Raw genomic sequence first — 72,089 nt, 5'->3', positions numbered from 1 at the left:
AGAAGCGCACAAGGGATGGAGTTAATAACAGTATTTTAATAAAACAAACACATAAATGACTGAGAGGATCCAACCCCTTCTCAGCTCAAAAGATGAAGGTAAAAGTAAATTGCCCAGAAATTAAGGCCATACATATGGTCTCTATAACATAAAATATCTAGGGAAAATACATCACATACAACAAATAACATTCAATGTAAAAATGAACATAGAAAGTACTGACAGCCCAAGGGGATTTGGGTAAAAAACCACCATAAAGGACTAAATACCCGCTGACAGGGGGAGACGGACACTTACACTAGGGCAAAGGTGGGGGTCCACAGCTGACGAAGCACGTGGTGCGAAACGCGTAGAGGTCACGACAGGTCATCCTGCGCGTGTTTGCTGAGAGGCTGAGACGGAGCCTGCCTGAGGCTCTAGTGGTGGCTGTTCCATCTTCCCAGGTGCCGCGATCCGGATCTTGTGCAGTCAGCTGTGGACCCCCACCTTTGCCCTAGTGTAAGTGTCCGTCTCCCCCTGTCAGCGGGTATTTAGTCCTTTATGGTGGTTTTTTACCCAAATCCCCTTGGGCTGTCAGTACTTTCTATGTTCATTTTTACATTGAATGTTATTTGTTGTATGTGATGTATTTTCCCTAGATATTTTATGTTATAGAGACCATATGTATGGCCTTAATTTCTGGGCAATTTACTTTTACCTTCATCTTTTGAGCTGAGAAGGGGTTGGATCCTCTCAGTCATTTATGTGTTTGTTTTATTAAAATACTGTTATTAACTCCATCCCTTGTGCGCTTCTGTGCTATTTTCTTTCCATTTTTTCTCAGGGTGCCCTCCCCCCTCTTGAGGGGGGATCACCTCTGAAGTGGGAGCCTCTGGGGAGACGCTCCATGCACGTGCAGCACAGGGATTATTCCTACCATTACATCTGCAGCACGAGCGCTGAATATCCTATTCCTGCTTTAATAATTAGCAGAGTGTTTAGCATCAGTTTATCCTGGTTTTTTATTATTAATAGCTTTCCTGGTATACCATCTGTGTAGAGTGATTGTTAAATGTCATTGGGCGCAGAATTAATCCACGTACCACCAACCTGTCATTGAGTTGCACATACAGTGATAATATCTATTAGCTTAAATATTATATTTATTAGCTGTACACTGATTTGGGCTATTTATCAATACAGGTTGGTGTGATCGGTATGCTACGCCACATGACGCACAATACACTTACACAGGGCAAGCACTTCTGAGCTTTCTCAGCTGAGTAACCCACTCCCCAATCAAGGCCAATTTGGTATCACTGCTTTTGCTATGTACTATTAGGCACTATCATACCTTACTATATACTCTGGCCATCTATCATCTCCTCATTCCCTCTCGCCAAAGTACATTATATGTAGTTAATATAATCACTTTATGTTAAGAACTTATTTTATTCTATTCACCAATTAAATGTTAAGTTTTAATGCCCAGGAGTGCACTTCTAAATGAGCTTCTAGTTGCTAAATGGTGGCAATAAATATGCCTTCACTTTCCAGCTGTTGTTAACTCTAGTTTATTTCAGCTCATCAGTTGCACCCACCGTCAACCTTGACGGGTCAGGCACCATCATACTACTATCACATTATTTGATTTAGTGAGCATTATATTTCTTCTTTTGTTAACTTTAATAATGACTTCGCCTGAACACAACTAACAAAAGAAAGTATCAGAGGGAGGTGGTGGGGGCGAGGGGGAGCAGGAGGTTTGAGGGGAAGGTTAGGTAATGGAGAGCAACAAGGAGGAGAATAAAATTAGAACAGTTGGAAGCAAGCCCATCTGAGATACTTTGACATAGCACTGTATTGTCGGTAATCCTCCGTGCACAACAATGCTTCACTGTTACATCAACATCGTCTAAATATTGTAGACGAGGATCCTCTCCCCCCAGCTGGGTGGGAGACTGTAGTAGCTTAGGGTCCAGTGAGATCAGGGACATGTTCTCCGGGCCCAAAAGGTCACTCTAGGCCTCTGCCTTATCTTGCCTTTACATATATATTTTGGCTGGTAATGTTCTGCAATGTGGTGTAAACTTTGTTTATGTTATGTCCTCTGAATGAAAGGGGGAGCGGGGGTCAAGTGGGGAGAGATATCCAGGGGGGCTTCTAAGTTATAATATTATCATCAACAGTTTATAACAAATCCACCCAGAATGCTTCAACACAACTTTGCAATTTCAGGCTATGTTTGTGCACAGCCAAATGGTGCAAATATCAGTCGGAGTAGGTAGGCAGCGCACAATCCAGTGACACCCAGGGCAGGATAGAAGAGCATGAACAAAATCCCAGGCAAACTCCCAAATAAACAGATCAATTTATTAGCAGGCTACTGCCATAACAGGGCTTCCCGAGCGCACCGACGCGTTTCGTGCAGGGCACTTTATCAAGGTGTACAATGCATAGTACAATCTGCATTTTTATACGCACCTGGTTGATCCGCCATGCCGCCGAGGGTGACGTCATCAGTGTGCGTCTGCATCAGACGTCGCCCTGACGTAACGTGCATCCCCATTGGCCGGGCGGGTCACATGGTGCGGACTTTTTTTGTAAATTATATTTCAACCTTTGATCTATGTACCGTGACTCAATTGTGTGTGGAGTGTAATAATAATTTGATATTATATAATCATCTCCTTATATTTCCATTCTTTTTTAAACATTTTTATTAGGAAATAAGCAAGATTACAGCCATATACTACATCGCATGATCCTAATACACAGTGGTTTTCCTTTTTTTTCCTCTCTAAGGATAGGGGGGAGTACCGCCAAGAGAGGCGTGACCTCTGGGTCACATAGTGACCTGGGAAGAGAGAGGTCTGAAAAAAAAAGGGACTAAGGGGGGGGGGGGATAGGGGAGGGGGAGGGCCAACTGCGGTTGACCCAGCGTTTATCAATACATGGTTCTTGCTGTCATCGGATCCTGTATATGGACCTTTGGGAGTCAATGGTCCGTCCAAGGTTCCCAGACCTTATGGTGATCCTCAGTCTTACGCTTGAGGAAGGCTGTCAGCCTCTCCATTAGCATCACTTCCACTCTTCGCCTGTTTGGAGGGGGGCGAAATCTTTCTCCAGGAGAACGCCACAGCGCACCTAGCCGCAGTAAGGATGAAGGAGATTCATTTCCCAACTGGTCGGTCAATTTCCTCTATTGGCTTGCCTAGTAGGTAGGTCAGTGGGTCAGGTGGTATTGTGAGGCCGGTTACATCTTGGATTAGAGATTGGATTGTAAGCCAAAAGTTCTGAATTTTTGGACATGTCCACCAAATGTGGGCCTTGTCACCTCTCTGTCCACAGCCTCTCCAGCACAGATCTGAGGCCAGGGGGTAGATTTGATTCAATCTAACTGGGGTAAGATACCAGTGAAACATGATTTTGTAAATATTCTCTTTTGTTGTGGTACAAATGGAAGTTCCTGAAGCCGAGTCCCAAATGTCCTCCCAGTCCTCTCTATCTATATCAATGTTCAATTCCGCCTCCCACTTGGACATATAGCCGTGAGTGGAGGGGCCCGCTGCTATCTCCATGCCAGCGTATATTTGAGAGATCAAGGCTTTTTGATGGGTGCCCGTCTGGCACTCAAATTTTGGGGACATTTTCTGGAGAAAGTGCCGAATTTGGAGATATTTAAATGGGCCAAGTTTTGGGGCCTCGTGTTTTGCGCGTAGTTCTTGAAAGTTCAGCAGCCTTCCACCGCTCAACAGGTCGGCGATCACCCTGATCCCTTTCAGTCTGAAATAATCAAACTGTTTGGGTTCGCACCCTGGGGGAAATCTGGGGTTATTGTGGATCTGGGTAAGCAGTGAGCTTGGGGATGATAGTTTAAACTTAATTTTACATTTCAACCAAACTTCCCAGGTGTGTCTCACCGCACCAAGCTCAAATCTGTAATCTATTTCCTCTGTCCATGCTCCAAAGACAGACCTGCAGAGAGGGCGTTTTTACGTAGTGGGATTCGATATCTAACCAGAAATAGTGGCCCGGGTCTGCGTTCCACACTACGGCTTGCCTCAGTTGGGCTGCTAAATAGTATTTTGAAATATCTGGGACCCCCAGGCCCCCTCTTCCTCTTGATGACAAAAGGATCGACCTGGCGACCCTGGGTCTTTTGCCCTTCCAAATAAAATTAAACATTTTGGTTTGAATGTTTTTAAGTTCAGAGCCAGGAACATGGATCGGGAGTGTCTGGAAGAAGTATAACAATCTAGGTAGTATGTTCATTTTTACCGAGATCATTCTCCCGATCCATGAGATCTGGTAACCTTCCCATTTATCCAGATCTTTTTTAATTTTCCCGAGCAGGGCCGGGTAGTTATACTTATATAATGAGTGGTAATTTCCTGATACATTCACTCCCAGGTATTTAATTTAAGAGGAACTCCATCTATAGTTAAAGTTTAATTCCAGTAGGTTAACTGCTGGTTCTGGTACATGTAGGTGTAGGGCTTCAGATTTGTCATTATTAATTTTGTAGTCCGAAATTTTGCCGAACTCCACCAATTCTTTATGTAGGTTGGGGAGGGATGTCTGGGGGTTGGTTAAAGATAAAATTATATCATCAGCAAATAAAGACATTTTGTAATTTCTTTCACCAATTGGTACACCCTGGATGTTTACGCTTCCGCGTATTTTGGCCGCCAGCGGCTCGATCGTCAGAACAAAGAGGAGCGGGGACAGGGGGCATCCCTGCCTTGTACCATTTTTAATTGAAACCCTTTGTGCTGTGCCTCCCGGGAGTTTGATTGCTGCTGAGGGGTTTTGGTACAGTGCTCGGACCCCCTCTAGGAATGAGTCCTTGAAGCTGAATTTCTGCATGGTTTTGTCAAAAAATAGCCAATTGATTCTGACAAACGCCTTCTCTACATCCAAACTCAGAAGGACCGCCTTGGTATTTGTGAGATTAATATGATCTACAATGTTTATAATTTTATGGGTGTTATCCGAGGCCAGCCGGCCCGAGACAAACCCCACCTCAATGTTGTGGATGAGTCTGGGTAAAATGGGATTTAGTCTATTAGCCAGTATTTTGCTATAGAGTTTGAGGTCGTTATTTAGCAGCGATATAGGGCGGTAGCTCCCGCACTGCATTGGGTCTCTGCCATCTTTATGGATGATTTCCAGATTGGCTAGGGACATTGAAGCTTGAATGGGATCACTCTCCATGAAGGAGTTAAACAGGTTTAGTAAGTGGGCTGAGAGGGACGGGAGAAAACTCTTATAGTAGGCATTTGTGAACCCATTAGGGCCGGGGGCTTTGGAAAGTTTAGTGCTTTTACAGCGTCCGTCAATTCCTCCTTTGTTATTTTCCCATTAAGTGTCTCATTCTCCTCCTCTGTTAAGGAAGGAAGGTTACAGCTATCCAGATAAACCGAGATTGCTGTGGACCTTGATGCTCTTCTATTTTCCTCTTGAGTTCTGAGGTTGTATAGTTTGGTATAAAATTTGGTGAATCCCTCCGCAATTTGTTTATCCCTATATATTACTTCGCCTGACCTATTCTTAATCGCAGTTATTTGGGATCTTTTTTGTACCCCTCTTAATTTGCTGGCTAGAAGTCTGTCAGCTTTATTGCCCTTGTCATAGTATCTCTGGTTAGTCCATCTGAGGGCTTTTTCGACATCCTCTAGTTGAATCTTTTTCATCTCGTTTCTAGCGGCAGTCAAGGTTTTGTAGATTTTCCCTGAAGGGTTAGATTTGTGTTGTCGTTCTAGTTTGATTATTTTCTCTGTCAAGTCTATAAGTAGTTTCACTTTAACTTTTTTCCTATGGGATGCTATGGAGATGAGAGTACCTCTAATAGTGGCCTTATGGGCCTCCCATAGTACCGCTGGAGATGAGACTGAACCTGAGTTGACCTTAAAGTACTCTGACAGGGCTGATTTGATTTCTCTCTCTATTTCCGGGTGATTCAATAATGAGTCGTTTAGTTTCCAATTAAATGTGCTTGACTTTACGAATGGAACAGAGAGAGTTAATGTAATAGGGGCGTGGTCCGACCATGTGATCGGGCCTACTTCCAATTTTAAAGAGGCCTCCAGGACATTTTTGGTTGCAAAAAAGTAGTCAATGCGAGAATAGGTCTGGTGGGGTGCGGAATAGAAGGTATAGTCGCTTTGGCCCTGATGCTGAGATCTCCAAACGTCCACCAAGGAAAACTCCTTGATAGTGGATCTAAATGCAATTCCCGTCCTCAGAGAGAGTACCGTATGTGGGCTATTTGTGGGGAGTGACCTGTCCTCAGTAGGGTTCAAAGCCATGTTTAGGTCCCCCCCACTATCAGTGATGATAAGTAGGCAGGGTCGACCGTGTCTAGGACCTTTTTCAGGAACTTTGGTTGATTCTCGTTTGGTGCGTAAAGGTTGATCAGGGCGATCGCCGTGCCCGCTAGTGAGCCATATACCACTAAAAATCTACCCCCTGGGTCTGAAACTTTTTTGACAAAAACTGAATGGAGTTCCCTGGCGAATTAAGATGGTGACTCCTCGCTTCTTGCTACTGAAGGATGAGTAGTAGCCCATTGGGAATGTATTGTTAAATATTTTGGGTGGCTCGTGGGAGTTAGGGGTGAAGATCTGCTGGGTCAGCACCAGCAGGCAGAGAAAAAGAGAGAAGGGGTCAAGAGGGGGGAGGGAAGGTGGGGATGGGGGTGCGGGAGGGGTGGGATGGAGGGGCTGGGGGATAGGAGGGGGGGAGGGAGGGGGAAGGAGGAGGAGGGCTTTTGTGGTATAGGAGTTTCGACGTGCGAGTATTCATTTAAACAAACAAGTTTGTGCATAAATGAACATATTTAGCTCTGACAATGACCTTATTGCAGAGTGCGTCGGCTGCTGTGGAAAAGCCTGTGATATAACTTTCAGAAACCATAACAACGATAATAACATTATATACGGCCTGGACACTAGCTATTCTGTGCATAAATGAACACATTTAGCTCTACCAGTGATCTTGTTTCAAAGTGGGTCGGCTGCTGTGAAAGAGCCTGTGGTGTAACTTTCAGAAACCATAACAACAGTAATAACATTGTTTGCAACTTGGACAGAGACAATTCTGTGCATAACTGAACCGTTTTAAATCTTATTGCGGAATGGGTCGGCCGCCGTGAACGAGCCTGTGCTGAGACTTTTCAGTAACAGTATCACAGGCAAAAACTTTATTTACAGTCTGAACATATGGTGCATGGGGGGCAGGAGGAGCCCGGGGATGACTAGCACTGAAACCTCGCGTCTGCTCTTCAGGGAATCACCGTCCCGGATCTGAGTTCATTTGGGTAGCAGAGTATGTCCCACGCTTGGGGGGGGGAGGGGTGGGATGGAGGGGGCCCTTGGGGAGGGGGGGGACTCAAAGGGGGGGGGGGGACCCGGATAAGTCTGACTGTCTCCTTGGGGCCTAAGTAGTGGTGAAGGTCCACATGAACAGGATCGTACCGGAGGGCCGCAAATGTTCATCCTCTGCTCAGTGCAGGGTGGGTATTATGTGCATTCAGGGCCTCCCATGCAAACCTCCCAGCCCTCCCTCTACAGGCCGTTAACAGGATCGGATGCGACTTCCTACGGTGGTTTCTTCTTCCTCTCGCTCCAAGGGCTCCCCGGCACGGGGGGGGGCCCTGACAAGCCGTGGCTAGGCTCGCCTCGCAAACCCTCAAACCCCCCCTCCCCACACCCCCCCCAAGCAGAGACCCAAAGTGGCAACTCCTCTTCAGCTCCACTTCTGATCCTCCGTGGAGGGTCTCCTTTCAGGCTGCGGATGAGTCTCAGGAGAGACAGGGTTTCAAGTCATGACGTCTGGGTGTACTCAACGGAGTGGACGGCTGGCGGCAGAATCGGTGAGAACTCCTCTTCTGACGACTCGGCTGGAGCGCGCTAGCCTCCCTGCGCTGGATCGGGTAAGTGGCAACGGCCAACCGGGAATGGTAAGTTCACTGGGGCAGTTCTGGGCCTTGGGGAGATTACTTTCCTCTAGGCGGTGACTGGGCGGCAATTCTGCGGGAGGATCGAATGGCCCCATCGACTTCTTCCGCGTCTAACCCCAGGCGTTCTCCATCTGCCCATGAGAGTGGGGGAGTGAGGCCCAGTGCTCTTGCGAATGCTGCCATTTCCTCCGGGCGTCCCAGGGCTAGAAATTTCCCATTCCTGCTTGCGGTTAATTTGAATGGAAATCCCCATCTGTAACGCACGCCATTTTCGTGGAGGAGTGAGGGTGTAGGGGGAGAGGGGGTTGGCCCGGTATTAAAGGGGTTGCACCCAATATGGCCACCCCCTGACCTCACCAGGGAGGCAAGGGGTTAACAGGATGGCGGTCCAGGAATGTGGCTTACACCTTGTCATGTCAGGAAACTGTATGTTCCCCTGTTCCCATGTTTCATTATAATCCTGTATTTTAATGTTTTAAAGTGCATTTCTGTACCCACTGAGCCCACCAGAATGGAACTTATTAATATGTGTAGATATTAAAGTGCATATGTATGGTATTTTGGATCTGTTTTGAAAATGCAGACTCCATCTGCTATGCTAATAGGCAGTGTTCGACAAACCTATACATTTGCTCGCCCCGGGCGAGTGGATTTAACCCCTGGGCGAGTAAATATTGGCCCAAGCAGCACACGTTTGGTACTAGGTGGCGAGTAGATTTTTTTGTGTGGCGAGTAGATTTTTTGGTGATTTGTCAACCACTGCTAATAGGTCATGAAGGGTCATGATGTGATCAAAAGTTAACTGCCCTGATTGTTTACACCAAGTACTAATCAACAGACCAAGTACTAATCAACAGACTCTGCCACTCTAATTGTTACCTGAGGGTGGAGAATCATCAAACTGGAGTGGTTTGTAAGTGTTACGTCTACACCTACAAACAATGCAGATACTTCATTTGGTAGACTGGTCATCGCCCCTGATTTAATTATGGGGCTACCCATAGAGTCCCAGTACACATGGGCTAATTAGCTGGGGGGCATGGGTTAATCTGTGTCTCCACGTTAGGGATTGGATACAGATAATTGTTCACCAATAGTCTGTATTCAATGTTAAGAATAGGGTTACACAGGTATATAAACTGTGTCAACCCTACAGTTTTTAGATGTGCTTCTGATTCCACCTGGAATGTCACCGGATTGCTGGAGAATTGCTAGCTGATACTTCTCCATCCCCCAACCCTAAGTAAGTGTTATCTTCTTGTCTGTTAATTGTACTATATTGCTGTGTTCACCTTTTTAAGGAATAAATATATTTTATTATATCTAAGCCTCGTTCAGTTCAACCCAGATATTTGGTGTTCATTATACCTTGTCATAAGCTACCGTGACAAGCTCTATAATTAACTGGTGGCAAGCGGTGGGATTGAACTGAACCTATATTACAGTGTTCTGCGGGACTCTGTCATATAGTGGGAACTCGAGATTAATTGCGAGTTCCTGGGACTAAAGATATTGAACACACAGAAGTGCCACAGTTAACACAAGTTGTAACACCACCTCACTGCTGCGACCGTGAACCATGAGCGAGGCTGAAGGCTCATCCAACATGAGGACCCGAGCTCAGCTGAAGGACAAGTGCCGTGAATATGGACTGCCCTATGAGAACCAGGAGGTCGCAGACATGGTTGACGCAATCGGTGACTATGAAGCCCGGCTTGCAGAGCCTCAGGATACGGCTCAGCTTGCCCTTATACAGCCACCCGGAGATCAGGGAAGGAACCCAGTGCCGGGGTGGGAGAGAACGAGTGCACCTCCCGGGACCAGTGCAACAGGAGGGGTACTGGTTGCTGCGGCTACCAGTCCGTTCACCCCTGAAATGTTGGCACTGATTACTGCGTGGGGTGACAGAGGGACACCGGAGGAGCGGCTGCAGTTTATCACTATGGCAGTGAACAGACCCGCTTATTGCCCCCCTGCCCACCACGACAGAGATGAACTCAAACTGGATCAGCACAGTCTCACCAAGTTCGCGGAAGGTACTGATCAGATCGACAGTTTTCTAAAGAACTTTGAAACACAGTGTTGGCGGTACAAAGTGCTTCCCCAGCATAGGGTTGCACGTTTGGACCCCTTACTGTCCGGCTTGGCTAAGCAGACGATGATGGCGCTTCCAGATGAGTATGCTGATGACTATGACCACCTGAAAGAACTGTTATTGTTTCAGTACGGTTTTACCCCTGAAGCCTACTGGGGTAAATTCCGCCAGGAAGAGGCAGCCCCAGGAGTCCTATGTTACCTACGTGACCCGCATGGCTTTGTACGGGATACGCTGGGTGGAGGGCTATGAGGCACGGACTTACCAATGCCTGCTGGACCTTATCTTTCAGCTCATGCAGCAGTGCCCGCCGGCGGTGAGGGCTTGGGTGCATGGGCGTCCGCAGAATTTTTTTTAGGGGGGGGGGCATAATTTTAACTCATTGGTAGTGCTACCAATGAGAGCCACCTCATTCCCGAGTGCTACCAATGACAGTGCGCTGCGCTTCCTCCTGCATAGCAGCATAGGCTAGCCTACCACTAGCTGCCTGCCGCGGCGCAAGGGGGACCCAGGGCAGCCAACAGAAATCATGGGGCCCAGGACAAATGAAAGGAGCAGCCCCCCCCGAAACCATAGGGCACCTACCACGAAAAAATATTTTTTAGCGCGCAACTGTTACTTAACTGTTTCCTTATTGTGATACAGAAAAAAACATTACAATGCAACCTATATCTTTTTAAATTTTCAACAAAAGATAGGTGACTGCCTGCCTGGGTGGGTGACTGCCTGGCTGGGTGGGTGACTGCCTGGCTGGGTAGGTGAGTGACTGGGTTGGTTGGTGGATGAGTGACTGGGTGGGTGACACTTTAGTGATTTGGTGGGTTAGTGGGTGGGTATCAGTTAGTAGGTTTTAGTGGGTGGGTAGGTTAGTGACAATGACTGTGGTGGGTGATAGTGACTGGGTGGGTGACTTACCTTGACCAGGTGGGTACTGCTTCCTGCTTCCTTGCTGTCACACGCTTCCCCCCATACCCCCGATATCTCCGTGGCAGCTGCCCGGGGCGGGAGGTGGGCTCAAGAGAGGAAGCGCAGGAGGTGGGCGGCAGGGAGGGGGGGGCGCGAGACTAGTGGGCGGCAGGGAGGGGGGGTGCGAGACTAGCGGGCGGCTGCATCACCCGCGGCTGCTGCTGGGTTGGCGCATGGAGGCGGGTGCGAGACTGGTGGTGGGCAGCTGCATCCCTCGCAGATGCTGCTGGGTTGGCGCCTGGAGGTGGGTGGCTAGGGGGGGGGGGCGAGACTTGCGGGCGGCTGCAGCATCTCCTGCAGCAGCTGCTGGGTTGGCGCGCGGAGGTGGGCTGGGGGGGGGGGGACGCCAGACTGGCAGGCGGCTCCAGCATCCCCTGCGGCTACTGCCTTGGACAGGAGGCACGTGCGGGGGAACCTGGGTTGGCGCACGCGCGCGGTGGATGCTGGGTTGGGTCCCCACCCGGTCCCCACCCTCCGTCCCACGTTGGGAGGTGGAGCAGGCCCACAGGCAACAGGCCGGACACCCTGCTTGCCCTGCGGGATCTCGGGGACTGCGAGTGATCCAGGGGGGGGGCAAGCGCCCCCCCTTGCCCCCTCCTGCGGATGCCCATGCTTGGGTGTACGACAAGAAGCCCAAGACTTACCAGGAGGCAGCGAGGCTTGCAGACGACTATGTGGCCAGCCGAGCCCTGATGACCGCCAAACCAGTAGCCAAGACGGTGGTGGCGGCAGCACCGGCCAGAAAGTCTGCCAATACCCCCCAATGGACTCAGAGGCCGCCTGCGGGCAGCAGTCCACCGAAGGCGGGGGAGCTCCGGCACGAGCGCCGGTGCTACAACTGCAACGGCCCTGGTCACATCAGACCAGATTGCCCGTAACCCCTGCGTTCCGGCGGACCTCATCAGGGGCAACGCACCCCAGCTGCGAAGCCGGTAGCCCGCGGGCGGGTAGCTTCCACCACGGACTCCGGACCGGTCATAGAACCAACTCCCAGCGAGACGTCCCATGCCACACCTGTCCCGGTTTCATCGGTGCCTACAGCCAGGAGCGGAGGACCTCTCAGGGCGGACCTTCAGCAGATGGACGGCCGGAGCAGACATCTCACCCTGGTCACAGTCGGTGACCGGCAAGCAGTCGGCTTGCTGGATTCAGGAGCTGCAGTGACCCTGGTCCGACCTGATATGGTCCGGCCAGAGGAATTGCTCCCAGGCCCTGGGATGCAGATCATTGTGGCCAACAGAGAGCCACGTTTCTTGCAAGTGGCCAGAATCTTTTTGGATTGGGGGAGGGCCAGGGTGTGCGGGAGGTGGGGGTTTACCCGGTTTGGATGCCGAAGTTCTTTTGGGCAACGATCTTGGACCGATAACCTGCACCTACGAACGGGTGCCCAAGCCCGCTGCAGTGGCGGCGGTTACCCGGAGCCAGACAGCGGCAATGGCGACGGCGCCAGTCCCCCAGCCTTTGGGACCAACGTTAGCAGAGGGCGCAGAGGAGCCCGGGGAGGTAAGCCAGGATCAGTTGCAACCACAGACTTACTTACTGTTCCCTCTCACCCTTCCCCATGCCCCAGACAATGACATGACTCGGGGGTGGCCAGAATTAGGAGCCCAGTTTAGGGAGGCAGTGAAGACAGACCCTACCCTGGCCGGTGTGAGACTTCGGGCGTCCGAATCTCAAGCAGGGGAAGGCACTGAGCGCTGCCTATGGTATAAGGGACTCCTGTATAGAGAGGAAGGGAACCCAGGGATAGAGGAGGGGGTGACCGGTAAGCGACAGTTAGTAGTGCCCCAGGGGTACCGACAGCAACTGTTACGGGTAGCTCACTCTATTCCGTTAGCGGGACATCATGGGGTCACCAGGACCGAGCCCGGTTATTACAGCGTTACTACTGGCCGGGGGCATCTCGAGATGTGGGCACTTTCTGCCGCTCTTGTGATGCCTGCCAGCGAGTAGGTAAGGCGGGCGACCGTGTGAAGGCACCCCTGAAACCCCTACCCATAATAGGAGAACCCTTCCAGAAAGTAGCGATGGATCTTGTAGGACCCCTTATGATTCCTAGCAGGTCAGGGAAGTGCTACATCCTCACGGTGGTGGATTTTACCACCCGGTACCCTGAGGCGGTAGCGCTTGGCACCATAGATGCCAAGACAGTGGCAGCAGCTTTGCTGAACATTTTTTCTAGGGTAGGTTTCCCTAGTGAGATCCTAACTGATCAGGGGTCGCAGTTCATGAGCGAACTGTTACATTGTCTCTGGGATGCATGCGGTGTACAGCACCGGCGCACTACCCCTTACCATCCCCAGACAAACGGATTATGTGAGAGGTTTAACGGTACCCTGAAGCAGATGCTTCGGACCTTTATAGAGGCGGAGGGGAAAGACTGGGAGATTCATTTACAGCACTTGCTGTTTGCCTACCGAGAGGTACCGCAAGAATCTACAGGCTTCTCCCCCCTTCGAGCTACTATATGGCCGCAGGGTACGTGGACCTCTGGACCTATTCCATGAGGGATGGGAAGGGGAGGCAACTGCTACTGATGCTTCAGTGATCCAGTATGTAGTAGATCTCCGAGACCAGTTAGAGATGCTCATGGGGGTGGTCCAGGACCACCTCAGGGCCGCTCAGACCAAGCAAAAGCAATGGTATGACCGGAATGCCCGTAGCAGAGAATTCATCCCAGGACAGCAGGTGCTTGTTCTCAAACCCACTCGGGAGAACAAGTTGATGGCTGCCTGGTCGGGACCGTACCCGGTTATCCAAAAGGTGAATGAGTACAACTACGTTGTACAGGTAGAGCCTGAGAGGCATAAGACATATCACGTCAATATGCTGAAAGAATATAGAGCACCGAGTATGGGAGCAGTAATGGCCATTTGTAGCCCACTGCTGGAAGATCCGGCGAGCAATGCTCTGCCTTATCTCCTAGGGGAGGCTAGGCAGGGAAACACTGTGGAACAGGTGGAGATAGGGGCACAGTTGAGTGCTAGGCAGAAGGGAGAAGCCCGGGACATGCTAGCTGAGTATAGGGCCCTCTTCACTGACATGACAGGGACCACACATCTCACCAAACACCCAGTACACACAGGGGACCTGCAGCCTCTGCATAAGCACGCTTATAGAGTGTCAGCAGAGGTCAAGACCAGTATGGAGAGGGAGATGGAGGAGATGCTGACCCTAGGGGTAATTCTCTGTCCCATAGTCCTTGGGCAAGCCCGGTAGTTCTAGTCCCTAAGAAGGACAAGACCACCCGGTTTTGTGTGGACTACCGCTTGCTCAACGCTGGGACGGTGTCAGATGCCTATCCCATGCCCCGCATGGATGAGTTACTAGATGAACTCGCGGGGGGAAAAGTATCTGACCACCATGGATTTGAGCAAAGGCTATTGGCAAATCCCACTGACCCTGGATGCTAGGGAGAAGTCAGCATTCATCACTCCAAGTGGCCTCTATGAGTTTTTAGTGATGCCATTTGGGATGAAAAATGCCCCGGCTACCTTCCAACGCCTGGTCAATAGGTTACTGGAAGGGATGCAGAGCTATGCTAGGGCTTACTTAGATGACATTGCTGTCTTTAGTAATTCCTGGGACTCCCATTTTGGACATGTAGCTGCGGTGCTAGATAGGATCAGGGAGGCTGGGCTTACCTTGAAACCCACTAAGTGTATGGTAGGGATGGCAGAGGTCCTGTACTTAGGGCACAGGGTGGGTGGAGGGCACATCAAATCAGAGCCAGCCAAGGTAGAAGCCATAGTTCAGTGGCCTGTTCCAAAAACCAAGAAACAGGTCATGGCATTTTTGGGCACCGCAGGGTACTATAGGAAGTTTGTCCCACAGTACAGCGCCGTGGCCAAACCCCTGACTGATTTGACTAAGAAGCAACTGCCTGTGCTTATCACCTGGACTCCTGCCTGTGAAACTGCTTTCCAGGCACTGAAAACTGCGCTTGCTGGGGCCCCCATTCTGGCTGCCCTGAACTATACCAAACATTTCCTCATACAGACTGATGCCTCGGACTATGGCATTGGGGCTGTGTTGAGCCAAGTGGGGGACGACGGTAGAGAGCACCCTGTGGTGTACCTCAGCCGAAAACTACTCCCCAGAGAGGTGGCCTATGCCACCATTGAGAAAGAGTGCTTGGCCATTGTGTGGGCACTCAAAAAACTCCAGCCCTATGTGTATGGAAGGGCTTTCACAGTCATCACAGACCACAACCCCCTGAGTTGGCTGCAGAGGGCATCAGGGGAGAATGCCAAGTTGCTAAGGTGGAGCTTGGCCTTGCAAGAGTTTCAGTTTACTATTCAGCACAAAAAGGGTAGTGAAAACAGCAATGCTGATTAACTATGTTAACTATGTTAAGAATAGGGTTACACAGGTATATAAACTGTGTCAACCCTACAGTTTTTAGTTGTGCTTCTGATTCCATATAACAAAAAACAGATAAAGTGCGCAAATTATTAGGTCTATTGAATAACCCCTTCACCTCCGTGTATTAATTAAATAACAAAATACAACCTCTAAATCGATGGGTGACCTGCAGCTATATGAACAGGGGTAAACCCCTAGGCAACTGAAACACAAAAAAGACAAAAGCGCAAACGCACATAGTGAAGTTTGTAAAAATGGGTGAATATAATTTTAGGGTATAATATCTGCGTACATCAGGTAAGTGGGTTTAAAGCATTTAATGTGCAATACATGAGTTTACCAACGCCGCACTGCCGCCTCCAGACTTTGGGAACTCTCTCTCACAGCATCCAGGACACACTGTCTCGATTGTAGTTGGAAACCTCCACTGCGGTGCTGTGTCTTGGTCAGTCTCCTTCCCCGATCGCTGCCGTTATAGCTGCTCCTTCTCGGGTCTGTTTTCCAGCTGCCACTGTGTCTCAGCTCACTTCGGCAGTAGGTCACGTGTCCCGCGGGGTTTGCGACCGGCCGCAAAGGGAGGTGGTGCCGTAAAGCGCGATCTTAGCTTTACTGCAATTTGCCGAATGCAGTTTTTTTGTGAGAAGTCAGTCCAATGCAGGAAAAATCACACAGAGTGTGGGGATACAGTCCTAGGACTTAATAAAATCTTTATCCAACGCGTTTCGAAGCATAGGCTTCTTCTTCAGGGATAAATTGAACTGATTTAAGAACATATTTATACCCATACTCCGCTACTGATTGGTCACAATCAGAGGTGTCTACACCAATCTGATCCTCACTTTGCATCATCCCACAAGTGTGGGTATTTATAGTAATGACTTCTTAAAGTGCTCTAGTGGTTTGACCTGTTCAGTGCTGGTCCAGGGGTATAATAAAATCACAATACATTTATTCATTTATTAATACATATTAAAAAACACTTTAATAAAAATGCCAGTGATTAAGGATATTTCAAAGGCTCTGAAATAAAACAAACAGGTGTTACTTACACATATAAAGAATGATAATACTTATTACTATGAATGGATATCGCAGATGTTGTTCAAATTATATATATAAAAAAACCAAGTACTCGATTTCTCTGATACATATACCTATACGGGGCCTGTTTGTACATATTATTTAGTATAAACACCAAAGGTCTATGTTTTCGTTTAGACCTTTAGGACCTAAGGTCTTCAACTGGTGAATCCAGTAAGTTTCTTGGACTGATATATCTTTTACTCTGTCTCCTCCACGTCTGTTTTGGGGGATGGTTTTAATCCCTTTGAAAGTCAGGGTTGTGGGGTCTTTGTTATGGTGGGTTGAGAAGTGACGACTTACACTATGAGTCTATGAGTGATAGATGTCAGCTAGACCTGACATCTCCTGCATGAGCTCTGAAACGGCTGCTTTAAGGTCGTTTTGTAGCGAGGAGTGCAGTTTGCTGTGTAGAGTAGTCATCAGGTCTTCCAGGTAGGATTTAGTGATCATATCCTCAGGCCCCAGGTTCTCCCTTAGCTGTTGTTGCCCGCTCGCAATGGCGAATGAACCGCGTGCGTCGGCGCCATCTTGGATTTCAGGCGCCGTGCCACGGCTTCTCTGAGTCGGGGGAAAATACTTAGTTACCCCCTGATTTGTTGGCTTCCTTGGTTTTGGCTGCATTTCTACGGTGTTCACCCTTCTGGGGATGGTAGTTGAGGTTGTTAAAGGTTGGGGAAATGTGCTCAATCTTATGATTATTCGTGCGGGTCCACGGAGCTCTCCTAGCACTCAACCATGCCGGATGACGTCATTCTTAATGTATGATGTATCAAATGTTTTATTTAGTTTACTCCACACACATATTTTGTCTTATTTTTCATGAACCACAAGGTCTCATATATTCCTGTAGCACCTGTGAATAGTCCTATTATAGTATATCAACCATACTAGCTTATCAACAATCATCTACTGTACATGGTTTCACCATGTATTTTTATAACATCACTTTGTATGGTTTCAATTCTGCTCTAAATATAAAGGACTGCTCACAATTGTAATACAGGGGTTTGCATTGATAATTATTATGTAAACGTATAGGTTTTATTGTGTTTTTAATACTTTTTTATTATTGTTTTCTAGATTGTCACTGTCTTTACTAATAGTTTGTTTTACAAAAAAAGTGCGCACCATGTAACCCGCCCTATCTGAGCACCACAATCTACTGCTTCGTTATGTTTGTGCACAGCCGAAAGACGCAAATACCTCTGCTTATTCTAAATACTCTGGAGGATCCCCTCCCTCGAACCGGGTGGAGAACCCAAGTAGTCTAGCAACCAGTGAGACCCAGGCTGTGCTTCCCGTGACAGTAGTCAGAGTATACAGTAGTTCCAGTACAGTATACAGTAGACTAGTTTGACAGTACTACAGTAACTGCCTACTAACTGCTCCATTTTTTTCTTTCCAGAGAAAGCTGCACCAGCCACCTACAGTAGTTCTGCCATAATACAGTACAGTAACTGCACTAATTTTTGGTTTTCTTGTCGTTCCAGGAAAAACGGTGCCCTAGGGGGATGGGGGCGTTGTGTCCAGTCAAATCTGCTTGTAGAGTCAAATGTACAGTATATAAACAGCAGCAATGATGTACACAAAACCTCTCCTCTCTCAATGAACTACTGTACTGCAGACAGAATGAGGAAAAGATAAAGACTAAAGAAAAAATTATTTTACTATAAAGTATATACAGTATATTATACAGTACATTACAGTACTGTACTGTATATACTGTAGTATTAAATAATATTCTTATAAATGTGCATTACTCATGTTTCCCCATGTTTTACAAAGGTTTTCCAAATGGTTATCCAATTTCAAGCTGCCAAAATAACTTAATAAAGACTGCATTACTGTATGTATTATTCCTGATTATTTTTATATTTGTATTTTTTGGTTCCTGATAAAATAAAATAAATATTTATTCACTTTCCTGCGAATCATAATCATCGACAGCTACCCCTACAGTGCACCAATGAATTATTTTATTTATTTATTTATAAAATATTTTACCAGGATTTATACCAGGATTTATATATTTTTATTTTAAAGATATTAAAGAATGTACTGTATTGTATTAAAAACATGTGACTCTAAACCATACTGACTGACAAATGTTTTCACACCCTGATGAAATACTGTATCAGTGTACTCTCAATTCTCACAGTGCTGTGCACATCAGATTTACATTTCAAATTCGAGAGGGGATTTTCCAAAGCATTACCGTTCAAACAACAGGCCCCTAAGGGTTGGGGGAGGGGGATGGTGTGATTAGACGCAGGCGTACTGAGTGTTTGTAGCTCGGCTATGGGCGGATTAAGAACACAATGGCAATATACAGAAGGTTAACGACCCAGTGGAGAGAGGGGGTTGGTAGGATAGGGTGACCCAGCCGATTGACGCTTGGCTAGGGAGGGATTAAAAACTCTGGAGGTGTGTGGCTGAAATAGTTAACAGCACTGTAATTTCAAAAGGGAGTTCATCATAATAATTTGATGAATAAACCCCCAAAGACAACCCCCAAATACAGTACATAAAAAGCAAGTCACTTTAACTCCCTTTGCCCCATGCACCAAAAATGTTTTGTGGCAGAAGAATTTAATAAAGGCTGCAGAATGTATTATTGTGTGTTGATGGTTAGAATTGCTGTGCACTTTAAATGTTTCAACATTGTACAGTATTTGTAAATAAATGTTTTTGAACTGACCCCACCAATAAAAGAACATGTTGAATTGCCTCACATTGTTTCAATTTGCTCCTTTGCCAGTGTAACAAATGTCGAGGCTTGCCGCACTGTTTTTTTACTGCCTGGTCGCGCAATTGGCATAGGAACTAGGGCAATTGGCGTGGGAACTAGGTCAATTGGCGTGGGAACTTCTGTTCTAGGGCACCTAGAAATAAAATTCATTTTGCCCCTAGATGTTAGGAACCCCCTCACTTGACCACAACAGGGTCCGAGCAGTAATGGCGGCGAGAAAGGGTCACGCCGGCGAGGAGGGTCCTACCATTGAGCGCAATGGCGGAGAAAGCTTTGAACCGGCTAAGTCAGAATGAGCAGAAACCTGGAACCCACAACTCCAAATTCGGTCACCATGTAGTCCTAGTTGCGGCAGGATTGCATGGCAAATTGCGACCCTCTCGTGGCAACAGAACGGAGTCGGCGATGTTAAAGTTCAGGTTTCTGCCATTGACTTGCATGGCAGAAAAAAAGCCACTTTGGTAATGTGCTTTTAAACTGTCTTTTTGTATCTCCGGTTTCGGGGGTCGTGCAAGGCTGATATTTTGCCACTATGGCAAGGGTTCTCCCGCATGAGGACCAGGTAAATTTCAACCCGCTCAGACCCACAGAACGGATTATTTTACATTATATTCGCGCAATTGGCGTGGGAACTACTTAGGGCCTCTGTCAAGTTCACGGGCAATTGGCGTGGGAACTTCTGTTCTAGGGCACCTAGAAATAAAATTCTTTTTGCCCATAGATGTTAGGCACTGTATACCACTGTACAGTATACTGTGGAAGACACATAATGAAACCATACTGAACATGTAGAATAAATGCATAGTTTTATTTATTCGGGTTTATTACACAGTATACTGTACGGCCGGAAAACATCAGCATACAGTACAATATTATCCATCGAAATCCCCCCATTAGCCGTTTTCTTTTCTGAGGAAAAACAAAAAGAAAAGTTTTAATGTACAGTAATGGTCAGCCCCCTAAAGAAGTACCCAGCCAGCCCCACCAAAATAATACGGCAACAAGACAGTACTCACCATAGAATTAAAATTCATTTTCCCCCAGATGTTAGGAACCCCCTCACTTCACCCCAACAGGGTCCGAGCATGTATAGTACAGTACTGTACTTTAAAATAAAATTAAATATGCAATTTTACTATTACTGCGCGCGCACGCAAAGACTGTACTGTAGGTTGAATCGCGAAGGTATTAGACTTCAAAGACAACAGCTCGCAAACGCCCCCATGCGTTTTTACACGGCATTGCAGTATTGCAGCCAGCGGGAATAAAATGCTTAAATCACGGGCGCGAAATAACGCAATACACTCCGGGAGAAAACGATACTAAACCGCACATCACCGGGATATTCTGAAATTCGCGGAACTAGCCGAGTTCGAATAAAGTTGGTCGCCACTGTAGGTAATTAACCAATTGTTGCCTTAATATTGGCCATAGGGATACAGACTTGTACCCGAGCTGGCACGTCAATTAACGCTTGAGCTCCTCTTGTTGCCAAGAAGACATTAATAATTTCTCTTAGCAGTGTGATTTCTGCAACAGCATTAGCACGCTCTGTCGCAACATCCCGTGCAGCTTGTGTTAACTCAGGTAATGTAACTGGTGTAAATAAGTGTGTGCGATTCTCCCCATATTTCGCACCAGAATTAATAGGACCATGTCTGTCCACACCTGTAGCAATCACAGGCTGTTGCCCCAAAATGACAGTCGCTGCATTATATGTCAAATTGATGATCGTATGTGTCAACGGGTTATATGCCTATTGTATGTACTGGTATGCGTTTGGATCAGCTGTGGTGTCTATTGTTAGATAGGAGTATATAGCATGTTTATCAATCACCCTTTGAAAAAGTTACCCGAGAGTGACGAAACGCGTCAGGGAGCGTCATCACGTCAGACGCATTGACACTGACGTCATCACCGAGCGCTGGAACGGACGGATCCATGCGCAACTGCTGCAGAAGCCTGTACTACACGGAGCCATCTTCCAGGACTTTAATACAGTTGTATTGAATACTACCTGCCCTGGATACCTGTTGGGACTACGATCCTGATACTGCAATACTGGGACTGCCCCAAGACGCTGCAGACACGAACCGGATGGTGGTGATTATATCACACAATGCTTGTTTTTATTGTACCCTTGTGAGTGCATTTTTTATCCCCCCTTTCCCCCTCCCCTCATTAAAATACTATTTTACGCTATGGGCGTGCGCTCTCTCTTCCTGTTTTTCCCATATATATATATATATATATATATATATATATATATATATATATATATACACAATGAAAATGGTACCTTCTCTATTATAAAGAGGAAATAGCATACACGTGTACTTTAAAGATTAAATGGGTAACATAAGATTTATGACTTATTTATACAACTCATGAGTAATTAACCACGTTGGGCGCCATAATTTGGGCTCGCTGCCAACCTTCCTCTCCCAAGTAATGCCTCGTGGTGAGTTATATCCTGCCCTAAGCAGAAACACAAACCACGATATTTGTACTTGTACTGCACCGACACACTTTATTCGAGCAAATACCCGGTATGTACCTGGCAGATACCTGGAATGCGCCGCTCCTCACCTCTGACAAGCCCCGTTGCATTTGCCTTCCCAGCCTGGGTTCATGCCTGGCTGATGGGCGGTTGATCTGTTAAATGATAATGATTAGGATTTAATAGGCTGCAATGCTTCGCGTGTCTACCAGATGGCATAAATTCATGAATTGTAATGCAGTATATATATATATACTGTGCAGTATTGCAGCCAGCGGGAATAAAATGCTTCAATCCCTGCTTGGAAAATAACCCAATGTACTCGGGCAGAAAACAGTCACAAACCTCAATACACCCGGGTATACCCGAATTCGTGGGACTAGCCAAGCTCGAATAAAGTGTGTCGCCAGTGTAGATTCTCGGCCACACTCTCTAACAAGAGTATTGTGAGATTATTATAAAGAAAGGTCACTCAGAGTTTGTATAAGATAAGGTTTGTCATTTATTGTATCACAACAATAATCAGAAATATCACAACAAGCTACTTGTAAGCTAACAGTAAGCTAACAATCCATTTCTAACTATGCAGAGATTATTTAGTTAATATGCATGTCATACTCACAAACCAAAGATATTTATGATGGGTCAGCCAGTCTCAGTAAGTCTCATCTGTGTGGTTCCACACTTCGGTTCTAATTAATATGGAGTCATGCAGGCATATATTGTGTCTTGTTACTGCGTACGTGCCAAACGTGTGATATGTGACCATACTCTGTGGTTACTGACGTATGTTGTTTATCAGCATTTACAGGAAAAACATAGGTGCAGGGATGCACCAATATAGGTGCTCAGAAATGTGTAAAAGTTGCTGGAGAAATATCTCTTCCAAGTATAAGTTGTAGGCATAGGGCAAAGCTGACAGGGCGCCAGGGTCTCTAGCAATGATGTGGCTCCCCAAGAGCACTATAATAAAATGTTATGAGACTCACCCTTGACCAGCTGTGGATGCCGTGCCCGTGATGGATGTCCCGGTGTGTAGCACCGCCAACCCTCGAACGACTCGTCCGTCGTGAGGGCGGTCAATGACCGGCGGTGTGTTGAGTGGTCTCTGCTCCAGCAACCCGGCGTGCGACCGAAAATGGCAGATAGGAGAAGACGCCTCACAAGGAGGAAACATGCGATGCACCGCCGTCAGAACAAATGGAAGGCTGGTCAGCTGACTGTGAAAAAAACTTTATTGCTAAAAACTATAAAACTTATAAAAACTTTATTGCTCCCAATGTAGAGCTAGCACACTTTGACGCGTTTCAGCCAATTGGCCTTTGTCAAAGGCCAATTGGCTGAAACGCGTCAAAGTGTGCTAGCTCTACATTGGGAGCAATAAAGTTTTTTTCACAGTCAGCTGACCAGCCTTCCATTTGTTCTGACGGCGGTGCATCGCATGTTTCCTCCTTGTGAGGCGTCTTCTCCTATCAGCATTTACAGCCTACTGACGTATGATGTGTTTCAGCATCTACCGTTTGACCACAGCGCAACCACGGCCTGTTTACCCCGAGTTACTTCCCCTTTTATTTGTATGTACCTATGTACAAATAACCTGTCCATTTCTTAGCAAAAACAACCCTTATTTCTAATACAAGAAAAGCTAGGATTTTGACAATATGCTCTAAGCTATACTAGGCCTTATAATGATACTATATATGAACCTGTGACCTGTATTAATTATGCTACATATGCCATAAGATACTTGTAATCCATAACACAGGCTGTGCTTCCCGGACCGAAAGATTGCTCCCGATTTTAGCCTGATCAGAACTCTAATCACATTTTAACTGGTGACTTGTAACTTGATTGGATTTAGCTTAGTTTAGCGTTTCACTGAATTGCAATGTCCTGCACGTCCATGCGCATCAATATATACCCCCATTACTTCTAAATAATTCAGAGAGAGGGCCCTCTCCCCCCAACCGGGTGGGGGATATTAGTAGCAGAGTGTCTAGTGGGGTCAGGGATGTATCCCCTCAAACCCAGGAGACACCCAGGGACTCAGCCCTAACTTACCTTTATACATATTTTAACTTTTCTAACTGTTTTAACTGATTATCGCTCCCTGCGGGCAGTGGCTTTCAACCATCATCTGAGCCGGAATATTTCGGCGTGATAATCCCACTTCATTAATTGTCCAAATATGTCAAAATATACAACCAACCTAAAACATACTAACCTACACCCTTGCTTTTATATTACAAACTTTTAAACATTTTAAATAGATAATGAATTAACTTTTCAAACTGTTATAATGGTAATTTCTTGACTCGATAACACCTCTATGTCCTCGTAAAGTCATCCTTTTAGTGGGAACGTATTTTGTGAACCTACGAGTCGGACCTTGACCATCAGAGTAGGTTATCTTAATGGTGAGCAATCTTTAAGGTCTGCACCCTGCCCAGCAACTCAAAACAAATTACCAAATATAAAGCAGGAGCCTCTCCAAATCAGGTCAGCCAAGAACTGCCCCAGAAGTAATATGTCAACCGTTGGGGCCGGAGCCCTTATCAGGACAATGCGGGTCGGGCCACGGGTAGGGACTGTACATCAGAGAAGCAGAGTAACTTAACTTCCATCTAGAAGCCCTTATCAGAAACTGCTCGGCAATTCAAACCTAATTGTGTGTGCTCTCGGCTGATCCGCTGAGTCTATGGCCAAGTTAGAGGTGTCCGGGTTGGTCGAGTGCAGCAGATCGGATTATAAGAAGCTTGTCGGGGGCCGGAAAATCAACAGCCGAGGTCGGCCCCGACACCAACCCCCTCAGTGCCCGGTGTCCTTAGCCGAGATCCTGAGAAGAGAGCTAATAAGCCGGTTCTACAAAGGCCGAGACGAGACCATCTAGCCTTAAGGGCCCTCAAAAAATTACAAAAGAGTGGGCAGGAAAATTTGTAGATGAAGGCTCAAGAGCCCTGTCTGAAACATTCAAACTGCGTTGAAGACTCACATATTGTGGCTTCAGTCGCCGACAAGAAAATAGCTCACATCCATTTTAATCCTTAGTTGTAGGTCGCTGGCGATTCTGGTTATGAGAGGCCAATCTCTCCGATGTGCGTGTAAGGGGTCCAAGTCGTCCAGGACTCTGCGATTTCGGTGTTGGGCTTGAGCCTTCCGAAGATGAGATCTCAAGGGCATAAAGGAACTTTTCACTTTCTTCCAGATACCGTAAGACAATCTCTTTTCCATTATTAATCATTGAAAATGTGCAGTGTTCTCAAAGATGTCCCCTTTTTCTCTGCAGTGATTGATAAGTCTGTCCTTAGTAGTATGATGCATTTTGACTATTACATCCCTGCAACTCTTAGGATCTTCAGATCTGGTGCCCAATGCCCTGTGGGCCTGGTCCATTTCCATTTCCCTCGTCTCTAAGGCTGTGTCGATGATTGTGAAAAGTCTATTGAGGTAGGAGCACAGCTCATTAGTGGGGATGGACATGTGAAAGGTTTCTCGCCTGTGTGAACCTTGTGGTGGTTGAGGAGCTGGCTCTTCCATGAAAAGCTTTTCCCACACTCTGTACATGTGAATGGTTTCTCGCCTGTGTGAACCTTGTGGTGGCTGAGGAGCTGGGTCTTCCGTGCAAAGCTTTTCCCACACTCTGTACATGTGAAAGGTTTCTCCCCTGTGTGAATCCTCTCGTGTCTGAGGAGGTAGGAGTTTGTCATGAATTGTTTCCCACACTCTGTACATGTGTAAGGTTTCTCACCTGTGTGAATCCTCTCGTGTCTGAGGAGGTGGGACTTTGTAATGAACTGTTTCCCACACTCTGTACATGTGTAAGGGTTCACACCTGTGTGAATCTTGTGGTGTGTGTGGAGACTACTCTTGCATGAAAAGCTTTTCCCACACTCTGTACATGTGAAAGGTTTCTCGCCTATGTGAATCTTGCGGTGGAGGAGGAGGACAATCTTCCGTGAAAAGCTTTTCCCACACTCTGTACATGTGAAAGGTTTCTCGCCTGTGTGAATCCTTTGGTGGAGGAGGAGGCTACTCTTCCATAAAAAGCTTTTCCCACACTCTGTACATATGAAAGGTTTCTTGCCTATGTGAATCTTGTGGTGGAAGAGGAGGCTACTCTTCCATGAAAAGCTTTTCCCACACTCTGTACATGTGAAAGGTTTCTCGCCTGTGTGATACCTGTGGTGGTCGAGGAGCTTCATTTTACATAAAAAGCTTTTCCCACACTCTGTACATGTGAAAAGTTTCTCGCCTGTGTGAATCTTGTGGTGTGTTAGGAGGTAGCTCTTCGATGAAAAGCTTTTCCCACACTCTGTACATGTGAATGGTTTCACGCCTGTGTGAACCTTGTGGTGCTCGAGGAGCTGGATCTTCAGTGAAAAGCTTTCCCCGCACTCTGTACAATTAAAACGTTTCTCCGTTTTGTGATTCTCCTGGTGTGGAAGGACTTTCCCCTTCAGTGAAAACCTTTTCCCACAGTCTGTACAGGTAAAGTGTTGCTGGCTAGTGTTGACACTATTCCGTGAGAAGCTTAAACCACACTCACAACGGACAAAAAGCTGAGCACCACGACTTCTTGAATCTCTCTCATATCTTTTGCTTGACGAGTCAGTCTGTGCTGTGTGCTGGACAAGGCCTTTAAATTCACCATCACGTGGCACTAGTTCCTTGCACGTGTCCAAAGTGTGGCAGGAATCATTGGTTTTTGGCACTTCTGGGCTGCAAGGAGTCAACCAGCTTCTGGACATGGTAGAGCTCCAGATCTGCTCCTCATTCAGGCAGTTCTCTAACAGAAGTAAACAAAAAGACAGAACTCAAATGTTTTCAATCTGTAAATCAAATAAAGCAAATAAGAAATAAAAAAACACCCTGCAGAATTTACTTTATCCTTACTTAACAAAATGTTCTCTCTACTCTATACCAATGGTATTAAAATTGTGCCCCTAAATATCAAGTGATGGCAGCTCACCCAATTAATTCATTTTGATACAAATTATATATGTATTTATTACTGTATTGATTATCTAAGTGTACATATACATCCTCCAAACATTGACATTGTCCATGAGAAGTAAAGTTAAGGAATGCTGATCTATCAGGCTAGTGAGTTAATGATATCAACCCAACCACACAGACATCTACAGTGTAAAGATAGGTGGGAGAAGACTACATGAGCATCTAAACCAGGCCCAATTGCTCCATTTTTTTTAACCTTTTTTGCCCAGTCAATAAAACTACTATTCATCCAATTTCCCAAGCACGCTGCCTTGGTCAAAATTTGACTCCTCCCTTTCCTTCTCTCACATTCAGGCTGTTTCCAAATGTAGCCAAGTGCCCCTGGCTATAGCCTTCCACTGGCCACAACACAAAGTCCTGATAGGAACAGGCAGTGTTGGGGTTAATCTCCTGCGCAGGGCCTAGACTGCAGTTGCAGCCTGGATGGGTACTATGTTGCCAAAACCAGTAGTTGGAGTGTCATACCTGGGGAGGTACTGTGACGAAAGAGGGTAACCAGGCTATACAATAAAGGTTAAGCCCCCTGGTTACCCCTGAAACTGTGGGGTCCCTGTAAGCTACATAAGATTTCTGAATCCGACTTTAAACAATAGCGAAATATCCTGACCACTACGCCATGCCTGTTAAACCTAAACAAACCCTCTCTCAGGAAGCTTCACAATTCTTCCAGCAAAAATCCACGAGGCCTAGGGAAGATGGGACTCCGCGTCAAAAGGGAGGAGCTCAGGTAGAGAATCATCACCAGAGAGTGAATCACAAACTGTCTCTAAAAAGGACATGGAGGGCTTCATTAAAGAACTCAAAGCAGCAATGCGTGCTGAACCCCAACACTTACACATAATATTAAGGAAGAAACGTATTCCATTACAGAACGTATAGTTGAAATGCACAAACAAATTGAAGCCACAACCCAAACACAGGCTCAACACTCCAAGGACATAGCTGAACTACAAACGCAGGTGCACTCAATACTAGAAAAATTGGAAGACTCCGAAAACACATCCAGGCGGACTGAGGAAATAACTAGCGACATACTGGATGCTTATTTGTCAAGACTCATTATATCCCTTGTCCCGGCCCTGGTGGAAGAACAGCTTCAAACTGACAGAGCTCATAGGGCTTCAAAGTCCAAAAACCTGGCAGGGGACAAACCACGGGACATTATTGTCCGACTTCACTATTTCCGAACAAAGGAAAAAATTCTGAGAGCATCCAGAGCTCAAAGCCAAATAAAATTTGAAGGATCTACACTACAACTATTCCGAGACCTGGCTCAAGCCAAACGTCGAGAATTCCGCCCGATCACACTCATCCTGCATGAAAAACGACTTAAATATAGGTGGGGTTTGCCCTGCAAAATATTATTCTCTTATAAAAATACATTCCATGTCCTGGCTTCATCTGAAGCGGGTATATCAACCCTGGAAACACTGGGCCTAAAATCGTCCACTTTGGGGGTGGCACCCCAGGACACCAGAGGAGCTGCCCCGAAACCTCAAAGATCGGCATGGTCAAGTGTCACCGGGTCTGTGACAGGGTAAATAAAAGCCACCAGTTATATGCCTGGAAAACCTATGTCTAGTCTGCAGTGCAGCACTGACTAGGTTAACTTCAGCTGGGAACCGCGGGCCCATCTAAATAGGCTGAAAGCGGTCCTCAAATCTCTAAGAGAGGCAGGGCTCACAGCCAACCCTAAGAAATGTGCCTTGGGTAAAGCGGAAACCAAATATTTAGGGTATGCAGTGGGAGGTGGAAAAGTAAGGCCACTAGCCGACAAGGTAGCTGCCCTGATTGAGAAAGAGTGCCTCGCAGTAAAGTGGGTAATCGAGGCTTTGAGGCATTACCTGGCAGGAGTCCATTTTACTTTGGTGACGGATCATGCTCCACTGAAGTGGTTAAATAGCATGAAGGATTCCAATGCTAGATTGACTAGGTGGTATATGGCCCTCCAACCCTTCTCATTTGAGATTCAGCATAGGCCGGGAAAAGAGAACGCAAATGCTGACTTCTTTTCTAGAGAAGGGGTGGATGGTCGGGCTTCAGCCGTGCGTAGCCCCAGCCACACACTAACAGGGGAGGAATGTGACAGGGTAAATAAAAGCCACCAGTTATATGCCTGGAAAACCTATGTCTAGTCTGCAGTGCAGCACTGACTAGGTTAACTTCAGCTGGGAACCTCAGGACAATTAGTTGGATCCCAGCTGCCTAATCAAGGTGTGTTAAAACCCAGGCTGTAGACACATGGATCTTGGTTGTTGATGAGAGAGGAGTAAGCTGCTGCTAAAGAGATTTCCTGATACAAGGTCTGATAAACAAAGTAACTGGATTATAAACTGTCTGTCTCCTGCTTAGAAAGGGGATTGCTGCCTGAGTTACACACTGTCAACTAAAGAGAAACTGTTTCGTTTTGTTTTTGCTGAAGAAAAGCTATTTTTGTTTTGTGTGTTGTATATCTGTTAAGGCTAAATAAATAAGCCTTGGCAAGAAACCCACGTGTGTAGTTGCATGTACCCTGCAACAGGGTCCAAACATCAAAGCCTAAAGACAGCTTAATAATATGTGGACAGTTTTCATCACACATTGTCGACCTACTGTAACTTCTCTTCCACTCTCCTGATCAGACTAGCCTCCACACTGGTGGTGGAGACCTTGGAGACTCCCAGTTAAGAGTCTTCTGACCAGCCAAATCTGAAGGAACATTACTCCAGTTAGGGTTAGATGTACTTATCGGTTATATTTTCCTCCTGTCTGCCTTACTAATAGTTTTCCTCCTACATCAGAGACTTCCTTTAGGTAAAAAAGACACCTCTAGAATCCGAACAGGATGTTGGTGGTCCCACAGACCTGAAGAGACTCACCCGAACTGACCTCGTAGTTTGGTTACATTCTAGTCTTACACCACCAAGATGTCGAATCATCAAGGTTTGGTCCCAAGGAGTCTCTTATATTTATGTGGGAGAGTTGGAGGGTTGGGCCTCCCAGTTCGAATTGTCCCCTTCTCCAGTTGCGTCCCCTACAGCTACAACTGTTATGTTGAAATTGCTACTGTTATTTACAGTACCGTGTTTTTGCATTTGAATGTAGAATTGCTATGCTGTGGCCTTTCATGGGCCCGGGTCTATCGCCCCCGCCCCCCACCCACACGGGCTCTGTTGCTGGAAAAGTTGTCCGCTTCAGAGTCTTTAAAGTACAGGCCGCCCACAGGTTGGGACATGTGGCCTCAAGGTTACCCCAGTTAGGTTTCCCCTCCCCCTACTCCCCTCATGTCATCCCATTCCACCCCTCCCACCCAGCGGGTTTTCTCCCACCAATAATGTTGTCTATGCTTCACCTATTTATACAAAGCACTACCATACTAATATAAATGGCATTCAATATAATCTCCCAGAATGCAAAAGGGTTGAACTCCGCGCAAAAAAGAAAAGTGGCTCTCCAGGAGATTAAACGACTGGAAGGAGATATGGTTCTTCTCCAGGAGTCCTACTTGAGACAGAGGGACCAACACCTTCTTTCAAGCAATAAAAAGAATGGAGTCGCGCTTTTGATCCATAAAGATCTGAACTTTACGTTACAATCTATTAAAAAAGATAGCGTGGGTAGATACCGGATAGTAGTGGGCACGCTAAACTCCTCCCAAATCACAATAGGTAATGTTTATGCCCGTAACGAGGGTCAACCGCATTTTTTTCAAAATCTAATTTAAAAAAATTGAGGCTGTCCAACAGGGCATACTAATCCTTGGAGGCGACTTTAACGCTGTGTTTGATCCATCCATGGACAAAACGTTACGCAAATCTCCTGCGGTTTTCTGGGGCACTGCATCTAAGAGTGTGAGGGAACTGGCCAGGCGTCTAGGCCTGGTTGACTCCTAGAGACTGCTCAATCCACTAACAAAAGAGTTCTCCTATTCCCACCCCCACGACAGCTACTCTAGAAGCGATTACATTGTCATAGATTACTATTTATGTGGAAATATCACTAAAGCAGATATTGTGCCCTCGGCATGGTCTGATCACTCCACAATCATTTCCTCATTGGAGCATTTTAATAAGGGGAAAAAATTCAGCAATGGAGGTTACACGAATATTTATTATTAAATGACGATACAGTAGCTTATGTCTCAGAGGAGTTGATGTGATATTTCAACATTAACTCCACTCCAGACGTTCCCCCACTCCACTGTATGGGAAGCTCATAAAGCTGTAATCAGAGGGAAATAAATAGCTTTGTCCTCCTGGCAAAGAAAACAGGGAAAAAATCAAATTGATACCCTAACTAACAAACTGGAACAACTAGAAAAACTACATAAAAACACTCCAACAAAACAAGTTTATAGCCAAATTATACAAACAAGAGGTGAATTAAACCAATTCTTAGCCACTAGAGCAGAGAAGGCCATGCGCTGGCCAAAACAACACTTTAATGACCAAAGTAATAAAGCAGACAAAATGTTGGCAAATAAACTAAAAGCAAAGCAATGCCTAGCTATTGTATTCGCACACAAAAGGGTGGCATAACTTACGACCCTGGACACATCTCCTCGGAGATTAGAGATTTTTATACCGCTCTTTACAACTTGCCAGAAAGACGAAGGGGGACATCAATTGTCAACAGACATTCACTCGTTCTTATCCAAATGCAATCTTACAAAACTTACGGCGGAAGATATTTTACCGCTAGAATCGCCAATTACAAAACTGGAGATATCTGATGTGATTAAATCCCTCAAGGGGGGATAGTCTCCTGGTCAGGATGGACTTTCCCATCTCTAATATAAAAAAATTACAATGGTCGTTATCCCCCAACTCACCAAATTATTTAACCTCTTTCTAACAGGACAAGCCCCTCCTAAAACAATGCTGCAGGCGTCCATAGCAATTATTCCCAAGGAAGGCAAAGACCCCTTAAATTGCTCCAATTACAGACCCATATCCTTACTAAACACAGATATTTAATTATACACCATAATTATTGCAAATAGACTTAATCCACTGTTGTGTAAATTGATTCACCCGGACAAGGTAGGATTTATAAAGGGGAGACAGGCTCTGGATAACACAAGGCGTCTTATCAACCATACTCATATAGCTCACAAATCCAAATCCCTGGCCTTCCTATTATCACTAGATGCCGAAAAGGCTTTTGACCGCCTTAACTGGCAGTTCATGTTCGCTACCCTAAAAGAAATGGGATTCAGCGAAAAATGTATAGATAGTATCAAAATTCTATATAGCTCCCCTTCAGCCACAGTCAAAACCAATGCAGCCAACTCCTCCCTATTTCCCATAAATAATGGAACCCGCCAAGGATGTCCCCTATCCCCTCTCGTTTGCAATATCCATTGAACCATTAGCAGCCCTAATCAGAAACAACCCCAATATCTCAGGAATTCACGTTAGAAATCATGAATATAGATAGCTCTATTTGCTGACGATATAATACTGTCCCTCACAAAACCGTTAATTTCATTCCCTAATCTAGTTGAAAATTTGGACTCCTTTGGTAAGCCCCTCTGCATGTCCCATCTCCCTATCTTCCCCACCTCAAGTGGCAGCGTGCAGGTTGCAGGCAGTAGGCGGCGGTGTGCAGGTTGCGGGCGGACGTGCACGTTGCGGGCGGGCAGTAGGCGGTGGCACGCGCATGCGTACACATGTGCCCTAGAGCGCGGCTGTGTGCGGGCTCGGGGGGGAGTGGAAGAGCCGGGGAAACTTGGGAGAGGATGAGCCGGGGAGCCAGGAAACCGCTGGGGCGGCCAGGCGGAACCCCGGTTGGGAATCACTGCTCAGAAATGACCTGCCTCTCCCTATTGCCCCTGCTTCCCCTTGACCTGCCTCTCCCTATTGCCCCTGCTTCCCTGTCTGTGGTGAGCCTGTACTTCCTTCCTGGGGGAACAATGAATATATACCCAAAGAATCATAATCGCTATAACAATAAGATAGCTATATAGTCATTGAATGATGTATATATATATATATATATATGCAAATGTCTAATGATCACTATAGTATAATAATATAAATAGAACCAATTGATTATTAAAGAGCTGGTACAGAAAAAATTAATATTACAACATGGTATATACATTAATACCTGCTATAAGAGCTTCAATGAATGCACACAATAATGGTGAGGCTGATAAGAAACAAGGTCTCATAGGCATTTCAATCCAGAATGATATCATTGAAACACATCATGTATATTAGAAAACTGAAACAACTTAATTTATTAATATTAACAGATTTCTAGCGATGTAATAGGATATGCATAACAAATCACAATGCAAAGATCCATTTCCTGAACACAATACATATACATATACATATACATATATATATATATATATATATATATATAGTGCAGAATAAATGAGTTCTTCAGTATTAGGTGATACCTTTTTTATTGGACTAACAATTTATGTCATAGGACAAGCTTTCGAGAGTTCTCCTCTCTTCTTCAGGTCAAGCAATACTGATTTACACAGGAATCAATGCTAAAACAGTGTGGAGAAAAAAAACAAAAAAAAAACAGATATTTACTGTAGATAAGGTCGGGTGTTAAGTGTTTGAAGCCAAGGGACAGTGTCAAAGAAAGGTGGGGAAGGGATGCTGGGGGGGGGGGGGAGAGAAAGTGTGGATAAGAATAGAGGCAAGCAGGATAATTACAGACAATTTTGGTAGGGTGTGAGAAAACCCATGTCCACATTAAGTCCTTTGGTTTTGGTGTCAAAGAGTCTTATCATTCTGAGCTCAAATGTTTTCCGTTCTTGGTGCTTTTAAACATTCCATTGAGGATTTAGATTTTTAAATCATTTATGGAATTATCTGGTTGTGAGAAGTGATGTCCCACAGGTGAGCTGTATCTTCCTTCTTCGTGATGGAATATAGAGTGTCGGTGCATATTCATTCTTCCTTGTAGTTTTTGGCTGGTTTCCCCAATGTAGCAACCTTGGTCACATTTGTTGCATTGAATCATATACACTATATTCGTGGATGTGCAGCTGTATGATCCTTTAACATTGAATGTTCTATGGTTGTGACTGGCTGTGGGATCCTGGCAAATATGTTTGCAGAGTTTGCAGCGTGTGTTGCTGCACGGTTTTGTGCCGTTATTCATGTCTTTAAAATCGTTGTGAAGTTTTCTGCTGACTAATTTCTGTTTGAGGTTTGGTGGTTGCCGGAACGCAAGAATGGGAGGTTTGGGAAAGACATTAAAAGAAATCTTTCCCAAACCTCCCATTCTTGCGTTCCGGCAACCACCAAACCTCAAACAGAAATTAGTCAGCAGAAAACTTCACAACGATTTTAAAGACATGAATAACGGCACAAAACCGTGCAGCAACACACGCTGCAAACTCTGCAAACATATTTGCCAGGATCCCACAGCCAGTCACAACCATAGAACATTCAATGTTAAAGGATCATACAGCTGCACATCCACGAATATAGTGTATATGATTCAATGCAACAAATGTGACCAAGGTTGCTACATTGGGGAAACCAGCCAAAAACTACAAGGAAGAATGAATATGCACAGACACTCTATACTCCATCACGAAGAAGGAAGATACTGCTCACCTGTGGGACATCACTTCTCACAACCAGATCATTCCATAAATGATTTAAAAATCAAAATCCTCAATGGAATGTTTAAAAGCACCAAGAACGGAAAACATTTGAGCTCAGAATGATAAGACTCTTTGACACCAAAACCAAGGGACTTAATGTGGACATGGGTTTTCTCACACCCTATCAAAATTGTCTGTAATTATCCTGCTTGCCTCTATTCTTATCCACACTTTCTCTCCCCCCCCCCCCCCAGCATCCCTTCCCCACCTTTCTTTGACACTGTCCCTTGGCTTCAAACACTTAACACCCGACCTTATCTACAGTAAATATCTGTTTTTTTTTTGTTTGTTTTTCTCCACACTGTTTTAGCATTGATTCCTGTGTAAATCAGTATTGCTTGACCTGAAGAAGAGAGGAGAACTCTCGAAAGCTTGTCCTATGACATAAATTGTTAGTCCAATAAAAAAGGTATCACCTAATACTGAAGAACTCATTTATTCTGCACTATATATATATATATATATATATATATATATATATATATATATATGTATATGTATATGTATATGTATATGTATTGTGTTCAGGATATGGATCTTTGCATTGTGATTTGTTATGCATATCCTATTACATCGCTAGAAATCTGTTAATATTAATAAATTAAGTTGTTTCAGTTTTCTAATATACATGATGTGTTTCAATGATATCATTCTGGATTGAAATGCCTATGAGACCTTGTTTCTTATCAGCCTCACCATTATTGTGTGCATTCATTGAAGCTCTTATAGCAGGTATTAATGTATATACCATGTTGTAATATTAATTTTTTCTGTACCAGCTCTTTAATAATCAATTGGTTCTATTTATATTATTATACTATAGTGATCATTAGACATTTGCATATATATATATATATATATATATACAAACACTGTTTTAGCATTGATTCCTGTGTAAATCAGTATTGCTTGACCTGAAGAAGAGAGGAGAACTCTCGAAAGCTTGTCCTATGACATAAATTGTTAGTCCAATAAAAAAGGTGTCACCTAATACTGAAGAACTCATTTATTCTGCACTATCGCAACTGGACTAACACGGCTACTTTCTGCTTTTTATATATATATATATATATATATATATATATATATATATATATATATATATATATATGAAGCTAGGTGTTCAGAAAATGTTTCAGCTCCCAGTCTAAATTTATGCCGGATGCCAATTGGCCGAGACGGGTCATGTGAGGTATTCTGACCAATGTCTGTATGGCCTAGTGTATTTAGAGTGAGAAGGACGGAGAGAGTGTTACTCTTTGATAAAGTTCTACTATAGAACGAAACGCGTCAGAGGTACACTACCATGTGGAAGTTCTTTTTTGTTTTTGATCATTAAAATTATTTAGTTTTTACGCGCCTGGTTGGAGTACTTTGTGGAGTAGCAGTGACCGCCGTTTTTCTTCACCCACCTAATCTGTTTTTTGATAACTTATTTCAAATGAGACCATGTTATGATCACTGTTACCCAAATGTTCCAGGACTTGAATATTTGTCATTACTTCTATATTGTTGGATATGACCAAATCCAGAACTGCCCCTCTCCTGGTTTGTTCCTCAATAATTTGGGTCATATAATTGTCTTTAAGCACCCCCAAAAGCCTGTTTCCTTTTGTTGTAATGCTAGTCTCATTGCCCCGGTCTATGTCTGGATAATTAAAATCCCCCATTATGCAAACATGACCCAGTTTTGATGCCTTCTCCATTTGCAAAAGTATTTTAGCTTCCTCAATCTCACAGATATTTTGTGGGTTATAGCATATTCCCACAAACATTTTCTTTATACTTTTACCTCCCTGCTAATTTCTATCCACAAGGTATCTATACTTTCATAATTCCCTTCATAGACATCGTCCCTTATAATAGGTTTTAGATCCGGTTTAACATATAAACATACTCCAACTCCCCTTCCATTTGTTCGATCCTTCCGAAAAAGGGAATAACCCTCTAAATTAACTGTCCAGTCATGAGTTTCATCCCACCATGTCTCAGTAATGCCTATGATGATATACTGCTCCCTTGCAGCTATTAATTCAAGCTCCCCCATTTTATCTGTCAGGCTTCTTGCATTAGCAAGCATGCATTTCAGTTGTTTTTCAGCCTGTACTATTATCTTATCTGCTCCCACTTGGTTTAGTCTTTAGAAGTTTTCTAGTATTATCTGTATTTACTATGGGTGTCTGTTTGTCAAACTTGCACTTGCCCCCATTCTACCTCCAAACCCCCTTGTATCCTCCTCTATTCCATTTACTTCATTATCTGTTTCATTCCCCTCCCCCCTCCATCCTAGTTTAAAATCTCCTCCAACCTTTTTAGCATTCTCCCCCCAAGCACAGAAGATCCCTCTTCATTGAGGGCATCACGAAAGCCAAACCGAAAGTGATGCGCCATCTGGAAGACCGCGACGGAGCTGAGCCCGAGGGTATTCGGGAGGCAGGCAGCTGAACGCGGAGATCTCCAGTGAATACAGCGGGCGCCTTAACGGAGGCGGTGTGGTGAGCCACAGTGTTGGGTGATCTCTCCGGCTTTCATTATCAGGGTTACATGCTGTTATTAAAGTGCTTTATTGTAAGTGCGCATTTTTGAGTGTAAAAATATATTGATTTTATCGTATTGATCTGTGCTATGGGTATATTCCTTTTTCTTTGCATCGCCTCTCCCGGCTGGGTTGTGAATTGAAGCCTTACTTTATTCAGGAAGTATTTACCACAGTTCTCTGATGTTGCCCTAAATACAACTTAACTCTTGTGAGTAGGGCACACAGAAGAGCCAAGATCTGAATGTATTCACATATAATTATCATCTGCACTGAGATCTTTGTATTGATGTTTTTTCTCCATGCTCATCCTGGTTTGTGAAAGAAAAAGTTTCTACATTTGGGGACAAGTGACGACAAACCCCACCAGAGGGTGTGAATAGGGAGTCACAACCTTAATTTTATCACAATTTGTTGCACATTTATTTGCACTAATATTCACTATTGTATATATTATGCATTTGTCACTTTTAGCGCCTTTTTTTTCACACCATCACTCTGTCACATGGTACTCACCATCCACAGGAAATATGACTATTTCCTTCTTTATCGGGGTGAGATGTTCCCCAGCGTTCGGCTCTTCTCTCTCTGACTTAAAAGCCGGAACCGGTGAGGGACGATCCCTTGACCGGCCGTGGGGATGCCCTGAAGGTTGCCAGGCGTGACTGTGATCGGCTCCGGGAAAATAACGTGAGCTACAGGAACATGTGCTCGCAATGTACTCTTTGGCCAGGACAGAATTGGACGATCTGAAGACTGAGCTAGATACTGCAAACGCTACTATTTCTGCCATGGATGAAAAGCAGAGCCAATCTGATAAAATGATGGCTAAGCTGAAGCAGAAGTATGAGGAGGCACTGAAGCAGATGAAAGTCTTCCAGCAAGAGGTTCACACTCTTCGCATAGAGCTGAATGCCTCACAACAGGAGGTCAACTGTGTCCGGACAGACGTAGACGTATCTCAGAAGGAGGTTCATACACTCCGCAGAGCACTGGATGCCTCACATCATGAGATCAACAGCTGCCGCACAGAACTGGAAGTCTCCAGAAAGGAACTACACAGTCTCCCTGAGGAGCTGGACATTTCAAAGAAAACTATCCTCCATCTTAACTTAGATCTCAAAGTCTCTCAGAAGGAGCTTCAGAACCTAAACCTGGAGATGGAAGTCTCACGCCAGGAGACAGCCCGCCTCCAAGCAGATGTGCAAAAATGGAAGGTGGACTGCAAGGAGGCCCTGAATAGTACAGAGACTGAAAAAGGAGAAAATTTAAGATTAAAAAAAGAAAATTCGGAGTTGACAAACCACGTCAATGGGAAGAATGAAAAGCTGCACGAGCTTGAAAAAATAAAGAAACGGTTGGAAGATGAGAAAATTGAAGCAGAGCACCGACTGCAGAACCAACTGCAAGGTCTGCGTACGCACCTCCAGAATGTCGAAGAGAAGCAGCGAACTCTGCAGGAAGAAAATCTGCAGGCTGCTAAGGAAATAAAAATAGAACAAGTAGGCGGTGCACTGCTGCCGTCAGGGTAAAGGAAATCCAAGTCCACACGCAAAATAAATTAATAAAAAGGTAGTTTATTAAAGTGCATATACACTAAAAGGGTGCTACAGAGCGAACTCTGACGCGTTTCGTCCCTGCCTAAGGAAATACAAGTGCTGCAGGAACGTCTGATTACCCAGTGCGTCCTCGCAAAGAAGCAGGAAAAACTGCAGGCTACCCTGAGCATCACCAAAGCATCGCTAGAGGCCAAGCTTAGAGGCCAGGTGACTCGGTACAAGAGGGAGCGCAAAAAGGTCCAGAAACTGAGACGAGTATCTGCGGCCCAAGCGAAGAAGCTCACAGTGCTCCACAAAATAATGAATGATAGGTGGAAGCAAGCTCAGAGAAAGCACAGGGAAGAAATAAAGACCCTGAAAGGAGAAAGGCAGGAAACACTCAAACAGAGTGAGATTCTGCAGCCCACTAACTTACAGATGCCTCCAATACGGGAAAAGGTCTCGCTTCTCTATCTGAAACGGTGAGAAGTGGGTAATGCAGAGCAAACAGCGCAGTAACGTCCGCTCACCCGATCCCACTTCTCACCATATTAAATAGGGGGGGTTGATCCGTCCCACTGTGACTGGCTGGCTGCCCCTAAAAACGTGTGTAAGGAGCTGAGAGTGACAGCTCTTGGGTCCAGTAATGTAATGTGTTTCCTTCTACATAGGGTCCTACTGAAATGTCTCCTGTAGGGTTAGAAGCTAGGAATGCCATGTGGGATTAGGGTCCCCCATAGGAAATAGCTGCAGGATCGGGACTTTGGGAACAGAAGTTTAAGGGTGGAAGTTTGGGGGCAAATAGAATTAAAATCTGTGTAAATTGTTGCTGACCGGCGATACCGGTACTACTGATATTTTACCCGCAAATAAGATAGGATTTGCGGGTCCGCGTCTGTACATAAAGACGCCGTGTGTTATGGAAGTGTAATGTGAGTCTATGGGAAATCTGTGCCCCGCCAGCAAGCAATGCAATTGGGTTTTAAAACACAGTGCAGGAGCCTGTTCTAAACCCCAATTACAGAGTCCAAGTTCTAGGGACATGTTTTAGGGAGCAAGTTCTAGACTCCAAGTTCCCAATGTTAAAGTATGGGTATCTATTACTGTCCCGGGAGACCAGGTATATACACCTGTATACCGGGATCATTCACTGAGCAATACAAAATAGTAACACAAACAGTCATTTATTCCATAGAAACAGGCGTACACACAGTGAGTTACAAAATACAGGAGAACACACACTTACTGGGGGTCTGGGGTAAAAACTAGACTTTCCCAGGTGAAATAGAACAGAAAACAAAGTCTTTAGGCTGATTGGGACTTAGGGCTCCATGCAGCAAGCGGTTTTTTTTTTAATGTCCATTTAATTCCCCTGTATTTATGTATATCCCTATGGAGATACATACACACAGGGATACTACAGGATTGTTTTGCAAATGGTTTTCACAATGGTTTGTGTAGAGGGAGAAAGGGGGTGGCCCGGTATTAAAGGGGTTGCACCCCATTTGGCCACCCCTGACCCCACCCGGGAGACAAGGGGTTAACTGGACTGAGGTCCAGAAATGTGATTTCACCCCTGTTATAACCTGTAAATGGGTATTTTCCTGTTGCCCCTCTGTTATTGTACATCAGTGTCTGCACACACACACTAGAATCCATCCGGGAGCACAAGGGTTAATAGTCCGTTAATACTGTGTCTCAAGGTATGGACAAAGCTTCAGAGAAATTCCTTGCTATCAGGAGGACAGATGGCCATAGGGTCCCAATGGCTAGAACTTAAGCTTTGTTCAAAAGGTTTTATCACCCTGTCTATGTGAGAGTGGAGGGGGCGCATACCATAGCAGTTTTTAAGTCTCCCACTTATCACTGTCCAACACAGGTTATCTTGTCCAAGATCCGGAGGGGTAGCTGGCCTGGCATTCCATTTGCACATGTGGGGCCTCAGAAAGGAGACCCCAGAGTTCTACTGCACATGTGCCAGCTAGCAGGGGGGCCTGTCCTAAAATGTGTCCCCCCATCAAAGATTGGCTGGAGATAATTGCAAACCAATCACAGGTTCTTAATGTTACAGATAGAGGGACAGAAGGTCTATAACTTGCTGTTCCCCATCTATCCTTTGTCTTCATTTTTGGTCTTCATGCAAAGTCTTCATTCGTTTTCGTTTGCTGATATGGTAACCTGATCTCACCTGAATGATTTCCTGACTGTTGAGAGAAATGCTTCATCATACTTCTCATTCCCCAACCCCAATGTAAGTGTACTTCTTGTTTGTTACTGCATTATCTGTTGTGTTCACCTTTATTCTAAGGAATAAATACAATTTATTATATCTTAAGCCTCGTTCAGTTCAAACCCAATTATTTTTGTGTAATATTAATAAGCCTGTGGAAGCTATCGTCACACTAGCCAAACCTGCAATCGCCCAACAGGCAACAAACAGAGGTAGGACTGCAGAATCTAAGCCAGAAGAATCCTTAGCTGAGGAAGCTGAAAAGATAGGACATTCTCTGGAAATGGAGCTGGAATCGCAACTCAATCCCAAAGAAGCTGAAATGGCGACTACATTGTATGGGAAAAGTACAGGAAGACAGTTTAAGAACTGAGGGCTCGGGTGGCTGTTATAGGGTGCTCTGGTGAAACCAGGAAATGGACATTTTGTGCTAAAGTGGAGCACATGGGAAGGATGGCGAGAGAGAGCGACTTGCATAGGCGCTCTGCGACTGTCACCATACAGTCTGCCTACAAAAAGAGGAGTGCCCGACACAGGGGAAAGCTCAGGACCACATGGTCAGTAGAAAGACTGTAATTGGAAAAAGTTCTCCTTGAGCGACTGAGGACTGCTGAACTCAAGCACCTTCTGGAGGAGACACTTCTAAACTGGAGGAAGGGCTCCGATCCCAGCGGGACTGAGGGTTCTCTTCCTCCATCCACTCTCATTCAAGTCACAGAGATATCTCGGGTGAGAGTGGAAAGATGGGCTTTGGCCGTGGCAAGCCCGAGCTTCCCACAAACAGGGGAGGTATGCAACAGGGGACTTACCCTGTTCAGAAAACTTGCCTCTAATCCAGCAGTGTGCTGGTTAATTGACCAGCACCTGGCTGATTAGAGGTGTTAGAAAAAGCCTGCCTTTGAGACAGGAAGTGAGACTCCTTAGCTCACATGTGAGCTGAACAAGGAAACAGAGCAGAGGTTCCTGAGTCTCCCAGGTGAGACTGACCGAGAGAACACAGATCTCTGGAGCTGACAAATAAGACTTCTAAACCTGGATGCTGATTATCCGGAGAAAAGGCAGCAACCCAGCAAACAGATAAGACTTTATTTTCCAATGACAGATATATATTTGGGCTGATGAATAGCTTGGGTAGCCACCCAGTTAAAAGGCTCTGGAAAATAAAAATACATATGTGCCAAAGTGGAGCAGGTTTTGTTTGGCTCACTATTTCTCTGATGTTGATTTTTTTGCTGTGTTTGAAGCGACAGGCACAATAAAGCCTTGTTTTAATTTCACCTTAAAGCAGTCTCCATTATGTACCTCTGCACGTCCTCCTACAGCGCCATTAATGTACATAGCGCTTCACAGCAGTAATACACGCGGTAATCAAATAAATAACAGATAATATAAATAACAGATCATGGGAATAAGTGCTTTAGACATTAAGGAAGAGGAGTCCCTGCCCCGAGGAGCTTACAGTCTAATTGGTAGGTGGGGAGAACGTACAGAGACAGTAGGAGGGAGTCCTGGTAAGTGCGTCTGCAGGGGGCCAAGCTTTATGCATCATGTGTTTAGAATATCCACAGTGCTATTCATATGCTTCTTTAAGCAAGTGTGTCTTAAGGTGGGTCTTAAAGGTGGATAGAGAGGGTGCTAGTCGGGAACTGAGGGGAAGGGCATTCCAGAGGTGTGGTGCAGTCAGTGAGAAAGGTTTAAAGCGGGAGAGGGCTTTAGATACAAAGGGGGTAGAAAGAAGAAAGGTGTGAGTCCTGACACCTCAGTGCTCACAGCTCTCATACACATGTATGTAAAAGACACATATAGAGGGGTACAGCTCCAATACACATGTATGTAAGAGACACATATGGGTACAGCTGATATGTGAGTATATTGCAGGGTTACATGCTCCTTGCTGCTCCCTGTGATTACCCCCTGTATCCCCCCCAGCACATTAGTGTCTGTGCCAGGCTGCAGCTCCCATACACATGTATGTAAGAGACACATATAGAGGGGTACAGCTGATATGTGAGTATATTGCAGGGTTACCTGCTCCTTGCTGCTCCCTGTGATTACCCCCTGTATCCCCCCCAGCACATTAGTGTCTGTGCCAGGCTGCAGCTCCCATACACATGTATGTAAGAGACACATATAGAGGGGTACAGCTGATATGTGAGTATATTGCAGGGTTACCTGCTCCTTGCTGCTCCCTGTGATTACCCCCTGTATCCCCCCAGCACATTAGTGTCTGTGCCAGGCTGCAGCTCCCATACACATGTATGTAAGAGACACATATAGAGGGGTACAGCTGATATGTGAGTATATTGCAGGATTACCTGCTCCTTGCTGCTCCCTGTGATTACCCCCTGTATCCCCCCCAGCACATTAGTGTCTGTGCCAGGCTGCAGCCCCCATACACATGTATGTAAGAGACACATATAGAGGGGTACAGCTGATATGTGAGTATATTGCAGGGTTACCAGCTCCTTGCTGCTCCCTGTGATTACCCCCTGTATCCCCCCAGCACATTAGTGTCTGTGCCAGGCTGCAGCTCCCATACACATGTATGTAAGAGACACATATAGAGGGGTACAGCTGATATATGAGTATATTGCAGGGTTACCTGCTCCTTGCTGCTCCCTGTGATTACCCCCTGTATCCCCCCAGCACATTAGTGTCTGTGCCCGGCTGCAGCTCCCATACACATGTATGTAAGAGACACATATAGGGGGGTACATCTGATATGTGAGTATATTGCAGGATTACCTGCTCCTTGCTGCTCCCTGTGATTACCCCCTGTATCCCCCCCCAGCACATTAGTGTCTGTGCCAGGCTGCAGCTCCCATACACATGTAAGAGACACATATAGAGGGGTACAGCTGATATGTGAGTATATTGCAGGATTACCTGCTCCTTGCTGCTCCCTGTGATTACCCCCTGTATCTCCCCCAGCACATTAGTGTCTGTGCCAGGCTGCAGCTCCCATACACATGTATGTAAGAGACACATATAGAGGGGTACAGCTGATATGTGAGTATATTGCAGGGTTACCTGCTCCTTGCTGCTGCCTGTGATTACCCCCTGTATCCCCCCCAGCACATTAGTGTCTGTGCCAGGCTGCAGCCCCCATACACATGTATGTAAGAGACACATATAGAGGGGTACAGCTGATATGTGAGTATATTGCAGGGTTACCTGCTCCTTGCTGCTCCCTGTGATTACCCCCTGTATCCCCCCCAGCACATTACTGTCTGTGCCAGGCTGCAGCTCCCATACACATGTATGTAAGAGACACATATAGAGGGGTACAGCTGATATGTGAGTATATTGCAGGGTTACCTGCTCCTTGCTGCTCCCTGTGATTACTCCCTGTATCCCCCCAGCACATTAGTGTCTGTGCCAGGCTGCAGCTCCCATACACATGTATGTAAGAGACACATATAGAGGGGTACAGCTGATATGTGAGTATATTGCAGGGTTACCTGCTCCTTGCTGCTCCCTGGGATTACCCCCTGTATCCCCCCAGCACATTAGTGTCTGTGCCAGGCTGCAGCTCCCATACACATGTATGTAAGAGACACATATAGAGGGGTACAGCTGATATGTGAGTATATTGCAGGGTTACCTGCTCCTTGCTGCTCCCTGTGATTACCCCCTGTATCCCCCCAGCACATTAGTGTCTGTGCCAGGCTGCAGCTCCCATACACATGTATGTAAGAGACACATATAGAGGGGTACAGCTGATATGTGAGTATATTGCAGGGTTACCTGCTCCTTGCTGCTCCCTGTGATTACCCCCTGTATCCCCCCCAGCACATTAGTGTCTGTGCCAGGCTGCAGTCCCCATACACATGTATGTAAGAGACACATATAGAGGGGTACAGCTGATATGTGAGTATATTGCAGGGTTACCTGCTCCTTGCTGCTCCCTGTGATTACCCCCTGTATCCCCCCCAGCACATTAGTGTCTGTGCCAGGCTGCAGCTCCCATACACATGTATGTAAGAGACACATATAGAGGGGTACAGCTGATATGTGAGTATATTGCAGGATTACCTGCTCCTTGCTGCTCCCTGTGATTACCCCCTGTACCCCCCCCCCCCCCCCCCCAGCAAATTAGTGTCTGTGCCAGGCTGCAGCTCCCATACACATGTATGTAAGAGACACATATAGAGGGGTACAGCTGATATGTGAGTATATTGCAGGGTTACCTGCTCCTTGCTGCTCCCTGTGATTACCCCCTGTATCCCCCCCAGCACATTAGTGTCTGTGCCAGGCCGCAGCTCCCATACACATGTATGTAAGAGACACATATAGAGGGGTACAGCTGATATGTGAGTATATTGCAGGATTACCTGCTCCATGCTGCTCCCTGTGATTACCCCCTGTATCCCCCCCCAGCACATTAGTGTCTGTGCCAGGCTGCAGCTCCCATACACATGTATGTAAGAGACACATATAGAGGGGTACAGCTATGTGAGTATATTGCAGGGTTACCTGCTCCTTGCTGCTGCCTGTGATTACCCCCTGTATCCCCCCCAGCACATTAGTGTCTGTGCCAGGCTGCAGCTCCCATACACATGTATGTAAGAGACACATATAGAGGGGTACAGCTGATATGTGAGTATATTGCAGGATTACCTGCTCCTTGCTGCTCCCTGTGATTACCCCCTGTATCCCCCCAGCACATTAGTGTCTGTGCCAGGCTGCAGCTCCCATACACATGTATGTAAGAGACACATATAGAGGGGTACAGCTATGTGAGTATATTGCAGGGTTACCTGCTCCTTGCTGCTGCCTGTGATTACCCCTGTATCCCCCCAGCACATTAGTGTCTGTGCCAGGCTGCAGCTCCCATACACATGTATGTAAGAGACACATATAGAGGGGTACAGCTGATATGTGAGTATATTGCAGGGTTACCTGCTCCTTGCTGCTGCCTGTGATTACCCCCTGTATCCCCCCCAGCACATTAGTGTCTGTGCCAGGCTGCAGCTCCCATACACATGTATGTAAGAGACACATATAGAGGGGTACAGCTGATATGTGAGTATATTGCAGGATTACCTGCTCCTTGCTGCTCCCTGTGATCACCCCCTGTATCCCCCCAGCACATTAGTGTCTGTGCCAGGCCGCAGCTCCCATACACATGTATGTAAGAGACACATATAGAGGGGTACAGCTGATATGTGAGTATATTGCAGGATTACCTGCTCCTTGCTGCTCCCTGTGATCACCCCCTGTATCCCCCCAGCACATTAGTGTCTGTGCCAGGCCGCAGCTCCCATACACATGTATGTAAGAGACACATATAGAGGGGTACAGCTGATATGTGAGTATATTGCAGGATTACCTGCTCCTTGCTGCTGCCTGTGATTACCCCCTGTATCCCCCCCAGTACATTAGTGTCTGTGCCAGGCTGCAGCTCCCATACACATGTATGTAAGAGACACATATAGAGGGGTACAGCTGATATGTGAGTATATTGCAGGGTTACCTGCTCCTTGCTGCTCCCTGTGATTACCCCCTGTATCCCCCCCAGCACATTAGTGTCTGTGCCAGGCTGCAGCTCCCATACACATGTATGTAAGAGACACATATAGAGGGGTACAGCTGATATGTGAGTATATTGCAGGGTTACCTGCTCCTTGCTGCTCCCTGTGATTACTCCCTGTATCCCCCCAGCACATTAGTGTCTGTGCCAGGCTGCAGCTCCCATACACATGTATGTAAGAGACACATATAGAGGGGTACAGCTGATATGTGAGTATATTGCAGGGTTACCTGCTCCTTGCTGCTCCCTGTGATTACCCCTGTATCCCCCCCAGCACATTAGTGTCTGTGCCAGGCCGCAGCTCCCATACACATGCATGTAAGAGACACATATAGAGGGGTACAGCTGATATGTGAGTATATTGCAGGATTACCTGCTCCTTGCTGCTCCCTGTGATTACCCCCTGTATCCCCCCCAGCACATTAGTTTCTGTGCCAGGCTGCAGCTCCCATACACATGTATGTAAGAGACACATATAGAGGGGTACAGCTGATATGTGAGTATATTGCAGGGTTACCTGCTCCTTGCTGCTGCCTGTGATTACCCCCTGTATCCCCCCAGCACATTAGTGTCTGTGCCAGGCTGCAGCTCCCATACACATGTATGTAAGAGACACATATAGAGGGGTACAGCTGATATGTGAGTATATAGCAGGGTTACCTGCTCCTTGTTGCTCCCTGTGATTACCCCCTGTATCCCCCCCAGCACATTAGTGTCTGTGCCAGGCTGCAGCTCCCATACACATGTATGTAAGAGACACATATAGAGGGGTACAGCTGATATGTGAGTGTATTGCAGGGTTACCTGCTCCTTGCTGCTCCCTGTGATTACCCCCTGTATCCCCCCCAGCACATTAGTGTCTGTGCCAGGCTGCAGCTCCCATACACATGTATGTAAGAGACACATATAGAGGGGTACAGCTGATATGTGAGTATATTGCAGGGTTACCTGCTCCTTGCTGCTCCCTGTGATTACCCCCTGTATCCCCCCAGCACATTAGTGTCTGTGCCAGGCTGCAGCTCCCATACACATGTATGTAAGAGACACATATAGAGGGGTACAGCTGATATGTGAGTATATTGCAGGGTTACCTGCTCCTTGCTACTCCCTGTGATTACCCCCTGTATCCCCCCCAGCACATTAGTGTCTGTGCCAGGCTGCAGCTCCCATACACATGTATGTAAGAGACACATATAGAGGGGTACAGCTGATATGTGAGTATATTGCAGGATTACCTGCTCCTTGCTGCTGCCTGTGATTACCCCCTGTATCCCCCCCAGCACATTAGTGTCTGTGCCAGGCTGCAGCTCCCATACACATGTATGTAAGAGACACATATAGAGGGGTACAGCTGATATGTGAGTATATTGCAGGGTTACCTGCTCCTTGCTGCTCCCTGTGATTACCCCCTGTATCCCCCCCAGCACATTAGTGTCTGTGCCGGGCTGCAGCTCCCATACACATGTATGTAAGAGACACATATAGAGGGGTACAGCTGATATGTGAGTATATTGCAGGATTACCTGCTCCTTGCTGCTCCCTGTGATTACTCCCTGTATCCCCCCCAGCACATTAGTGTCTGTGCCAGGCTGCAGCCCCCATACACATGTATGTAAGAGACACATATAGAGGGGCACAGCTGATATGTGAGTATATTGCAGGGTTACCTGATCCTTGATGCTCCCTGTGATTACCCCCTGTATCCCCCCCAGCACATTAGTGTCTGTGCCAGGCTGCAGCTCCCATACACATGTATGTAAGAGACACATATAGAGGGGTACAGCTGATATGTGAGTATATTGCAGGATTACCTGCTCCTTGCTGCTCCCTGTGATTACCCCCTGTATCCCCCCAGCACATTAGTGTCTGTGCCAGGCTGCAGCTCCCATACACATGTATGTAAGAGACACATATAGAGGGGTACAGCTGATATGTGAGTATATTGCAGGGTTACCTGATCCTTGCTGCTCCCTGTGATTACCCCCTGTATCCCCCCAGCACATTAGTGTCTGTGCCAGGCTGCAGCTCCCATACACATGTATGTAAGAGACACATATAGAGGGGTACAGCTGATATGTGAGTATATTGCAGGATTACCTGCTCCTTGCTGCTCCCTGTGATTACCCCCTGTATCCCCCCCTAGCACATTAGTGTCTGTGCCAGGCTGCAGCTCCCATACACATGTATGTAAGAGACACATATAGAGGGGTACAGCTGATATGTGAGTATATTGCAGGATTACCTGCTCCTTGCTGCTCCCTGTGATTACCCCCTGTATCCCCCCAGCACATTAGTGTCTGTGCTAGGCTGCAGCTCCCATACACATGTATGTAAGAGACACATATAGAGGAGTACAGCTGATATGTGAGTATATTGCAGGGTTACCTGATCCTTGCTGCTCCCTGTGATTACCCCCTGTATCCCCCCCAGCACATTAGTGTCTGTGCCGGGCTGCAGCCCCCATACACATGTATGTAAGAGACACATATAGAGGGGTACAGCTGATATGTGAGTATATTGCAGGATTACCTGCTCCTTGCTGCTCCCTGTGATTACCCCCTGTATCCCCCCAGCACATTAGTGTCTGTGCCAGGCTGCAGCTCCCATACACATGTATGTAAGAGACACATATAGAGGGGTACAGCTGATATGTGAGTATATTGCAGGGTTACCTGCTCCTTGCTGCTCCCTGTGATTACCCCCTGTATCCACCCAGCACATTAGTTTCTGTGCCAGGCTGCAGCTCCCATACACATGTATGTAAGAGACACATATAGAGGGGTACAGCTGATATGTGAGTATATTGCAGGATTACCTGCTCCTTGCTGCTCCCTGTGATTACCCCCTGTATCCCCCCAGCACATTAGTGTCTGTGCCAGGCTGCAGCTCCCATACACATGTATGTAAGAGACACATATAGAGGGGTACAGCTGATATGTGAGTATATTGCAGGGTTACCTGCTCCTTGCTGCTCCCTGTGATTACCCCCTGTATCCCCCCCAGCACATTAGTGTCTGTGCCAGGCTGCAGCTCCCATACACATGTATGTAAGAGACACATATAGAGGGGTACAGCTGATATGTGAGTATATTGCAGGGTTACCTGCTCCTTGCTGCTCCCTGTGATTACCCCCTGTATCCCCCCCAGCACATTAGTGTCTGTGCCAGGCTGCAGCTCCCATACACATGTATGTAAGAGACACATATAGAGGGGTACAGCTGATATGTGAGTATATTGCAGGATTACCTGCTCCTTGCTGCTGCCTGGGATTACCCCCTGTATCCCCCCCCAGCACATTAGTGTCTGTGCCAGGCTGCAGCTCCCATACACATGTATGTAAGAGACACATATAGAGGGGTACAGCTGATATGTGAGTATATTGCAGGGTTACCTGCTCCTTGCTGCTCCCTGTGATTACCCCTGTATCCCCCCAGCACATTAGTGTCTGTGCCAGGCTGCAGCTCCCATACACATGTATGTAAGAGACACATATAGAGGGGTACAGCTGATATGTGAGTATATTGCAGGGTTACCTGCTCCTTGCTGCTCCCTGTGATTACTCCCTGTATCCCCCTAGCACATTAGTGTCTGTGCCAGGCTGCAGCTCCCATACACATGTATGTAAGAGACACATATAGAGGGGTACAGCTGATATGTGAGTATATTGCAGGGTTACCTGCTCCTTGCTGCTCCCTGTGATTACCCCCTGTATCCCCCCAGCACATTAGTGTCTGTGCCAGGCTGCAGCTCCCATACACATGTATGTAAGAGACACATATAGAGGGGTACAGCTGATATGTGAGTATATTGCAGGGTTACCTGCTCCTTGCTGCTCCCTGTGATTACCCCCTGTATCCCCCCAGCACATTAGTGTCTGTGCCAGGCTGCAGCTCCCATACACATGTATGTAAGAGACACATATAGAGGGGTACAGCTGATATGTGAGTATATTGCAGGGTTACCTGCTCCTTGCTGCTGCCTGTGATTACCCCCTGTATCCCCCCCAGCACATTAGTGTCTGTGCCAGGCTGCAGCTCCCATACACATGTATGTAAGAGACACATATAGAGGGGTACAGCTGATATGTGAGTATATTGCAGGGTTACCTGCTCCTTGCTGCTCCCTGTGATTACCCCCTGTATCCCCCCAGCACATTAGTGTCTGTGCCAGGCTGCAGCTCCCATACACATGTACGTAAGAGACACATATAGAGGGGTACAGCTGATATGTGAGTATATTGCAGGGTTACCTGCTCCTTGCTGCTCCCTGTGATTACCCCCTGTATCCCCCCAGCACATTAGTGTCTGTGCCAGGCTGCAGCTCCCATACACATGTATGTAAGAGACACATATAGAGGGGTACAGCTGATATGTGAGTATATTGCAGGATTACCTGCTCCTTGCTGCTCCCTGTGATTACCCCCTGTATCCCCCCCAGCACATTAGTGTCTGTGCCAGGCTGCAGCCCCCATACACATGTATGTAAGAGACACATATAGAGGGGTACAGCTGATATGTGAGTATATTGCAGGATTACCTGCTCCTTGCTGCTCCCTGTGATTACCCCCTGTATCCCCCCAGCACATTAGTGTCTGTGCCAGGCTGCAGCTCCCATACACATGTATGTAAGAGACACATATAGAGGGGTACAGCTGATATGTGAGTATATTGCAGGATTACCTGCTCCTTGCTGCTCCCTGTGATTACCCCCTGTATCCCCCCCAGCACATTAGTGTCTGTGCCAGGCTGCAGCTCCCATACACATGTATGTAAGAGACACATATAGAGGGGTACAGCTGATATGTGAGTATATTGCAGGGTTACCTGCTCCTTGCTGCTCCCTGTGATTACCCCCTGTATCCCCCCCAGCACATTAGTGTCTGTGCCAGGCTGCAGCTCCCATACACATGTATGTGAGACACATATAGAGGGGTACAGCTGATATGTGAGTATATTGCAGGATTACCTGCTCCTTGCTGCTCCCTGTGATTACCCCCTGTATCCCCCCCAGCACATTAGTGTCTGTGCCAGGCTGCAGCTCCCATACACATGTATGTAAGAGACACATATAGAGGGGTACAGCTGATATGTGAGTATATTGCAGGGTTACCTGCTCCTTGCTGCTCCCTGTGATTACCCCCTGTATCCCCCCAGCACATTAGTGTCTGTGCCAGGCTGCAGCTCCCATACACATGTATGTAAGAGACACATATAGAGGGGTACAGCTGATATGTGAGTATATTGCAGGGTTACCTGCTCCTTGCTGCTGCCTGTGATTACCCCCTGTATCCCCCCCAGCACATTAGTGTCTGTGCCAGGCTGCAGCTCCCATACACATGTATGTAAGAGACACATATAGAGGGGTACAGCTGATATGTGAGTATATTGCAGGGTTACCTGCTCCTTGCTGCTCCCTGTGATTACCCCCTGTATCCCCCCCAGCACATTAGTGTCTGTGCCAGGCTGCAGCTCCCATACACATGTATGTAAGAGACACATATAGAGGGGTACAGCTGATATGTGAGTATATTGCAGGGTTACCTGCTCCTTGCTGCTCCCTGTGATTACTCCCTGTATCCCCCCCAGCACATTAGTGTCTGTGCCAGGCTGCAGCTCCCATACACATGTATGTAAGAGACACATATAGAGGGGTACAGCTGATATGTGAGTATATTGCAGGATTACCTGCTCCTTGCTGCTGCCTGTGATTACCCCCTGTATCCCCCCAGCACATTAGTGTCTGTGCCAGGCTGCAGCTCCCATACACATGTATGTAAGAGACACATATAGAGGGGTACAGCTGATATGTGAGTATATTGCAGGGTTACCTGCTCCTTGCTGCTCCCTGTGATTACTCCCTGTATCCCCCCCAGCACATTAGTGTCTGTGCCAGGCTGCAGCTCCCATACACATGTATGTAAGAGACACATATAGAGGGGTACAGCTGATATGTGAGTATATTGCAGGGTTACCTGCTCCTTGCTGCTCCCTGTGATTACCCCTGTATCCCCCCCAGCACATTAGTGTCTGTGCCAGGCTGCAGCTCCCATACACATGTATGTAAGAGACACATATAGAGGGGTACAGCTGATATGTGAGTATATTGCAGGGTTACCTGCTCCTTGCTGCTCCCTGTGATTACTCCCTGTATCCCCCCAGCACATTAGTGTCTGTGCCAGGCTGCAGCTCCCATACACATGTATGTAAGAGACACATATAGAGGGGTACAGCTGATATGTGAGTATATTGCAGGATTACCTGCTCCTTGCTGCTCCCTGTGATTACCCCCTGTATCCCCCCCAGCACATTAGTGTCTGTGCCAGGCTGCAGCTCCCATACACATGTATGTAAGAGACACATAGAGGGGTACAGCTGATATGTGAGTATATTGCAGGGTTACCTGCTCCTTGCTGCTGCCTGTGATTACCCCCTGTATCCCCCCCAGCACATTAGTGTCTGTGCCAGGCTGCAGCTCCCATACACATGTATGTAAGAGACACATATAGAGGGGTACAGCTGATATGTGAGTATATTGCAGGATTACCTGCTCCTTGCTGCTGCCTGTGATTACCCCCTGTATCCCCCCAGCACATTAGTGTCTGTGCCAGGCTGCAGCTCCCATACACATGTATGTAAGAGACACATATAGAGGGGTACAGCTGATATGTGAGTATATTGCAGGGTTACCTGCTCCTTGCTGCTCCCTGTGATTACCCCCTGTATCCCCCCCAGCACATTAGTGTCTGTGTCAGGCTGCAGCTCCCATACACATGTATGTAAGAGACACATATAGAGGGGTACAGCTGATATGTGAGTATATTGCAGGATTACCTGCTCCTTGCTGCTCCCTGTGATTACCCCCTGTATCCCCCCCAGCACATTAGTGTCTGTGCCCGGCTGCAGCTCCCATACACATGTATGTAAGAGACACATATAGAGGGGTACAGCTGATATGTGAGTATATTGCAGGGTTACCTGCTCCTTGCTGCTCCCTGTGATTACCCCCTGTATCCCCCCCAGCACATTAGTGTCTGTGCCAGGCTGCAGCTCCCATACACATGTATGTAAGAGACACATATAGAGGGGTACAGCTGATATGTGAGTATATTGCAGGATTACCTGCTCCTTGCTGCTCCCTGTGATTACCTCCTGTATCCCCCCAGCACATTAGTGTCTGTGCCAGGCTGCAGCTCCCATACACATGTATGTAAGAGACACATATAGAGGGGTACAGCTGATATGTGAGTATATTGCAGGATTACCTGCTCCTTGCTGCTCCCTGTGATTACCCCCTGTATCCCCCCCAGCACATTAGTGTCTGTGCCAGGCTGCAGCTCCCATACACATGTATGTAAGAGACACATATAGAGGGGTACAGCTGATATGTGAGTATATTGCAGGGTTACCTGCTCCTTGCTGCTCCCTGTGATTACCCCCTGTATCCCCCCAGCACATTAGTGTCTGTGCCAGGCTGCAGCTCCCATACACATGTATGTAAGAGACACATATAGAGGGGTACAGCTGATATGTGAGTATATTGCAGGATTACCTGCTCCTTGCTGCTCCCTGTGATTACCCCCTGTATCCCCCCAGCACATTAGTGTCTGTGTCAGGCTGCAGCTCCCATACACATGTACGTAAGAGACACATATAGAGGGGTACAGCTGATACGTGAGTATATTGCAGGGTTACCTGCTCCTTGCTGCTCCCTGTGATTACCCCCTGTATCCCCCCCAGCACATTAGTGTCTGTGCCAGGCTGCAGCTCCCATACACATGTATGTAAGAGACACATAAAGAGGGGTACAGCTGATATGTGAGTATATTGCAGGGTTACCTGCTCCTTGCTGCTCCCTGTGATTACCCCTGTATCCCCCCCAGCACATTAGTGTCTGTGCCAGGCTGCAGCTCCCATACACATGTATGTAAGAGACACATATAGAGGGGTACAGCTGATATGTGAGTATATTGCAGGGTTACCTGCTCCTTGCTGCTCCCTGTGATTACCCCTGTATCCCCCCCAGCACATTAGTGTCTGTGCCAGGCTGCAGCTCCCATACACATGTATGTAAGAGACACATATAGAGGGGTACAGCTGATATGTGAGTATATTGCAGGGTTACCTGCTCCTTGCTGCTCCCTGTGATTACCCCTTGTATCCCCCCCAGCACATTAGTGTCTGTGCCAGGCTGCAGCTCCCATACACATGTATGTAAGAGACACATATAGAGGGGTACAGCTGATATGTGAGTATATTGCAGGGTTACCTGCTCCTTGCTGCTCCCTGTGATTACCCCCTGTATCCCCCCAGCACATTAGTGTCTGTGCCAGGCTGCAGCTCCCATACACATGTATGTAAGAGACACATATAGAGGGGTACAGCTGATATGTGAGTATATTGCAGGGTTACCTGCTCCTTGCTGCTGCCTGTGATTACCCCCTGTATCCCCCCAGCACATTAGTGTCTGTGCCAGGCTGCAGCCCCCATACACATGTATGTAAGAGACACATATAGGGGGGTACAGCTGATATGTGAGTATATTGCAGGATTACCTGCTCCTTGCTGCTCCCTGTGATTACCCCCTGTATCCCCCCACCACATTAGTGTCTGTGCCAGGCTGCAGCCCCCATACACATGTACGTAAGAGACACATATAGAGGGGTACAGCTGATATGTGAGTATATTGCAGGGTTACCTGCTCCTTGCTGCTCCCTGTGATTACCCCCTGTATCCCCCCCAGCACATTAGTGTCTGTGCCAGGCTGCAGCTCCCATACACATGTACGTAAGAGACACATATAGAGGGGTACAGCTGATATGTGAGTATATTGCAGGGTTACCTGCTCCTTGCTGCTCCCTGTGATTACCCCCTGTATCCCCCCCAGCACATTAGTGTCTGTGCCAGGCTGCAGCTCCCATACACATGTACGTAAGAGACACATATAGAGGGGTACAGCTGATATGTGAGTATATTGCAGGGTTACCTGCTCCTTGCTGCTCGCTGTGATTACCCCCTGTATCCCCCCAGCATATTAGTGTCTGTGCCAGGCTGCAGCTCCCATACACATGTACGTAAGAGACACATATAGAGGGGTACAGCTGATATGTGAGTATATTGCAGGATTACCTGCTCCTTGCTGCTCCCTGTGATTACCCCCTGTATCCCCCCAGCACATTAGTGTCTGTGCCAGGCTGCAGCTCCCATACACATGTATGTAAGAGACACATATAGAGGGGTACAGCTGATATGTGAGTATATTGCAGGGTTACCTGCTCCTTGCTGCTCCCTGTGATTACCCCCTGTATCCCCCCCAGCACATTAGTGTCTGTGCCAGGCTGCAGCTCCCATACACATGTATGTAAGAGACACATATAGAGGGGTACAGCTGATATGTGAGTATATTGCAGGGTTACCTGCTCCTTGCTGCTCCCTGTGATTACCCCCTGTATCCCCCCAGCACATTAGTGTCTGTGCCAGGCTGCAGCTCCCATACACATGTATGTAAGAGACACATATAGAGGGGTACAGCTGATATGTGAGTATATTGCAGGGTTACCTGCTCCTTGCTGCTGCCTGTGATTACCCCCTGTATCCCCCCCAGCACATTAGTGTCTGTGCCAGGCTGCAGCTCCCATACACATGTATGTAAGAGACACATATAGAGGGGTACAGCTGATATGTGAGTATATTGCAGGGTTACCTGCTCCTTGCTGCTCCCTGTGATTACTCCCTGTATCCCCCCCAGCACATTAGTGTCTGTGCCAGGCTGCAGCTCCCATACACATGTATGTAAGAGACACATAAAGAGGGGTACAGCTGATATGTGAGTATATTGCAGGGTTACCTGCTCCTTGCTGCTCCCTGTGATTACCCCCTGTATCCCCCCCAGCACATTAGTGTCTGTGCCAGGCTGCAGCTCCCATACACATGTATGTAAGAGACACATATAGAGGGGTACAGCTGATATGTGAGTATATTGCAGGGTTACCTGCTCCTTGCTGCTGCCTGTGATTACCCCCTGTATCCCCCCCAGCACATTAGTGTCTGTGCCAGGCTGCAGCTCCCATACACATGTATGTAAGAGGCACATATAGAGGGGTACAGCTGATATGTGAGTATATTGCAGGGTTACCTGCTCCTTGCTGCTCCCTGTGATTACCCCCTGTATCCCCCCCAGCACATTAGTGTCTGTGCCAGGCTGCAGCTCCCATACACATGTATGTAAGAGACACATATAGAGGGGTACAGCTGATATGTGAGTATATTGCAGGATTACCTGCTCCTTGCTGCTCCCTGTGATTACCCCTGTATCCCCCCCAGCACATTAGTGTCTGTGCCAGGCTGCAGCTCCCATACACATGTATGTAAGAGACACATATAGAGGGGTACAGCTGATATGTGAGTATATTGCAGGGTTACCTGCTCCTTGCTGCTCCCTGTGATTACTCCCTGTATCCCCCCAGCACATTAGTGTCTGTGCCAGGCTGCAGCTCCCATACACATGTATGTAAGAGACACATATAGAGGGGTACAGCTGATATGTGAGTATATTGCAGGATTACCTGCTCCTTGCTGCTCCCTGTGATTACCCCCTGTATCCCCCCCAGCACATTAGTGTCTGTGCCAGGCTGCAGCTCCCATACACATGTATGTAAGAGACACATATAGAGGGGTACAGCTGATATGTGAGTATATTGCAGGGTTACCTGCTCCTTGCTGCTCCCTGTGATTACCCCCTGTATCCCCCCCAGCACATTAGTGTCTGTGCCAGGCTGCAGCTCCCATACACATGTATGTAAGAGACACATAGAGGGGTACAGCTGATATGTGAGTATATTGCAGGGTTACCTGCTCCTTGCTGCTCCCTGTGATTACCCCCTGTATCCCCCCCAGCACATTAGTGTCTGTGCCAGGCTGCAGCTCCCATACACATGTATGTAAGAGACACATATAGAGGGGTACAGCTATGTGAGTATATTGCAGTGTTACCTGCTCCTTGCTGCTCCCTGTGATTACCCCCTGTATCCCCCCAGCACATTAGTGTCTGTGCCAGGCTGCAGGTCCCATACACATGTATGTAAGAGACACATATAGAGGGGTACAGCTGATATGTGAGTATATTGCAGGGTTACCTGCTCCTTGCTGCTCCCTGTGATTACCCCCTGTATCCCCCCAGCATATTAGTGTCTGTGCCAGGCTGCAGCTCCCATACACGTACGTAAGAGACACATATAGAGGGGTACAGCTGATATGTGAGTATATTGCAGGGTTACCTGCTCCTTGCTGCTCCCTGTGATTACCCCCTGTATCCCCCCCAGCACATTAGTGTCTGTGCCAGGCTGCAGCTCCCATACACATGTATGTAAGAGACACATATAGAGGGGTACAGCTGATATGTGAGTATATTGCAGGGTTACCTGCTCCTTGCTGCTCCCTGTGATTACCCCCTGTATCCCCCCCAGCACATTAGTGTCTGTGCCAGGCTGCAGCTCCCATACACATGTATGTAAGAGACACATATAGAGGGGTACAGCTGATATGTGAGTATATTGCAGGATTACCTGCTCCTTGCTGCTCCCTGTGATTACCCCCTGTATCCCCCCCAGCACATTAGTGTCTGTGCCAGGCTGCAGCTCCCATACACATGTACAGTATGTAAGAGACACATATAGAGGGGTACAGCTGATATGTGAGTATATTGCAGGATTACCTGCTCCTTGCTGCTCCCTGTGATTACTCCCTGTATCCCCCCCAGCACATTAGTGTCTGTGCCAGGCTGCAGCTCCCATACACATGTATGTAAGAGACACATATAGAGGGGTACAGCTGATATGTGAGTATATTGCAGGGTTACCTGCTCCTTGCTGCTCCCTGTGATTACCCCCTGTATCCCCCCCAGCACATTAGTGTCTGTGCCAGGCTGCAGCTCCCAGACACATGTATGTAAGAGACACATATAGAGGGGTACAGCTGATATGTGAGTATATTGCAGGGTTACCTGCTCCTTGCTGCTCCCTGTGATTACCCCCTGTATCCCCCCCCCCCCAGCACATTAGTGTCTGTGCCAGGCTGCAGCTCCCATACACATGTATGTAAGAGACACATATAGAGGGGTACAGCTGATATGTGAGTATATTGCAGGGTTACCTGCTCCTTGCTGCTCCCTGTGATTACCCCCTGTATCCCCCCCAGCACATTAGTGTCTTTGCCAGGCTGCAGCTCCCATACATATGTATGTAAGAGACACATATAGAGGGGTACAGCTGATATGTGAGAATATTGCAGGGTTACCTGCTCCTTGCTGCTCCCTGTGATTACCCCCTGTATCCCCCCCCCCCAGCACATTAGTGTCTGTGCCAGGCTGCAGCCCCCATACACATGTATGTAAGAGACACATATAGAGGGGTACAGCTGATATGTGAGTATATTGCAGGGTTACCTGCTCCTTGCTGCTCCCTGTGATTACCCCCTGTATCCCCCCCAGCACATTAGTGTCTGTGCCAGGCTGCAGCTCCCATACACATGTATGTAAGAGACACATATAGAGGGGTACAGCTGATATGTGAGTATATTGCAGGATTACCTGCTCCTTGCTGCTCCCTGTGATTACCCCCTGTATCCCCCCAGCACATTAGTGTCTGTGCCAGGCTGCAGCTCCCATACACATGTATGTAAGAGACACATATAGAGGGGTACAGCTGATATGTGAGTATATTGCAGGATTACCTGCTCCTTGCTGCTGCCTGTGATTACCCCCTGTATCCCCCAGCACATTAGTGTCTGTGCCAGGCAGCAGCTCCCATACACATGTATGTAAGAGACACATATAGAGGGGTACAGCTATGTGAGTATATTGCAGGATTACCTGCTCCTTGCTGCTCCCTGTGATTACCCCCTGTATCCCCCCAGCACATTAGTGTCTGTGCCAGGCTGCAGCTCCCATACACATGTATGTAAGAGACACATATAGAGGGGTACAGCTGATATGTGAGTATATTGCAGGGTTACCTGCTCCTTGCTGCTCCCTGTGATTACCCCCTGTATCCCCCCCAGCACATTAGTGTATGTGCCAGGCTGCAGCTCCCATACACATGTATGTAAGAGACACATATAGAGGGGTACAGCTGATATGTGAGTATATTGCAGGGTTACCTGCTCCTTGCTGCTCCCTGTGATTACCCCCTGTATCCCCCCAGCACATTAGTGTCTGTGCCAGGCTGCAGCTCCCATACACATGTATGTAAGAGACACATATAGAGGCGTACAGCTGATATGTGAGTATATTGCAGGATTACCTGCTCCTTGCTGCTCCCTGTGATTACCCCCTGTATCCCCCACAGCACATTAGTGTCTGTGCCAGGCTGCAGCTCCCATACACATGTATGTAAGAGACACATATAGAGGGGTACAGCTGATATGTGAGTATATTGCAGGATTACCTGCTCCTTGCTGCTCCCTGTGATTACCCCCTGTATCCCCCCAGCACATTAGTGTCTGTGCCAGGCTGCAGCTCCCATACACATGTATGTAAGAGACACATATAGAGGGGTACAGCTGATATGTGAGTATATTGCAGGGTTACCTGCTCCTTGCTGCTCCCTGTGATTACCCCCTGTATCCCCCCCAGCACATTAGTGTCTGTGCCAGGCTGCAGCTCCCATACACATGTATGTAAGAGACACATATAGAGGGGTACAGCTGATATGTGAGTATATTGCAGGATTACCTGCTCCTTGCTGCTCCCTGTGATTACCCCCTGTATCCCCCCCAGCACATTAGTGTCTGTGCCAGGCTGCAGCAACCATACACATGTATGTAAGAGACACATATAGAGGGGTACAGCTGATATGTGAGTATATTGCAGGGTTACCTGCTCCTTGCTGCTCCCTGTGATTACCCCCTGTATCCCCCCAGCACATTGGTGTCTGTGCCAGGCTGCAGCTCCCATACACATGTATGTAAGAGACACATATAGAGGGGTACAGCTGATATGCGAGTATATTGCAGGGTTACCTGCTCCTTGCTGCTCCCTGTGATTACCCCCTGTATCCCCCCCCCCAGCACATTAGTGTCTGTGCCAGGCTGCAGCTCCCATACACATGTATGTAAGAGACACATATAGAGGGGTACAGCTGATATGTGAGTATATTGCAGGATTACCTGCTCCTTGCTGCTCCCTGTGATTACTCCCTGTATCCCCCCCAGCACATTAGTGTCTGTGCCAGGCTGCAGCTCCCAGACACATGTATGTAAGAGACACATATAGAGGGGTACAGCTGATATGTGAGTATATTGCAGGGTTACCTGCTCCTTGCTGCTCCCTGTGATTACCCCCTGTATCCCCCCCCCCAGCACATTAGTGTCTGTGCCAGGCTGCAGCTCCCATACACATGTATGTAAGAGACACATATAGAGGGGTACAGCTGATATGTGAGCATATTGCAGGGTTACCTGCTCCTTGCTGCTCCCTGTGATTACCCCCTGTATCCCCCCCAGCACATTAGTGTCTGTGCCAGGCTGCAGCTCCCATACACATGTATGTAAGAGACACATATATAGGGGTACAGCTGATATGTGAGTATATTGCAGGGTTACCTGCTCCTTGCTGCTCCCTGTGATTACCCCTTGTATCCCCCCCAGCACATTAGTGTCTTTGCCAGGCTGCAGCTCCCATACATATGTATGTAAGAGACACATATAGAGGGGTACAGCTGATATGTGAGTATATTGCAGGGTTACCTGCTCCTTGCTGCTCCCTGTGATTACCCCCTGTATCCCCCCCAGCACATTAGTGTCTGTGCCAGGCTGCAGCTCCCATACACATGTATGTAAGAGACACATATAGAGGGGTACAGCTGATATGTGAGTATATTGCAGGGTTACCTGCTCCTTGCTGCTCCCTGTGATTACCCCCTGTATCCCCCCCAGCACATTAGTGTCTGTGCCAGGCTGCAGCTCCCATACACATGTATGTAAGAGACACATATAGAGGGGTACAGCTGATATGTGAGTATATTGCAGGATTACCTGCTCCTTGCTGCTCCCTGTGATTACCCCCTGTATCCCCCCCAGCACATTAGTGTCTGTGCCAGGCTGCAGCCCCCATACACATGTATGTAAGAGACACATATAGAGGGGTACAGCTGATATGTGAGTATATTGCAGGGTTACCTGCTCCTTGCTGCTCCCTGTGATTACCCCCTGTATCCCCCCCAGCACATTAGTGTCTGTGCCAGGCTGCAGCTCCCATACACATGTATGTAAGAGACACATATAGAGGGGTACAGCTGATATGTGAGTATATTGCAGGGTTACCTGCTCCTTGCTGCTCCCTGTGATTACCCCCTGTATCCCCCCCAGCACATTAGTGTCTGTGCCAGGCTGCAGCTCCCATACACATGTATGTAAGAGACACATATAGAGGGGTACAGCTGATATGTGAGTATATTGCAGGATTACCTGCTCCTTGCTGCTGCCTGTGATTACCCCCTGTATCCCCCCCAGCACATTAGTGTCTGTGCCAGGCTGCAGCTCCCATACACATGTATGTAAGAGACACATATAGAGGGGTACAGCTGATATGTGAGTATATTGCAGGGTTACCTGCTCCTTGCTGCTCCCTGTGATTACCCCCTGTATCCCCCCCAGCACATTAGTGTCTGTGCCAGGCTGCAGCTCCCATACACATGTATGTAAGAGACACATATAGAGGGGTACAGCTGATATGTGAGTATATTGCAGGATTACCTGCTCCTTGCTGCTCCCTGTGATTACCCCCTGTATCCCCCCAGCACATTAGTGTCTGTGCCAGGCTGCAGCTCCCATACACATGTATGTAAGAGACACATATAGAGGGGTACAGCTGATATGTGAGTATATTGCAGGGTTACCTGCTCCTTGCTGCTCCCTGTGATTACCCCCTGTATCCCCCCCAGCACATTAGTGTCTGTGCCAGGCTGCAGCTCCCATACACATGTATGTAAGAGACACATATAGAGGGGTACAGCTGATATGTGAGTATATTGCAGGGTTACCTGCTCCTTGCTGCTCCCTGTGATTACCCCTGTATCCCCCCCAGCACATTAGTGTCTGTGCCAGGCTGCAGCTCCCATACACATGTATGTAAGAGACACATATAGAGGGGTACAGCTGATATGTGAGTATATTGCAGGATTACTTGCTCCTTGCTGCTCCCTGTGATTACCCCCTGTATCCCCCCCAGCACATTAGTGTCTGTGCCAGGCTGCAGCTCCCATACACATGTATGTAAGAGACACATATAGAGGGGTACAGCTATGTGAGTATATTGCAGGGTTACCTGCTCCTTGCTGCTCCCTGTGATTACCCCCTGTATCCCCCCAGCACATTAGTGTCTGTGCCAGGCTGCAGCTCCCATACACATGTATGTAAGAGACACATATAGAGGGGTACAGCTGATATGTGAGTATATTGCAGGATTACCTGCTCCTTGCTGCTCCCTGTGATTACCCCCTGTATCCCCCCCAGCACATTAGTGTCTGTGCCAGGCTGCAGCTTCCATACACATGTATGTAAGAGACACATATAGAGGGGTGCAGCTGATATGTGAGTATATTGCAGGGTTACCTGCTCCTTGTTGCTCCCTGTGATTACCCCCTGTATCCCCCCAGCACATTAGTGTCTGTGCCAGGCTGCAGCTCCCATACACATGTATGTAAGAGACACATATAGAGGGGTACAGCTGATATGTGAGTATATTGCAGGATTACCTGCTCCTTGCTGCTCCCTGTGATTACCCCCTGTATCCCCCCCAGCACATTAGTGTCTGTGCCAGGCTGCAGCTCCCATACACATGTATGTAAGAGACACATATAGAGGGGTACAGCTGATATGTGAGTATATTGCAGGGTTACCTGCTCCTTGCTGCTCCCTGTGATTACCCCCTGTATCCCCCCAGCACATTGGTGTCTGTGCCAGGCTGCAGCTCCCATACACATGTATGTAAGAGACACATATAGAGGGGTACAGCTGATATGCGAGTATATTGCAGGGTTACCTGCTCCTTGCTGCTCCCTGTGATTACCCCCTGTATCCCCCCCAGCACATTAGTGTCTGTGCCAGGCTGCAGCTCCCATACACATGTATGTAAGAGACACATATAGAGGGGTACAGCTGATATGCGAGTATATTGCAGGGTTACCTGCTCCTTGCTGCTCCCTGTGATTACCCCCTGTATCCCCCCCAGCACATTAGTGTCTGTGCCAGGCTGCAGCTCCCATACACATGTATGTAAGAGACACATATAGAGGGGTACAGCTGATATGCGAGTATATTGCAGGGTTACCTGCTCCTTGCTGCTCCCTGTGATTACCCCCTGTATCCCCCCCAGCACATTAGTGTCTGTGCCAGGCTGCAGCTCCCATACACATGTATGTAAGAGACACATATAGAGGGGTACAGCTGATATGTGAGTATATTGCAGGATTACCTGCTCCTTGCTGCTCCCTGTGATTGCCCCCTGTATCCCCCCCAGCACATTAGTGTCTGTGCCAGGCTGCAGCTCCCATACACATGTATGTAAGAGACACATATAGAGGGGTACAGCTGATATGTGAGTATATTGCAGGGTTACCTGCTCCTTGCTGCTGCCTGTGATTACCCCCTGTATCCCCCCAGCACATTAGTGTCTGTGCCAGGCTGCAGCTCCCATACACATGTATGTAAGAGACACATATAGAGGGGTACAGCTGATATGTGAGTATATTGCAGGATTACCTGCTCCTTGCTGCTCCCTGTGATTACCCCCTGTATCCCCCCCCCCCCCCAGCACATTAGTGTCTGTGCCAGGCTGCAGCTCCCATACACATGTATGTAAGAGACACATATAGAGGGGTACAGCTGATATGTGAGTATATTGCAGGATTACCTGCTCCTTGCTGCTCCCTGTGATTACCCCCTGTATCCCCCCAGCACATTAGTGTCTGTGCCAGGCTGCAGCTCCCATACACATGTATGTAAGAGACACATATAGAGGGGTACAGCTGATATGTGAGTATATTGCAGGATTACCTGCTCCTTGCTGCTGCCTGTGATTACCCCCTGTATCCCCCCAGCACATTAGTGTCTGTGCCAGGCTGCAGCTCCCATACACATGTATGTAAGAGACACATATAGAGGGGTACAGCTGATATGTGAGTATATTGCAGGATTACCTGCTCCTTGCTGCTCCCTGTGATTACCCCCTGTATCCCCCCCAGCACATTAGTGTATGTGCCAGGCTGCAGCTCCCATACACATGTATGTAAGAGACACATATAGAGGGGTACAGCTGATATGTGAGTATATTGCAGGATTACCTGCTCCTTGCTGCTCCCTGTGATTACCCCCTGTATCCCCCCCCAGCACATTAGTGTCTGTGCCAGGCTGCAGCTCCCATACACATGTATGTAAGAGACACATATAGAGGGGTACAGCTGATATGTGAGTATATTGCAGGGTTACCTGCTCCTTGCTGCTCCCTGTGATTACCCCCTGTATCCCCCCCAGCACATTAGTGTCTGTGCCAGGCTGCAGCTCCCATACACATGTATGTAAGAGACACATATAGAGGGGTACAGCTGATATGTGAGTATATTGCAGGGTTACCTGCTCCTTGCTGCTCCCTGTGATTACCCCCTGTATCCCCCCCAGCACATTAGTGTCTGTGCCAGGCTGCAGCTCCCATACACATGTATGTAAGAGACACATATAGAGCGGTACAGCTGATATGTGAGTATATTGCAGGGTTACCTGCTCCTTGCTGCTGCCTGTGATTACCCCCTGTATCCCCCCAGCACATTAGTGTCTGTGCCAGGCTGCAGCTCCCATACACATGTATGTAAGAGACACATATACAGGGGTACAGCTGATATGTGAGTATATTGCAGGATTACCAGCTCCTTACTGCTCCCTGTGATTACCCCCTGTATCCCCCCCAGCACATTAGTGTCTGTCCCAGGCTGCAGCTCCCATACACATGTATGTAAGAGACACATATAGAGCGGTACAGCTGATATGTGAGTATATTGCAGGGTTACCTGCTCCTTGCTGCTGCCTGTGATTACCCCCTGTATCCCCCCAGCACATTAGTGTCTGTGCCAGGCTGCAGCCCCCATACACATGTATGTAAGAGACACATATAGAGGGGTACAGCTGATATGTGAGTATATTGCAGGGTTACCTGCTCCTTGCTGCTCCCTGTGATTACCCCCTGTATCCCCCCCAGCACATTAGTGTCTGTGCCAGGCTGCAGCTCCCATACACATGTATGTAAGAGACACATATAGAGGGGTACAGCTGATATGTGAGTATATTGCAGGGTTACCTGCTCCTTGCTGCTCCCTGTGATTACCCCCTGTATCCCCCCAGCACATTAGTGTCTGTGCCAGGCTGCAGCTCCCATACACATGTATGTAAGAGACACATATAGAGGGGTACAGCTGATATGTGAGTATATTGCAGGATTACCTGCTCCTTGCTGCTCCCTGTGATTACCCCCTGTATCCCCCCCAGCACATTAGTGTCTGTGCCAGGCTGCAGCTCCCATACACATGTATGTAAGAGACACATATAGAGGGGTACAGCTGATATGTGAGTATATTGCAGGATTACCTGCTCCTTGCTGCTCCCTGTGATTACCCCCTGTATCCCCCCCCAGCACATTAGTGTCTGTGCCAGGCTGCAGCTCCCATACACATGTATGTAAGAGACACATATAGGGGGGTACAGCTGATATGTGAGTATATTGCAGGATTACCTGCTCCTTGCTGCTCCCTGTGATTACCCCCTGTATCCCCCCAGCACATTAGTGTCTGTGCCAGGCTGCAGCTCCCATACACATGTATGTAAGAGACACATATAGAGGGGTACAGCTGATATGTGAGTATATTGCAGGGTTACCTGCTCCTTGCTGCTGCCTGTGATTACCCCCTGTATCCCCCCCAGCACATTAGTGTCTGTGCCAGGCTGCAGCTCCCCATACACATGTATGTAAGAGACACATATAGAGGGGTACAGCTGATATGTGAGTATATTGCAGGATTACCTGCTCCTTGCTGCTGCCTGTGATTACCCCCTGTATCCCCCCAGCACATTAGTGTCTGTGCCAGGCTGCAGCTCCCATACACATGTATGTAAGAGACACATATAGAGGGGTACAGCTGATATGTGAGTATATTGCAGGATTACCTGCTCCTTGCTGCTCCCTGTGATTACCCCCTGTATCCCCCCCAGCACATTAGTGTCTGTGCCAGGCTGCAGCTCCCATACACATGTATGTAAGAGACACATATAGAGGGGTACAGCTGATATGTGAGTATATTGCAGGGTTACCTGCTCCTTGCTGCTCCCTGTGATTACCCCCTGTATCCCCCCCAGCACATTAGTGTCTGTGCCAGGCTGCAGCTCCCATACACATGTATGTAAGAGACACATATAGAGGGGTACAGCTGATATGTGAGTATATTGCAGGATTGCCTGCTCCTTGCTGCTCCCTGTGATTACCCCCTGTATCCCCCCCAGCACATTAGTGTCTGTGCCAGGCTGCAGCTCCCATACACATGTATGTAAGAGACACATATAGAGGGGTACAGCTGATATGTGAGTATATTGCAGGATTACCTGCTCCTTGCTGCTCCCTGTGATTACCCCCTGTATCCCCCCCCAGCACATTAGTGTCTGTGCCAGGCTGCAGCTCCCATACACATGTATGTAAGAGACACATATAGAGGGGTACAGCTGATATGTGAGTATATTGCAGGGTTACCTGCTCCTTGCTGCTGCCTGTGATTACCCCCTGTATCCCCCCCAGCACATTAGTGTCTGTGCCAGGCTGCAGCCCCCATACACATGTATGTAAGAGACACATATAGAGGGGTACAGCTGATATGTGAGTATATTGCAGGATTACCTGCTCCTTGCTGCTGCCTGTGATTACCCCCTGTATCCCCCCCCAGCACATTAGTGTCTGTGCCAGGCTGCAGCTCCCATACACATGTATGTAAGAGACACATATAGAGGGGTACAGCTGATATGTGAGTATATTGCAGGGTTACCTGCTCCTTGCTGCTCCCTGTGATTACTCCCTGTATCCCCCACGGACATTAATGTCTGTGCCAGGCTGCAGCCCCCATACACATGTATGTAAGAGACACATATAGAGGGGTACAGCTGATATGTGAGTATATTGCAGGGTTACCTGCTCCTTGCTGCTCCCTGTGATTACCCCCTGTATCCCCCCCAGCACATTAGTGTCTGTGCCAGGCTGCAGCTCCCATACACATGTATGTAAGAGACACATATAGAGGGGTACAGCTGATATGTGAGTATATTGCAGGGTTACCTGCTCCTTGCTGCTCCCTGTGATTACCCCCTGTATCCCCCCAGCACATTAGTGTCTGTGCCAGGCTGCAGCTCCCATACACATGTATGTAAGAGACACATATAGAGGGGTACAGCTGATATGTGAGTATATTGCAGGATTACCTGCTCCTTGCTGCTCCCTGTGATTACCCCCTGTATCCCCCCAGCACATTAGTGTCTGTGCCAGGCTGCAGCTCCCATACACATGTATGTAAGAGACACATATAGAGGGGTACAGCTGATATGTGAGTATATTGCAGGGTTACCTGCTCCTTGCTGCTGCCTGTGATTACCCCCTGTATCCCCCAGCACATTAGTGTCTGTGCCAGGCTGCAGCTCCCATACACATGTATGTAAGAGACACATATAGAGGGGTACAGCTGATATGTGAGTATATTGCAGGATTACCTGCTCCTTGCTGCTCCCTGTGATTACCCCCTGTATCCCCCCCAGCACATTAGTGTCTGTGCCAGGCTGCAGCTCCCATACACATGTATGTAAGAGACACATATAGAGGGGTACAGCTGATATGTGAGTATATTGCAGGGTTACCTGCTCCTTGCTGCTCCCTGTGATTACCCCCTGTATCCCCCCAGCACATTAGTGTCTGTGCCAGGCTGCAGCTCCCATACACATGTATGTAAGAGACACATATAGGGGGGTACAGCTGATATGTGAGTATATTGCAGGATTACCTGCTCCTTGCTGCTCCCTGTGATTACCCCCTGTATCCCCCCAGCACATTAGTGTCTGTGCCAGGCTGCAGCTCCCATACACATGTATGTAAGAGACACATATAGAGGGGTACAGCTGATATGTGAGTATATTGCAGGATTACCTGCTCCTTGCTGCTGCCTGTGATTACCCCCTGTATCCCCCCCAGCACATTAGTGTCTGTGCCAGGCTGCAGCTCCCATACACATGTATGTAAGAGACACATATAGAGGGGTACAGCTGATATGTGAGTATATTGCAGGGTTACCTGCTCCTTGCTGCTCCCTGTGATTACCCCCTGTATCCCCCCAGCACATTAGTGTCTGTGCCAGGCTGCAGCTCCCATACACATGTATGTAAGAGACACATATAGAGGGGTACAGCTGATATGTGAGTATATTGCAGGATTACCTGCTCCTTGCTGCTCCCTGTGATTACCCCCTGTATCCCCCCCAGCACATTAGTGTCTGAGCCAGGCTGCAGCTCCCATACACATGTATGTAAGAGACACATATAGAGGGGTACAGCTGATATGTGAGTATATTGCAGGATTACCTGCTCCTTGCTGCTCCCTGTGATTACCCCCTGTATCCCCCCCAGCACATTAGTGTCTGTGCCAGGCTGCAGCTCCCATACACATGTACAGTATGTAAGAGACACATATAGAGGGGTACAGCTGATATGTGAGTATATTGCAGGATTACCTGCTCCTTGCTGCTCCCTGTGATTACTCCCTGTATCCCCCCCAGCACATTAGTGTCTGTGCCAGGCTGCAGCTCCCAGACACATGTATGTAAGAGACACATATAGAGGGGTACAGCTGATATGTGAGTATATTGCAGGGTTACCTGCTCCTTGCTGCTCCCTGTGATTACCCCCTGTATCCCCCCCCCCCCAGCACATTAGTGTCTGTGCCAGGCTGCAGCTCCCATACACATGTATGTAAGAGACACATATAGAGAGGTACAGCTGATATGTGAGTATATTGCAGGATTACCTGCTCCTTGCTGCTGCCTGTGATTACCCCCTGTATCCCCCCCCCCCCCCCCCCAGCACATTAGTGTCTGTGCCAGGCTGCAGCTCCCATACACATGTATGTAAGAGACACATATAGAGAGGTACAGCTGATATGTGAGTATATTGCAGGATTACCTGCTCCTTGCTGCTCCCTGTGATTACCCCCTGTATCCCCCCCCCCCCAGCACATTAGTGTCTGTGCCAGGCTGCAGCTCCCATACACATGTATGTAAGAGACACATATAGAGAGGTACAGCTGATATGTGAGTATATTGCAGGGTTACCTGCTCCTTGCTGCTCCCTGTGATTACCCCCTGTATCCCCCCCAGCACATTAGTGTCTTTGCCAGGCTGCAGCTCCCATACATATGTATGTAAGAGACACATATAGAGGGGTACAGCTGATATGTGAGTATATTGCAGGGTTACCTGCTCCTTGCTGCTGCCTGGGATTACCCCCTGTATCCCCCCCAGCACATTAGTGTCTGTGCCAGGCTGCAGCTCCCATACACATGTATGTAAGAGACACATATAGAGGGGTACAGCTGATATGTGAGTATATTGCAGGGTTACCTGCTCCTTGCTGCTCCCTGTGATTACCCCCTGTATCCCCCCCCCCAGCACATTAGTGTCTGTGCCAGGCTGCAGCCCCCATACACATGTATGTAAGAGACACATATAGAGGGGTACAGCTGATATGTGAGTATATTGCAGGGTTACCTGCTCCTTGCTGCTCCCTGTGATTACCCCCTGTATCCCCCCCAGCACATTAGTGTCTGTGCCAGGCTGCAGCTCCCATACACATGTATGTAAGAGACACATATAGAGGGGTACAGCTGATATGTGAGTATATTGCAGGATTACCTGCTCCTTGCTGCTGCCTGTGATTACCCCCTGTATCCCCCAGCACATTAGTGTCTGTGCCAGGCAGCAGCTCCCATACACATGTATGTAAGAGACACATATAGAGGCGTACAGCTGATATGTGAGTATATTGCAGGGTTACCTGCTCCTTGCTGCTCCTTGTGATTACCCCCTGTATCCCCCACAGCACATTAGTGTCTGTGCCAGGCTGCAGCTCCCATACACATGTATGTAAGAGACACATATAGAGGGGTACAGCTGATATGTGAGTATATTGCAGGATTACCTGCTCCTTGCTGCTCCCTGTGATTACCCCCTGTATCCCCCCAGCACATTAGTGTCTGTGCCAGGCTGCAGCTCCCATACACATGTATGTAAGAGACACATATAGAGGGGTACAGCTGATATGCGAGTATATTGCAGGATTACCTGCTCCTTGCTGCTCCCTGTGATTACCCCCTGTATCCCCCCCAGCACATTAGTGTCTGTGCCAGGCTGCAGCTCCCATACACATGTATGTAAGAGACACATATAGAGGGGTACAGCTGATATGTGAGTATATTGCAGGATTACCTGCTCCTTGCTGCTCCCTGTGATTACCCCCTGTATCCCCCCCAGCACATTAGTGTCTGTGCCAGGCTGCAGCAACCATACACATGTATGTAAGAGACACATATAGAGGGGTACAGCTGATATGTGAGTATATTGCAGGGTTACCTGCTCCTTGCTGCTCCCTGTGATTACCCCCTGTATCCCCCCAGCACATTGGTGTCTGTGCCAGGCTGCAGCTCCCATACACATGTATGTAAGAGACACATATAGAGGGGTACAGCTGATATGCGAGTATATTGCAGGGTTACCTGCTCCTTGCTGCTCCCTGTGATTACCCCCTGTATCCCCCCCCCCAGCACATTAGTGTCTGTGCCAGGCTGCAGCTCCCATACACATGTATGTAAGAGACACATATAGAGGGGTACAGCTGATATGTGAGTATATTGCAGGATTACCTGCTCCTTGCTGCTCCCTGTGATTACTCCCTGTATCCCCCCCAGCACATTAGTGTCTGTGCCAGGCTGCAGCTCCCAGACACATGTATGTAAGAGACACATATAGAGGGGTACAGCTGATATGTGAGTATATTGCAGGGTTACCTGCTCCTTGCTGCTCCCTGTGATTACCCCCTGTATCCCCCCCCCCAGCACATTAGTGTCTGTGCCAGGCTGCAGCTCCCATACACATGTATGTAAGAGACACATATAGAGGGGTACAGCTGATATGTGAGCATATTGCAGGGTTACCTGCTCCTTGCTGCTCCCTGTGATTACCCCCTGTATCCCCCCCAGCACATTAGTGTCTGTGCCAGGCTGCAGCTCCCATACACATGTATGTAAGAGACACATATATAGGGGTACAGCTGATATGTGAGTATATTGCAGGGTTACCTGCTCCTTGCTGCTCCCTGTGATTACCCCTTGTATCCCCCCCAGCACATTAGTGTCTTTGCCAGGCTGCAGCTCCCATACATATGTATGTAAGAGACACATATAGAGGGGTACAGCTGATATGTGAGTATATTGCAGGGTTACCTGCTCCTTGCTGCTCCCTGTGATTACCCCTTGTATCCCCCCCAGCACATTAGTGTCTGTGCCAGGCTGCAGCTCCCATACACATGTATGTAAGAGACACATATAGAGGGGTACAGCTGATATGTGAGTATATTGCAGGGTTACCTGCTCCTTGCTGCTCCCTGTGATTACCCCCTGTATCCCCCCCAGCACATTAGTGTCTTTGCCAGGCTGCAGCTCCCATACATATGTATGTAAGAGACACATATAGAGGGGTACAGCTGATATGTGAGTATATTGCAGGATTACCTGCTCCTTGCTGCTCCCTGTGATTACCCCCTGTATCCCCCCCAGCACATTAGTGTCTGTGCCAGGC

The 72,089-nt window shown here is 47.5% G+C and overlaps 1 protein-coding gene across 1 annotated transcript; it reads right to left on the bottom strand.

Annotated features, from left to right (window-relative positions):
- Positions 1-23,160: 23,160 nt before the first annotated feature.
- On the bottom strand, positions 23,161-37,467 carry LOC142492509 (uncharacterized). Its single transcript, XM_075595200.1, has 2 exons — positions 37,393-37,467; positions 23,161-26,486 (listed from the first exon to the last, which is right to left on the bottom strand). The coding sequence occupies exon 2, from the start codon at positions 26,446-26,448 to the stop codon at positions 25,111-25,113; it is 1,338 nt and encodes a 445-aa protein (XP_075451315.1). The 5' UTR covers positions 26,449-26,486; positions 37,393-37,467; the 3' UTR covers positions 23,161-25,110.
- Positions 37,468-72,089: the final 34,622 nt, after the last annotated feature.

This window comes from Ascaphus truei, chromosome 4 (genome assembly GCF_040206685.1).
Source record: "Ascaphus truei isolate aAscTru1 chromosome 4, aAscTru1.hap1, whole genome shotgun sequence".
Taxonomy (NCBI): Eukaryota; Metazoa; Chordata; class Amphibia; order Anura; family Ascaphidae; genus Ascaphus; species Ascaphus truei.
The sequence above is the reverse complement of the archived record's forward strand: the minus strand, read 5'-3'. Positions and strand labels throughout refer to the sequence as shown.

What these genes read in the sequence shown, in the direction of transcription:
- LOC142492509 (XM_075595200.1), bottom strand. Translation starts at nt 26,448, where the DNA reads ATGTCCAGAAGCTGGTTGACTCCTTGCAGCCCAGAAGTGCCAAAAACC.